Raw genomic sequence first — 72,089 nt, 5'->3', positions numbered from 1 at the left:
TTGTACTGTCAAATTAGGTAGAAATAATTTACCTAATTTCTGTTTGATTTTAGGGATTTTTTGGGAAGAACCCTAACATGTAATTGGGTATAAAAAGGGGACTGTGGGTGTGATGTAAAGGCTTATGCCTGGATTAGCCAGTGTGTCACCCAAGAGCACTGGAATAGCCAGTGTCTCAAGGGTTAGTGTTTAATTTGCAACTATATTTATGTTTATTCCATTACTCTTATTTAGTTTCAATTCAGTTCATGTTTTTGTTTTATGTCTTCTGTGTTTGTTTATGATCAGTTCAATGCTCTGTTTAGTAATTGTTTTGTTTTTGTTGCTGTTATGTGAGCTCACATGTGTATGTGTATAGCTAGGCTGAGATGATGCCTTAAGTCACTGTTAGTGGTGGAATGCTAGGTTATAATTCATGTAAATTGAGTTGATTGAGTAATGGAGGAATTTAGTGCTCAACTGTGCTTGTGATTGATTGTGCTGTCAAAAGACAGTCAATGCTAGGAGTAAACAGTTGAGCAAGCTTCTTCTCCTTCCATTCCATTTATGTATACCCTGGAACATAGGCAGGCTTGAGCCTTCACCTAGCTCCATTAGGGACAGGGATTTAACATAGAATTACACTATCTGGCTAGGTCACAAGGTGGATTCATAACCTAGTTGTGTTGTTTCTCTGTTTTGTATCTGTAGTTTTGCTCCCCTGCCATTGCCCTTGGCTTAGGCCTTGGTTCTTTCTCTTTGCTTCATTTCCATTGCCATCTTCACTGCCATTTTCACCATTTCCTTTGCTTTTCTTCACTATCACTCTCCACTGTCACTGTCACCTGTTTTGTGTTTTGTATTTGTATCTGTTTTCTTGAGTTTATTGTTTTATCATCCATTGTCTCATTATTTCACTACCATCTTCATTGCTTTGTAAATATCACAGCTTCACTGCCACTATTTGCTCTTTCTTCTCATTTGTTTCTCCTGTTCTTGTTACTGCATTCATTACCTTGTTTTACAAAAGCCTAGTGTAATCTAGTTCATAGCTCAGAAGCCTAGCTAATCTAAAGGCCCAGCCAACTGAGCCCAAGGCTCAGTTCATTCCAAAAATCAAAGGTCCAGTCCACTGTGGACTTAATCAAAGCCCAAGGCCCAGTGCAATTCAAAAGACCAAAAGCCCATAAGTTCAAAATCATTCAAAGGCCCAAGGCCTAAAGCACTTCATCATTACAAAAACCCACTAAGCCCAAAGCACAATTAGAAGCCCAATAGCAATTTAGAGCCCAAATAGCTAGAAACTCCAAACACCCCCAGTCTCTGTGGATCGACCCGTACTTGCACGAGCTACAACTGACGACCGTGCACTTGCGGTATTACTGTAGGCCCCCGTTTTTATTGCGCTTAATTTTCACACACCTCCGGGCCCACCAAGGTATTAGATCCACCACCCAAAGGGAGTGACCATTTAATGCGAGCATACGGCGAAATAGAAAGCGGAGGGAAGGGCTCACCTCCATGGTGCCAGAGGTGGGGAGGTGGATCACAATTTTATCAGTTGACTTCACAAGGGTGATCGCATGGAAATCATTTAGAAACCCATCATGTGATAAACGAGTAAGCCCGTACTTTACTGTCTGATGGGAAGTTCATAAAACTCTTAGAAGAGAAGTATGGGTTGGAAGCACATGATAGCGCCTATACTATAACGTAGCGGTTTCCATATAAGTCATGACCCGCGCGCGCCAGATGCTAGAAGAGTATAAATTACCTAAATTTAAATTATTCGAAGGAAGTAGTAGTGCAGCAAAACATATGTATCGGTTTGTTATGTCGCAAAATAACCCCAGCAAATGACAAACGAGCAATCCCGTACCGCACTGTCTGATGGGAAGTTCACAAAACTCTTGGAAGAGTAGTATGGGTTGGAAGAACAGGATAGCGCCTATATTAAAACGTCGCGGTTTCCATCTAAGTCATAACCCGATGTAAGCAGAGTGTACAAAACACCAAAATTTATATTATTTGAAGGAAGCAATAGTGCAAAAAAACATATGTATCGTTTTGTTATGTCGCAAAACGTATACGTGGAAAATAAGATGTTTGTCTTTGAGAATTTAGGAAGCCCCTAACATGGGACGCATTTACGTGGTACATTTGTCTAAAGGCGAACAACATATGCTCGTGTAAGACATGCGTCAAGCGCTCATGCAAAAGTTCTACTCCAAACCCGTAAGAAGCTATATCTCATATTTGGGTAATGTTAGGTATCACAAGGGTGGAAAACTTATGCTACTAGGAAGGTGTTTCCGTGGTGAATACTTCAGATGCCGCACCGATATCTCTGGAGAGTATTTGGTGGTAATGTACATAGAAAAATGGAACCTGACCTAAAATTGTTTGACGATGTTGGAATTGACAATTTTTCCGACTTACAAGAAGCGTGCTCTCATAAAGATGTTGCTAACAAATAAATAGAATTAGCACCCAAAACTTGGTCTTGTTAGGTTGTTTATGCTAGATAAAAAAACCCGAGAAATCAAAAGAAACGAGCATTTAAGGAAAACTATGACAAGCATGGCACATATTTTGCATGATCCTATGAACAAGTAGGATTTATTAAAAGAAAGGGTAAAGAATTATGATATCACATGATAACTCCAGCAAAAGAGCCGACCAAATCAGACAAGCGTCATGTCAGATATTGTCACTTCCATCAAAAATATGATCACCCAAAGAGAATGTAGGACTCTTAAGTAGGCGATATATAATAAGCAATGAAGTAGGGAAATCGATGTTGGTAGCGTTAACAATATTCAAAAAACACCGCTGCTGAACCATCAGATGGTGACGTTTACACATGAACCAATTGAGGAACTATATGATATCTCAACGAAGGAAAACACATAACATATCGTTGAAGTGGTAGCACAGAAACCATTGTTCGTCGACTTCTTCAACTCGCTAGGGTTCGATGATGTACAACGGATATAAGCGTCAATGTTCTTAACAAAAATTGCGGCTATCGAAGAGATCAATGAGTATTTGTACAAGAAGTATCCACTACCCGCGAATGTGGTCACTTTTATCGAAGAAGACCATCGTATATATTGTGACCATACAAGTTATTTATACCTTACCATGTCAGCAATAAAGAACTCATTTAAGAGACCCTTCATTGACACAAGGAAGTTTCTCAACTTGATACCTATGCACATCGTAATGAGTATTGGAAGAGTAAATAAAGAAATTTCAAACACGAATCAAAGGATTTGATCGATTAAGCCAATACACAATAAAAATGATCAATATAGAAGTCAATTTAGGTTAGGTACGCGCAGTAGAACCTTTTTGTTGGGACACCCGTGTTTGCATAAACATGGGATTGTGTTCTCTACCTACCATCAGTGCGTAAAATTTTATCCCTAACGACATGTTTGATTCAAGGAATAGAACTCTTGGTAATCCAATTAGGTGGGGGTGGTGGTGGTGGTGGTGGTGTGTGTGTGTATGTGGGTGATGTGATAAGCATGTATATGCTACATTTTATACCCATATTTATATTAGCTATGATACAATATTTTAGTTATTAATACTATTTTAGTGCTTTTGTAGAAAGTACAAGTGAATTCGATCATCCAGCGAATAAACAGCAAAATGTGAGACTTAATGGTGTTTGCGACGAAAATTGCAAAATGTGGTTGGCCTGGTATTTCCATATATCAGCAACCACCATGATGAAATGTGGTTGGCCTGGTATTTCCATATATCAGCAATCACAATGATGAAACGTGGTTGTCCTGGTATTTCCATGTATCAGCAATCACAATGATGAAACGTGGTTGGCCTGATATTTCCATGTATCAGCAACCAAAATGATGAAATGGGGTTGGCCTGGTATTTCCATGTATCAGCAACCACAATGATCAAATATGTTGGCCTGGTATTTCTATATATCAGCAATACTTATTATGCTGGCCTGGTATTTCTATATATCAACAACACTTATTATGCTGACCTGGTATTTCTATATATCAACAACACTTATTGTGTTGGCCTGGTATCTCCATATATATCAACAACATTGAATTATTTCACAGCCTAGGTCACAATGGGCAGACAAGTTTTAATTTGCTCTTCAATTAATGCATGGTGAAGCGAGTCGACGTCAGCACACTAATGCTACCTAAGATTGGTCAAAAATGACTTTGTTATTGTTAGCATAAGAATGTAAGAATATTACCTCCATGACCACGTGCAAATGATGTGCAAATGAAGAAAAAGGAAAGATTAACATATCTTGTCCTTACATAAGTTCTCTTGCTATATATATATAAAGAATCTGAAGGAATGTTTGAGACCAAATGACGTCATTTGTGCAAATACAGTTAAGGTGGGCTCAACACATGCAAGAAAATATCATGCTTTTTAAATGAAATTAATTCATTTCCTTGGTGGTTTCATATACTATAGAAAGTGGAGATTCCCTGATACTTTACAATATTTCGTTATATTATGACACGCGGCACAATATTATTGGGAGGATTGTATTTCATGACATGTGGCAGACTTCTATTGGGAGGTGATGTGGCGACGACGTGAATTCATCTGTGGGCTATATTTATGTGTTGTTTCAAAATGAAAATGTGTGTGTGTGTGTGGGGGGGGGGGGGGGGGTCGGCCATTGTGCGGCAACTAGAGAGGGTTTTGAAGTTTTATTTTCTATTCTTCGTTTTTATTAGCTATAGTTTGATTTATTTATATTGATTTATGGTTTTTTGAGAAAACCATGTCTAGCTAATCCATGTTAGGGTGAACGGATGAAGTTGTAGGTGATTTATTTTATGTTCTTGAATAAAGTTTCTACCAATTGAATTTAATGATAATGTTTGTGATTCTCTTTCAATGTTTCACCTTCTAGCTATATTTTTCATTTTCTATGCCATGTATAGTCCATAGTTATATTAGTAGAAGAACTCATTGAACCTTTGGAATAATTGAATTATGAATTTCATTTGACTATTTATGCCATGTATATCTAGTGTTTAAGAATTCTACATTAAGGTGACAACAAACTACCATTTTGAAAATGATAATTCTTGTCAACGATTCTTAATGAAATATCTTCTCTGTACTAGTAACGAGGTTTGCTATTTTACATGAGTAAATTAGAGATTTTTGTGATTGAATACAAATAACTTTCCTACAACGGATTCCCGAAACCTTAACACTTTCACATCTTTGGTTGCATTTTTATTATTTAGATATCATTTTGCCCGAATTTCTGAAAACTCTCAAAAGCATTATATTTGATTACTTAGTTTTTTTGGTATTAGTTGGTAGAGTATTTCACACTCCTCGTGAGAACGACCTGTGCTTGCCATTGTCTACTAGTTAGACGATGTGCACTTGCAGTATATTATTGTAGGTTTCAGAGCCTACCATGATGCGTGTCGTAACCACAACAAATTAGTGAATATTTGTCCACCTAATTAACAAGTAATATAGTGGTAGTTAAGTTAGTTCCCACGAGGAGCAAGAGGTTTTAGTTGTCTTATAATGTCACAAAAGAGGGGTTTTGGATTTTAAAAGCAAAAGAAAGTAAATGAAGCAATTAAAAGTATAAGTTGAAATCAATAAGAGAGATTAGATCAAGGAATCATTATTCGTTGCAAAACAATGATTCAAGTTATGTTCTTTTCCACTTTTTATTAGTCACATATTATCAACAACCGTATGATAGCAGGTTCGCTTAGCTAAGCTCAAAATTCCTTGTTACATTAAGTAAGAGGTTCGCTTAGTTATTAGATTCTATTCAAAAGAACCACCTTGAGGTTCGCTTACAAGATGTAATTCCCCGAACGCATTAAGATTTATGAATTTATGTTTAGTACTAGTATTTAAACTCGGTTCGTTCGGTCCACTTTCTAGTGTTGTTTTCACACACAATTGCTCCACAGAATCCCTCTGCAAGGTCTCGTGTTTTCTACTTGTGTAAAGTGTCGAGAACGATTATGAATTCCCTAACTTCTACTAGATTTAGATTGAATAATAAATCAATTCAGTTGGCCACCTAAACGATCTATCATGCAAGCATAAACATTCTTATTAGTAAAAACAAACGATAATCATGTGAAAAATGTCAAGATAGAATTGAAACAAAAACTCAAATCATATCTTAAGAACTAGGAATTAATCCTCAATCCGTAAAAAAAAATTAGCTACTCATGCTAAGGAGTTCACACAAAGAATAAAGAAAATAGAAGTGTTGTGTTTGTAGAAGTGTAAAAAGTGTGTAGAGAACTTCTCTATTTATAAGCTTCAATTTCCTAGCAATCCTCTTAGGAATAGAATCCTTTTCATTTTGTAAATCTTCTTTCCAAGTCCTTGTCTTTCTCAAATCTTCCATCTTCACTTTCGAAATTCAAGTCCAATTCCTCAAACCCATGAGTCTAGAGCATTCTTCACAAATTTCTGTATTTTTGGTCGCCTGAAAAGTTCTCGGTATCACCGGATTTCCTCCTGAAATATCTTTGTCGTCCACCTGAGTTCTGTTTCTCAGTCGATGGAATATTCCGGCAGATTCCGTTATACTTAACTATCAAACTACCTGTCTTCTGTTAGTCAACGGACAATGAGGAAGAGAGTCGGCTGGTCTTATTCAAGTCTGAGTCGTCTGAGGAGGTCTTAGTCACTGAGTTGGATCGGTCATCAGACTCATCTGGAACGATCATGCCGGCACCGATTCGACTCGCCAGAGCAGAAAATTTGACAGAGATTCCTTCGGTTTCTGGGAATTTCTCAGGCCAATTTCAGGCCGATATCTTCATTCCTACAGTACTTGTATCCTAAACATACATCTAATTCTCAAGCATCAGTCCATCATTCCGTGTATTTCAAGTAGCAGCAGCTCAAACTCATCTTCTCTGTGTATTTAATTCAACCGCAACTAACTCCGTTAGAACCCATTGATCTTATGACTCGGTCACAACATCAACATATGTTTCATCAACACATCACACCACTAATCCCTTCAATTCTCTGTCTCAAACCCTCAAATATGAATTCACATCCCTCTCTTATTCTAACAGCGACCTTCCTCACCAAAATCATCCACCAAAACTCATTAATTCAAACTCACCAGATCCCGTTTTTCTCATATCTGTGAAACATCTTCAATTTCTTCTCAAAGTTCTCAGCAACCCTTACCTCGACCATCTACAACAAACCCATATCAGTTCTTGTCTTCTCGAACAAGTGTAGCAACAGATTCCACCATTTTCAGAACCCTAATTTCACTTTCAGTTCTTCAATTTCACCCCCATCATTACATAGCAGCATCACAATCATCTTCTGCAATTTGAGCACATAATTGCTGATTTAAATCCATGGCAGCAACATCTATTTCTTCTCTGTATCTTCCCTAAACTCGATTAACGTTCAGATCCCCTTTGTTTCTTTTCAATCCTTTAAACACAACACAGGCTATCTCTTAACCATGAGCCGACTGTCTTTAATACTTCTCCGAAATAGAGTATCCCCTTATCCTTGGCTAGGCTCCCAATACTACTCGTATGTGAAATAACCTTTTCGCCCTTTTTAACTCGATTTGGATAGTTTCTTCTTCTTTTCTTCCACATGACTCCAAAGTAGCTATAAAACTTAAAACACGCGTAACATACATAATTTACAAGAAAAATAGCAAAGAAAGCATAACCAATAGATAATAAAGAGGGTGTATTCTACACCTATCAAATTCCCCCACACTTAGACTTTGCTAGTCCTCGATAAAATCAAACTAAAACTTACAACTTCAAATTTTTCCAGTGTCGCAAGCATCCAAAGAGTTATGAGGACATAGAGTTTCTGCGTGCTAGTAATAAGAAGTTAGAAATACTAAAGAACATATTCTCGTTCTTAAATGTTAAGTGAGAAATAACCACACCATAATGAGAGAACGCGTGTTTGAGAGCAATCAATAAGCATTTCGCCTCGACTTCTTCCTCACCAAAAAGGGTTTTATGAAATTGCACTGAAAAGACGTACTTTTATGGTTCCCACATGTGTGCAGGTAGGAATGAAGAGAGAAATCCTGCAACATGTTGAATGGTGGGAAGGAAAACTTCCGACATATTTTAAAAACCCACATCTTTTAACATTTTGAAAAACCATTTTTCTGACGATCTCTAAGAAAGGAAATCAACCACTATTATCGAGGATGAAATTACTTACTCACCTTCAAATCCGATTGCAATGATGATAACATCAGTCTCACAAAATCCAATAGAAACGTCTTCGCTCCTCGTCTTTATCTTCTTGGTCTTCGTCTTCGGATTCAACTATTGATGATAAACTCTCGAACTTCGTAATTTCTTGACAATTTGTAACCTTTTCCTTAAATCCTTGTCGCTTGAAACTTCTTTATAAATTTTCCTTCCCCATAGCTTATAAATAAGAACCAAAAATTTCTCTTGTCATCATTTTTTTTTCTTTTTTTCTTTTTTTCATTTTTTTTTTATTTTTTTTTTGTTAAGAGAAATAAAATAGAAAACAAAGTGAAAATAAAACAAACCGTGTTCGTGGGTACTTTACCGCTTGATTCTTCACAACTTGTATTGTCTCGAAATCATAAACTTCAATAATTCTCACCTTTTGGTTTTCTTTGCTCTTGTAAATAAGTCTTCTACTTGGATATAAAATTTGCTCTTTTCTTGTTCCGTTGCTTGTTAACCTTAAACGTTTTCAACTTTCCTAGTAGATTTTGATGTCGCTCCCTTGTTGATGATGATGGTGTTTCTATGGACCCGTTGTTGTCGAGATAATGGTGCTAACTGCAAATCGAACTACAAGAAGGAGGCTTTCATTTATAGACGTCACCCTCATGATTAACAAAATTAGCACTCAAGATATCAAAGAGTAGTGATTCTATTGGTGGGAGGTTGGGTAGCTCACCATTCTATCCGGATTTAACGTACGGTGACACACACTCAAAAGAAAGCTTTTTTAGTCAGCTACAAAGAACTTTTGGTCGGTGCCTCACATGATATAAATACGGGTAGTCTCCACTAATAATTGATCAACAACTCTAATAATGCATTTCCCTCTGCACCTCATTTTCCACCGGTATGATTAAATCCATTTTTTAACACTCTAACAGGTAAGAAATCCGAACGTAGTTCCCTAACACTTCCAAGTTCAGTTATGTCGGTCATAATTCTCTATGTAAACATACATAGAAGTATGCTAGTGACTCTAAAATCTCTACAAGTTGGAGGTTTTATGCAATTTTTTTTTTAAATATGCTTAACCACTCCCCCACACTTAAACCTTACATTGTCCTCAATGTAATTTAATCCTCCTAGTAAAGTCAAGGTGGGAAATCCTACCATGATATGGAACAAGAAAAATAAATAAACAAAACACAAAACAAAAGGATAAGAAATACAAAACCTATGGTTGCCTCCCATTTAGCGCTTGTTTTAAAGTCGACGGCCCGACTTAGCTCTTGCTTCGGTTCATTCCCCATATACTACTAACAATCTGAAAATTTGGGGATCTATCCATGGTACCTGTTTTGCAAATAATAGCTCCATACAAATGCTAGCACAAGAAAATAATAATAATTTTATCGGTCGATAGAAATTTCCCCTACACTTATTCTTGTCTACACTCGGAAGTGTATAAAGAACATAGAATTTTGGAACTTCCATGTATTCCTCTTGGAAAACCTGCATATTGTTAGAATCAAGTGTTTCCAATGGTGGATATCGAGAAACAAAATCATTCAAAAATACTTTCGAAGCACATACATTCAAACCAATAAGAGGTAAAGGAGAAGAATCAATATGCAAAGGGTTAGACAAACCTTGCACAATCTCTTGTATCATGAAATCCTATTCATCCTTAAAAAATTCAACTGATTTACTTACCTCTTGTATATCATGGTCCTCTATCAAACATTTCAACCATTCTTCGTTGTTTTCTACCTTAACCAAGGTCTTGGCATCATTAATATCATCGGCAAGTTCAATTGGATCTTCCACGAAATCAATCAATTTGGTTTCATTCTCAAGCATCACCTCTTCAACATCCTCGTCATCGGAATGGGGTCATTCTTATCTCATAAAATCTTCTTTGGTATAAAGATCTTCTTGTGAGGGTGTTACACCGTTTATAACAATAGGTAAGTCACACCCAATCTCCTCATTTTGAATAGGTGAAGGATCGTTATTATGATCCGGAGTTGGAATAACTTTATCCTTGTTACAAGGATTTTCAAAGGTTCAAAATCATCATCGTAACCCATATAATAACGTTTTTCATGCTCCATTCTTAAATCTCTTTTAGCTTCAAGAATTTCTTCATCTGATGCTAGACCTTCATCGATCAATTGATAGAACCTTCTCTCAAGTTCTCTCAAACTAGGTTGCCTTACACCAAGGAGATCACGCATAGGTTTAGAAGCATAACTATCCTTCCCTCCTAGTGATTGTTCACTTACATACCCGTCATAAGGTTGTTGATATGTATGAGAATATCTGTAAAGTCTGTATCCTAAGGATGGTTGGAAGTTGCCATAATGTTGAGGTTGAAAACCGTATTGATTGTTGTAATATGCTTGCTCTTGTCCACCATACATGGAAAACTGGTACTTGAAATAAAAATTATAGAAAACAAAGTTAGAAACAAAAATAAAATCTAAAAACAAAAATTAAACGAAAACAAAAACAACTAAAACTGCTCCCCGGCAGCGGCGCCAAAATTTGATGCATGTCGTAACCACAACAAATTAGTGAATATTTTTCCACCTAAGTAAAAAGTAATATAGTGGTAGTTAAGTTCGTTCCCACGAGGAGCAAGAGGTTTTAGTTGTCTTATAATGTCACAAAAGGGGGGTTTTGGATTTTAAAAGCAAAAGAAAGTAAATAAAGCAATTAGAAGTATAAGTTGAAATCAATAAGACAGATTAGATCAAGGAATCGTTCTTCGTTGCAAAACAATGATTCAAGTTATATTCTTTTCCACTTTTTATTAGTCACAGATTATCACCAACCGTATGATAGAAGGTTCGCTTAGCTAACCCCAAAATTCCTTGTTTCACTAAGTAACAGGTCCGCTTAGTTATCAGATTCTATTCAAAAGAACCACCTTGAGGTTCGCTTACAAGATGTAATTCCCCGAACGCATTAAGATTTATGAATTTAGGTTTAGTACTAGTTGTTAAACTCGGTTCGCTCGCTCCACTTTCTAGCATTGTTTTCACACACAGTTGCTCCACAGAATCTCTCTACAAGGTCTCGTGTTTTCTACTTGTGTAAAGTGTCGAGAACGATTACGTATTCCCTAACTTCTACTAGCATTAGATTGAATAACAAATCAATTCATTTGGCCACCTAAACGATCTATCATGCAAGCATAAACATTCTTATTAGTAAAAACAAACGATAATCATGTGAAAAACGTCAAGATCGAATTGAAACAAAAACTCAAATCATATGTTAAGAACTAGGAATTCATCCTCAATCCATAATAAAATTAGCTACTTATGATAAGGAGTTCATACAAAGAATAAAGAAAAGAGAAGTGTTGTGTGTGTAGAAGTGTAAACAATGTGTAGAGAACTTCTCTTAAGAATAAAATCCTTTTCCTTTTGTAAGTCTTCTTTCCAAGTCCTTGGCTTTCTCAAATCTTCCATCTCCACTTTCCAAATTCAAGTCCAAGTCCTCAAACCCATGAGTCTAGAGAATTCTTCACAAATTTATGTATTTTTGGTCGCCTGAAAAGTTCTCGGTATCACCGGAATTCCGCCTGAAATGTCGTCGTCGGACACCTGAGTTCTGTTTCTCTGTTGATGGAATATTCCGGCAGATTCCGTTATACTTAACTGTCAAGCTACCAGTCTTTTGTTAGTCAACTGTCAATGAGGAAAAGAGTCAGCCGGCCTTATTAAGGCCTGAGTCGTCTGAGTAGGTCTTAGTCACTGAGCTGGATCGGTCATCAGACTCGTCTGGAACGATCATCGCCGGCACCGATTCGACTCGCCGGAGCAGAAAATTTGATAGAGTTTCCTTCGTTTTCTGAGCATTTCTCAGGCCAATTTCAGGCCGATATCTTCATTCTTGCAGTACTTGTATCCTAAAGATAATCTAATTCTCAAGCATCAGTCCATCATTCCCTGTAATTCAAGTAGCAGCAGATCAAACTCATATTCTCTGTGTATTTAATTCAACCACAACCAACTCCATTAGAACCCATTGATCTTCTGACTCAGTCACAACATCAACATTCGTTTCATCAACACCTCATACCACTAATCCCTTCAATTCTCTGTCTCAAATCCTCAAATATGAATTCACATCCCTCTCTTATTCTAGCAACGACCTTCCTCACCAAAATCATCCACCAAAATCCATTAATTCAAACTCACCAGATCCCGTTTTTCTCATCTCTGTGAAACATCTTCAATTTCTTCTCAAAGTTCTCAGCAACCCTTACCTCGACCATCTCCAGCAAACCCATATCAATTCTTGTCTTCTCGAACAAGTGTAGCAACAAAATTCCACCATTTTCAGAACCCTAATTTCACTTTCAGTTCTTCAATTTCACCCTCCATCATTACAAAGCAGCATCACAATCACCTTCTGCAATTTGAACACATAACTGTTGATTCAAATCCATGGCAGCAACATCTATTTCTTCTCTGTATCTTCCCTGAACTCGATTAACAGTCAGATCCCCTTTGTTTCTTCTCAATCCTTTTAAACACAACACAGGCTATCCCTTAACCGTGAGCTGACTGTCTTTAATACTTCTCCGAAACAGAGTTGCCCCTTGTCCTTGGCTAGGCTCCCAATATCACTCGCATGTGAAATAACCTTTTCGCCCTTTTTAACTCGATTTGGATAGTTTCTTCTTATTTTCTTCCGCATGACTCCAAAGTAGCTATAAAATTCAAAACACGTGTAAAATACATAATTTACAAGAAAAATAACAAAGAAAGCATAACCAATAGATAATAAAGAGGGTGTATTCTAATGCTATGTAATTAAGAATTTTGATTCTTGAGGACCCAATTCATTTATGTTGCAACAAAGATTTAGAGGAGGATATTTATATGTCACAGTCTATTGGTTATAAATTTTCTGATGAGGAAGATTATGTATGTCAAATTCAGAAATCATTGTATGGTTTGAAGTAGGCCTGTCAATGGAAATCCGTTAACCGTTAGCCGAATCCGATTACCCGGTTGCCGTTACGTTTAGTTCCATTATATCCGTTATCCGTTATCCGTTACCGATAATGTAGCGGTTAATTTTATCCGACGGTAACGGCAACGAAAGAGCTATTTCCGTTAGCCTTAGTTCCGTTAACCGCTAACGTGTGCCTAGCACGTGTAAAATTCATCTATACCTAGGTTACTATACTCGAATCAACATCATTTTCATCTTCTTCTGTTCTTCAACTGAATCAACTCACAAACGAGAGAAGAAAATTGAAATTAGGGTTTTCAATTCGTGAAATTAATCATGACCCAAAGCGAAAGAGGAGCATCCAATTGCGTTGGTTCATCAAAAAGAAGTCATCCCTCTCAATCACTTTCAGTTGCATCTGAATTACCTTCTGCATCTCAAGTTCAACAATCAGGAATTCAATCAACACCTGCTGCTGTTGCAACAGAAGAAGCAGTAGAAGAAATAGAAGTAGATGAAGATCCAATTATAGCTGAAGCAAAGAAGAAACTGCGTGCAGTAAGGTCTGATGTTTGGGATGATTTTGAAAGGTTAACTGAAAAGAAGATGGTAAAAGGTAAGGAGATTGGGATACTTGTAGCTAAATGCAAACATTGTAATAAGAGAATGACTGCACCCAGTAGCCAAGGAACCAGCAAATTGCACTACCATGCCAAAACTTGCCAAAACAAGCCTGCAAACAAGAAAGGACAAACAAAGATTACTACAGTCAGAACAGGTAATGCACAAACTAAGCTTTCTAATTGGAAGTATGATGCTGATGCTACTAGGATACTAGTTGCCAAAATGATTGCTAAACATGGTTATCCAATCACTATAGTTGAGCATCCATATTTTGTTGAGTTTGTGAAGTCTTTAAATCCTGCTGCTAAACTTTACACTAGGAATACAGTTAGGGAAGATATCATGAAACTAAGAACTGAGTTCAAAAAAGAATTACAAGACCAATTTGAGACAATTACATCTAAGTGTAGTTTAACAACAGATATGTGGTCATGTAAGCATACAAAGGATGGTTATTGCTGTGTGACAATGCATTATATAGATGATGATTGGAAACTGATTAAGAAAACACTTGCATATACTTTAGTGCCATCACCACATTCTGGAGAAGTTCTAGCATCTGTAGTGAAATCAATATGTCTAGATTGGAACATAGATACTAAGCTTTTTGCTGTTGCTGCTGACAATGCTAGCTCCAACAATGTTATGATGGACCATCTGAAGAAATGGCTTGATAGCAAAGACTGTTTAGTTCTTAATGGGGATATGTTCCAAATGAGGTGTAGTAATCATGTATTACACTTGATTGTAGGGTGTGGAATGAGAGTGGCTGCTCCATTTATAGATGCAGTTAGAGAGTGTGTAAAATATGTCAAAGCAAGTCAGGCTAGAAAAGAGAGATTTGAATTTTCTATTGCTCAAGTTAAGCTTCCTTCTTCAAGGTCTGTGGGTTTAGATGTGGATACCAGGTGGAACTCCACCTATAAGATGTTAAAGGATGCAATCTTTCTGAGACAAGCTTTTGTTAGGCTAGCTGATTTAGATAATGACTTCAAGATACTACCAACCTCTAAGGAGTGGGAACAAGGAGTACACATATGTGAATGTTTGGAATTGTTTGATGTCATTTCAACCAAATTTGCTGGGATTAAGTATCCCACAACAAATTTATATTATAATGGGGTGCAAGAAGTTAATAGATGCATTAAGATATGGGAATCAAGTCAGCATGAGTACATAAGAGACATGGCCAATAATATGAGGATGAAATTTGATAGCTACTGGAAAGAAAGTAACACTTTGATGGGCATTGGGGTTGTTTTAGATCCTAGGTACAAAGCTAAATGGGTGGAGTTTGTTATGAAGAGAGTATATGGTGTGGATCACTATAAAAGTCACTATAACAAATTTGAGCTTGCACTCAATGCTCTTTTCTGTGCTTATGAAACAAACACTACAGCTCCAGATTATTTTGATACTGCAATGCATTCAACTGCATTTGAGAGCTGTGCAGGTACAAGTACAACAACATCATATGGATTTGGTTATGATGATTTCATTATGGAAAACAATATGTTTGAGGTTGAGAAGTCAGAATTGGAGACATACTTAGCAGAACCAGTTCTTCCTAAAGGCACAGATGCTGAAGAAATGAGGTTTGATATCTTAAGTTGGTGGAAGAATCATTCTGCTAAGTACCCAATTCTCTCAAGGATTGCAAGAGATGTATTGGCTGTTCCAGTGACAAGTGTAGCATCAGAATCCATGTTTAGTATTGGTGGCAGAGTTCTCACATCTCACAGGAGTTCATTAGCTCCAGATCTTGTTGAAGCTTTGCTTTGTTTGGGTGATTGGCTGCCAGATCTCACTCTCAGTGAGAGCAATAGTTGTGTTACTGGTAAGTTTCCTTATATCTTAATATTTTACTAGATTTTACTGATAGTTGTGACTGCACTGACATTGCCACTTTTATTGGCTTATTGCACTGACATTGCCACTTTTATTGGCTTATTGCACTGACATTGCCACTTTGCCAACTTAAGTTGCTTCACTGACATCACTGTCTAACACTTTTCATTTTCCTTTCAAAATGCAGAAGTTGAGGACTAAGGAGGAATGCAGTTGGCATTGGCAGTGGAGAATTTGGAGATGGAGGAATGCATTTGCAGTTGCAGATGCAGTTGGCATCCCTTTGTCTTTTCTTTTGCAAAAACTTGGTTTTTTTCTTTTGATAGAACATGTGATGATCTGAACATGTAATTTGGTTTAGAACATGAACATCTGTATGTTTTTTTTTCTGTGTGTCATGGATTTAGAACTTGTTTGCTTGGATTTAGAACTATTCTATGTAATTGGTTTGTGTTTTAAACCTGCTTTTGTGTTGTCCTGTGACATACCGGTTAATACCGGAAAATTAACCGTTAGCCGGTAAGTCCGACGTAACGGCAATGGTTTTGGATTTTACAATTCCGTCGGCATTTAACGGATAACGGTTAACCGCTAATTTAAACGGCAACGGTAGCGGCAGAGCCATTATTTGTTACGTTAAGTGCCGTTGACAGGTCTAGTTTGAAGCAATCACAAGGGAAATGGCATCAGAAGTTGCATACATTTATTTTCCAGAAGATTATGTATGTCAAATTTTCTGCATACATTTCCAAAATAATAAATTTACATTGCATTGGTCCAATAGTGCAATGAAATTGGATTCCAGGGTAAATATTAAAGTAATTGAATTACCTCAACCAAACGCTATATTTTGGATTTGAATTTAGTTCTTTGGAATTTAATTCCAAAAATTGGATTGCCCCATAATTGAATTTCTAAGATTCCAATTCTTCCAACCAAACAAGGTGTAAGGATAAACAAAATAGATCTCTACTACTGTAAACTATCTATCTGCTTATGAGGCATGTTATACAAGAGCTGCACTCTACGATGTGCAGAGTGAGCCTATCGAGGTGGTTGCGCGCATCCTTGTCACACCAATTCCTATACCAAACAGGCCACTCGAATCAAAGTTGAAAGAAATATTATATGGAATACAACCGGCGCTTTAGGAAGGTTGGTTACCCGACCTGATGAACTCCATGTCTACTAGTTATATCAATTAGATGGTGCGGCAACGTCGATAGATGAGTTAAGAGTTGCAGAAGTGTTAGAAACATGGCGAATTGATGATGCCCCCATTTTTGGTGAATAATTTCTCAAGATTCTTCCAAGAAACATGTAGAAATGACCAAAAGGATCAACCTAGGGTCAGGTGAGTCTCCTCGATGGATCAAAATATGAGAAAAATTATATGAGAAGAAAAGCGTAGATCTATAAAAATTGCTCTGTGAATTCCAAGACGTGTTCGCCTGGACGTATAAAGACATGCCCTTGTTAAATCCGGTACTTGTATGTCATGAACTTAAAGTGATCCCAAAGATCAGACCGGTGAAGCAAGCCTACCGACCGTTTCATCATGATGTTAAAGGAAATATTAGAGAAGAAATACAAAAATTACTAGACAATGTGATGATGAGAGATTTATGAAAATTAAATCTATTATACTATCTTTGATAATTTTACTAAAATATAATGAATTTTTCAATATTAGAGGGTAAATTTTTGATAGTTTAGAAGTTTATTTTAAGAGTCTTAATAAGTTAGAAAAAAATCCTAAAGGTAGTAGATACCTTGAAAAATAAGTTTTTAATATTCTTGTTAAGTTTAGATTTGTTTAAGGGAGTTATCTATATAAGCATCTCCAAAAACAAAGTCTTTTGATTAGTGAAATTATTTTCTTATTGTATATAAACTTTGTTTTGATTTTTATTCATAACTGGGTTTATCCTGAGGTCTAAATAATTATCTTGTCTAAAGTTTTGTTACTTCGAAATTGCGAGGTATGGATCATTGGTTCATAGCATTGTTCTTCGAAACTATTCGAGGTTTGAACAAACTATCTTTTTTCTTCAATTTTTATTCGGCTAAAAAATAATTATCAATTTAAATTCTTTTGATCCGCATCAGTTTGGTTGCCAGAGGAAGATTGATTTTAGGTTGCTTAGATGCTTTTAATACGGATTGTCAAGGTTAATAAGCCTCGTTTAATTGGGGGCCCCTAAAAACAATTAGGGGTCCTTACCAATTTATATCCACCCCAAAAATCATGGGGGGATTCCAAAAATAGATGAGAGTACTATTTTACCCTTTACCTAATAATAAAAACTTAAAACATAATAACCCTACATCTAAAAGGCTAACGACTCAGAAAAACCAAAACCCTCCCTTCCCTTCCCTTCCCTCACCCGACTCCCATCTATCTGTCTCTCGCCATTAACGACACCTGAAGAAAAATAATTTCTTCAATCGATTTCATCGTTGTAATCGTCGATTCGAAATTAAAAACCCCAAATTTAATTCATGTTTGCGTTTAATTTGGTGGGTTACTTCCGAAATTAGGTTTTCCAACCGAAAAATTGCAGTTACAGTTCTAGGGTCGTCATATCGATAGGTGATGAGTGCCAAATATTGTATATATCTATCCCTTTTTGTTGGCATTTAACTCATCTTTTATGCATTAATTCTACATTTTATCCCATATTCTGTATTTTCATTGTTTTCAAGAATAAATATTTTTATTAATTAATTTTGCATTTTTAGGTAATAAATAAAGTTTGGATGAATCGCGGAGCGAAAAGAGCAGAAAAGTAGTGAAAAGCCGGGAGAAATCACGCAAGGAAGCCGCGAAGAATGGTGCGCACAACCTCATTTTCTATAACCAAAACCGCCTCCATCTTCAGCCGTCAGATTGGATCCATCTCATCATCCGATGGTCGCTCCTTCATCGCGCATCAAAATCTGAAGCTCCTGCAAAACACCATAGTGCCTAAATTCCAAGCCTTCAGATTAGATCATATTTAGATCCTACGGTCGCTTCTCTGCCTGTTCATCAAATATCGATACTTCCGGTTAACACTACAACACCTAACCTCGATCTTCACCGTTGATTTTGTTGTATCAAAGCATCCGACGGTCGCTACCAGACTCTTCAGGGATCACCGTCCGATTCACCTACCAGCTTCGCATCCAGTGACTCAGATTCGCCAACATCGAAATTTGATATCCCGCCTCACACACTAGCAACCTATACCTATACCCTAAACTCGACCCATTCTTCTCCTCTTTCTTTCTTCTTCTTCCCCACTCCTCTGCAGAAACCACCGTACACCACCACCTTCTCCACCTCTGTCACCACCTGCTCCGCCACCAACTCTCTGTCACCACGTCCATCAAAGTAACCAATACCATCAGTTTCCCTTCTCCTTAGCCACCTATTTTCTCAATTTCTGCACGTTCTCTATCAGAAACCCTAGCGTGCAAAATTGGTAAATTAGGTCGAAAGTGAGGAGCAATTGAAGACATGGAGAGGTAGAGGAGGACAGATAGAAGGATGGGTCGACGTGATGGAGCTGTTATTTCAAGGAATTAGGTGAGTTTCACCAAACCCTAGTTCTACTGTTTTGGGGGGAAATTGGGGGAAAACCCTAAATGTGTCTGTGGGTATAAATAGAGAATGGGTGTGGTGTAGAAAGGTATGCTTGGAATAGCCAGCATCCAGGACTTTCATGTCCTGTTAATGTTTTTTTTCTCTTTTCAATTTTGTGCTGTTTCATGCACTGTTCATGTTCTGTTAAGGTTTAATTTCAGTTGTTTTACTCTTAATATCCTGTTTTGTTCCTTGTGATGTTTGTTCCTTCATTTCAGTTGTGATGTTTGTTTCTTGTGATGTCTGTTAAGGTTAATTTCAGTTGTTTCATGTTCTGTTGATGTTTGTGTAATGTTAATGTTTAGTTCACTGCTGTTAGTTTAATGGAATGCTAGGTTAGAAACCTTTGAAGCATTGAACTGATTGAGTAATGGAAGAAATCAGTGCTCATAGCAAGCTGATTATCTTGCCATTCCATTTTTGTTTGCCTGTATTCTTGCCTTAGCTTTGCTCTGTTAGCTTCTCCACATCCCTGCCCTTGGCCTTAGGCCTTGGTTTGTTTTGTTATCTTTCTTTGCTGTCTAGTATTTGCTTTGTTTAGTTCTTGCATTGTTCTCTGCTTGTTTTCTTTATTGTCTTCACTGTTTTGTTCACTGCCATCTTTTCTTTCTCACTTGCCTTGCACTGCTGCATTGTTTTTCTTCATTTGTTTTTGCTTCACTGCCAGCTCTGCTTTCTTTTTTTGGCCTTGCAGCTGTCTGCTACACTGCTGTTGCAGCTGCTGTCTCTCTTGCATTTGCCCTGCAGCTGTCTCTCTTGCATTTGCCCTGCTGCATTGCACTGCTGCATTGCATTGTTTTCTTCCTCTTGCCTTGTTTTGCCCTGCTGTTACTGCATTCATTGCTTATGCTGCTGCTGCTACTTGCACTGCTTGTGCAGCTGCTGTGCAGTCTTGCTACTGCTGCTGCCTTACAGAGCCCAAAGCTCACTTCAACACTGAGCCCAAGTTCAATTCAGTGAAGCCCAAAGGCCTAGCTAAACCAAGCCCAGTTCATTAAGGCTCCAAGCCCAAGTTCATTATTAAGGCCCAGTTCAATTCATTTTAAAGCCAACTGAGCCCAAAGCTCACTTCAAAAGCTGAGCCCAATTCAGTTCATTAAAACCAAAGGTTTAAAGCCCAAGACCCAGTGCAATTCCAAAGGTACAAAGCCCAAGGTTTAGTTCATTAAGGCCCAGAAATAGGTTCAGAACAAAAAAAAGGCCCAGTTCAGCCCAAGCCTAAGTTTAAGGCCAAAGTGTACTGATAGGCTAAAGCCAAAGCCAACTTCAATCAAAGCCCATTTACACTTCAAAGACCAACTGAGCCCAAGCTCAGTTCATTTTATTATTATCAAACCCATTAGTACTCAAAGCCCAATTTAAGCCAAAAGGCTTCATAGCCCAATAGCAATTTAGGAACCCAATTAGCTAGAAAACTCCAAAACACACCCGATCTCTGTGGATCGACCCGTACTTGCACGAGCTACAACTGACGACCGTGCACTTGCGGTATTACTGTAGGCCCCCGTTTTTTTTGCGCATAATTTTATACATATCTCCGGGCCCACCAAGTTTTTGGCCGGGGATAATTTCTAACACCCTTTTCAAGGCCTGCCAAGTTTTTGGCCGGGCTTCATTTTTATACACCTCTTTGAGGCCTACCAAGTTTTTGGCGCCGCTGCCGGGGATTGTTGCTGTGTTTTTCTTGTTGTTTTATTAGCTATTTTTGCATTTCACTGCATAGCATTTGCATCTGCATCTGCTTCACTTCATTTGCTGTTGAACCTGCTGTTCTAAACCTGTTTTCCTCTGCTGGGACGCCACCAAGGAAAAGAACCAAAACCCAACTGGGTTTTTGCAATAATATCAGAGCAGCTGGGCTGTGCTAAAAAGGTAAGCCTAAACCCATTCCATTGAGAGAACCCAACCTGTGGGCTTCCAAATTTCTTTAATTGTGGGCTTGTAATAATTAACCCAATTTTTTGGGCTTTTTATCTTTTTATTTTGGGTTTGTAATAATTTATTTGTGGGCTTGTTGTTTAATTTGTGGGCTTGTATTTATTTTGTGTGGGCTTGTTTAAATTCTTCCATTGGACTTGTATTTTGGACTCTGGGTTTAAACCCAGCTGAGCTTGTAACCGATTGTGGGCTTGTTTCCACTCAAGAGTGGACCTCGAAACCAAAGTTTTAAAACAAACGTCGGGCCTTAACCAACTGACCCAAATTAAACTTTCAAAATTAAAACTTAGTGTTTCGTGGGCTGCAGCCTTCCTTCCATTCCATTAGAGGACAAACAGTGGGCTTGCTCCCATACAAAAACCAAATTTTATTTTCTTTTTAAAAAAAAAAAAAAAAAAAAAAAAAAAAAATTCTCCCCAAAAAAATCAAAATGCTCCCAATTTCAAAAAAAAAAAACCAAAAATTTCTCCCATAAAAACCAAAATTTTTCCAAAAAGTTTTCATTCCCGACAAAACCAAATTTTTCTTCCCAAAAAGTCCAATCCATTAAAAACCAAATTTCTTGTAGATAATGTGTTAGTTAAAATTCCTTTTTGTAATATTTCTGCTCATCCAATATGATCTCGGCTGAAATATGTTGGATTTTTGCCTTGAATAACGGAGTTTTAATTCTGCTTTCGCCGAAATCGGGTATTCTCTCTCCTTTTACTCTACTCAGCATGTCCCTTTCATATGTTGCATTTTATTCTTTCCATATCTTGAAACATTGAGGACAATGTTTAGTTTAGGTTTGGGGGTATAGAGTAGATACCATGATAATTGCTATAATTGAAAACGAACTCCTTCTTCTTTTTGAAAAAAATTGAAAAATTCCAAAAAAATTAAAAAATCAAAATTAAAAAAAAAAAAAATTAAAAAATGAAAAATCATAAAAAATGGAGCTCATTTACCTTGAAATGTTGACTCTTGTGCAAATGTATTTTTTATTAGGAGTCTTAGTCTAGTATTTAGGCACCCTGATTCTAGCACAATTCACATAGTGAAGAAATTGCACGCGCACGATCTACCAATACATGTATGGCCTCGATCTTCAAGGTGTTTGATAGGAAGTTACGATTGCCAATCACTTTAGAATACTGAACGAAACTTGACTAGGTTGTTCTTTGGTTGGTTGGGATAGAAGGTGGAGGTTACATTAAGAAAGACAACCATCGAATTTAACTGGGTGCATCAAAAAGGGCTACCTCTTGCAAAGTGTCATGTAATCTTTTGTTTCCTTTTGTATATGTATCAAAAGTGTTTCCTTGTAAAAAAAAAAAAAAAAAAAAAAAAAAAAAAAAAAAAAAAACGATGTATATATTCAAAAAAAAAAAAAAAAAAGAGAAAAAAATATCAGAAAAAAAAACAAAAAAAAATCAAGTATTTATCAATTCCATCATCTCTGTTCCAAAAATAAAAAGAGAATAGTCAATGTAATAAGAGTCATGTAAATAGTCATTTTGTTGGTTTTATTGTAATAAGCAAGGAGGGTGTATGCCATTGATGTACAACGCGAGTAATTGTGAAATACCTCCAACTCATTCACAATTCTCGTAAAGTCCGGACAGCTAGCTAGATTTCGACCTCAGTTCTTAGCCTGAGAAACTATCTCTTGGTGATTAGTAGTCATGACTTCAGATCTTTCTTTACACATGTGTAGATACACTTTACACTCTTATCACATGTCCTTTTTTTGTTATCAGTGCTAGGATTGTGCCTTCGATAGCTAGATTGACATCTCCATTTTGCTGTGAGCTTAACTGTTTTGCACATGTCACATTTGATGGAATCTGAGCTTATATTTTGACCTAGAACTTTGTAGGTACGTTCTAAGCAAACCTTCACGAGACTTCAACTCGTCCACTAGGGACACTTAGTGGTTTAAAAGGCTTAGTGCATACGCTAAATGCATTCGAGAGACCAGCGACAGTGGTATAGTTAGGATTTCCTTAGTTCTGTTTTACTTGAGGACAAGTAAAATTCAGGTTTGGGGGTATTTGATGAGTGCCAAATATTGTATATATCTATCCCTTTTTGTTGGCATTTAACTCATCTTTTATGCATTAATTCTACATTTTATCCCATATTCTGTATTTTCATTGTTTTCGAGAATAAATATTTTTATTAATTAATTTTGCATTTTTAGGTAATAAATAAAGTCTGGATGACTTGCGGAGCAAAAAGAGCAGAAAAGTAGTGAAAATCCGGGAGAAATCACGCAAGGAAGCTGCGAAGAATGGTGCGCACAACCTCATTTTCTACACACAAAAACGCCTCCGTTCTCAGCCATCAGATCAGTTCTCAGAAGCATCCGATGGTCGCTCCTTCATAGAGCATCAAAATCTGAAGTCTCTGCCAAGCACCACAGCGCTGAAATTCCAAGCCTTCAGATTAGATGGTAGTTGAATCCAACGGTTGCTCCCTTGCTGTTCATCGAAGTTTGATATCTCCGCCTTACACTACAGTACCTAACTCCATCAAGTACCGTTCGTTTCGTTGTATCCCTTCATCCGACGGTCGCTCCTCGCTTGCCTCCGCATCACCGTCCGATCTACCTACCAGCTCCACATCCCACGGCTCATCCTCGCTGTTCATCCAATTTGATGAAGCCGCCTAACACCCTAGCAACCGAACCTTACCACCTAACCAAACACCCCCCTTCTTCCCAAAACAGTCGAGCCCCTCTCCTCCATCACCTCCCTGTTTGCAGAGCCTTCCCCTTCCACCGTACACCACCACCTTCTCCACCTCTGTCACCACCTGCTCCGCCACCAACTCTCTGTCACCACGTCCATCAAAGTAACCAATACCATCAGTTTCCCTTCTCCTTAGCCACCTATTTTCTCAATTTCTGCACGTTCTCTATCAGAAACCCTAGCGTGCAAAATTGGTAAATTAGGTCGAAAGTGAGGAGTAATTGAAGACATGGAGAGGTAGAGGAGGATAAATAGAAGGATGGGTCGACGTGATGGAGCTGTTATTTCAAGGAATTAGGTGAGTTTCACCAAACCCTAGTTCTACTGTTTTGGGGGAAAATTGGGGGAAAACCCTAAATGTGTCTGTGGGTATAAATAGAGAATGGGTGTGGTGTAGAAAGGTATGCTTGGAATAGCCAGCATCCAGGACTTTCATGTCCTGTTAATGTTTTTAATTTCAGTTCAATTTCATTTATGTTCATGATTGTTATGTTCCTGTTGATATGCATACTTTTAATTTCCTGTTATGTTCCTGTTAATGTTAATCCTGTTAAGTGTTTACTCTGTTTAATGTGCCTTTGTTAGTTTAAATGCTCACTGTGTTTCAATTCATTATCATGAAGTGATGGTATGCTAGGCTAGTTACCTTTGAAGCATTGAACTGATTGAGTAATGGAAGAAATCAGTGCTCATAGCAAGCTGATTATCTTGCCATTCCTTTTGTATGCTTAGGATGCAATGTGCTGATTGTGCAATGGAAGAAATCAGTGCTCATAGCAAGCTGATTATCTTGCCATTCCATTTTTGTTTGCCTGTATTCTTGCCTTAGCTTTGCTCTGTTAGCTTCTCCACATCCCTGCCCTTGGCCTTAGGCCTTGGTTTGTTTTGTTATCTTTCTTTGCTGTCTAGTATTTGCTTTGTTTAGTTCTTGCATTGTTCTCTGCTTGTTTTCTTTATTGTCTTCACTGTTTTGTTCACTGCCATCTTTTCTTTCTCACTTGCCTTGCACTGCTGCATTGTTTTTCTTCATTTGTTTTTGCTTCACTGCCAGCTCTGCTTTCTTTTTTTGGCCTTGCAGCTGTCTGCTACACTGCTGCTGCAGCTGCTGTCTCTCTTGCATTTGCCCTGCAGCTGTCTCTCTTGCATTTGCCCTGCTGCATTGCACTGCTGCATTGCATTGTTTTCTTCCTCTTGCCTTGTTTTGCCCTGCTGTTACTGCATTCATTGCTTATGCTGCTGCTGCTACTTGCACTGCTTGTGCAGCTGCTGTGCAGTCTTGCTACTGCTGCTGCCTTACAGAGCCCAAAGCTCACTTCAACACTGAGCCCAAGTTCAATTCAGTGAAGCCCAAAGGCCTAGCTAAACCAAGCCCAGTTCATTAAGGCTCCAAGCCCAAGTTCATTATTAAGGCCCAGTTCAATTCATTTTAAAGCCAACTGAGCCCAAAGCTCACTTCAAAAGCTGAGCCCAATTCAGTTCATTAAAACCAAAGGTTTAAAGCCCAAGACCCAGTGCAATTCCAAAGGTACAAAGCCCAAGGTTTAGTTCATTAAGGCCCAGAAATAGGTTCAGAACAAAAAAAAGGCCCAGTTCAGCCCAAGCCTAAGTTTAAGGCCAAAGCCTAGTGTACTGATAGGCTAAAGCCAAAGCCAACTTCAATCAAAGCCCATTTACACTTCAAAGACCAACTGAGCCCAAGCTCAGTTCATTTTATTATTATCAAACCCATTAGTACTCAAAGCCCAATTTAAGCCAAAAGGCTTCATAGCCCAATAGCAATTTAGGAACCCAATTAGCTAGAAAACTCCAAAACACACCCGATCTCTGTGGATCGACCCGTACTTGCACGAGCTACAACTGACGACCGTGCACTTGCGGTATTACTGTAGGCCCCCGTTTTTTTTGCGCATAATTTTATACATATCTCCGGGCCCACCAAGTTTTTGGCCGGGGATAATTTCTAACACCCTTTTCAAGGCCTGCCAAGTTTTTGGCCGGGCTTCATTTTTATACACCTCTTTGAGGCCTACCAATAGGTTTATACCCTAACGACTTTTTCATTTTTTTTTTAATGAAAAATCGTCATCGTGTAAGATGTAGGAGATAACGACCCTAATTATGGGTTTTAAGATTTAATGGCCTAGGTTAGAGTCGTTTGGGTTTATACATAACCAAATGACGACTCTAAAGGGTATATTTATACAGAGTCTTTGGGTTGTAGAGTCGTCTATGTATATAGACAACCCTATAACGACTCTTCCTTAGGGTCATTATGCTATAAAATAAACATTGACGACTTTTCATAACCTGGAAAAGTTGCAGGTTTGAGTCGTCAATGCTAAGGCCAATATAATAACGACTTTTAAGAGTCGTTTGGGTTTAGACCCCCGATATTGACAACCCTTTCACTGGGTAGTTACCAGGTAGCTGTGATTCGACCACTTTGAGCAACATATAGACCATTAGAAGAGTATATGAAGTTTACCTGGTTATTTTGAGCTTCGGGTTGTTCATTTCCCCCACTTGAATCACTCATTTCTACAAACCCTAGTTTTCCCTCTAAAACCTACTCTTCTTCTTCTCAACTTACAAAAACCCATTTTTTTTTCAATTCTAACTCTAAAACCTGGTTTTAATCTAATCTAATTAATTAATCTAATCAAATTAACTATTAACATTAATCATTCAGGGGTGTTTTAGCCATTTAAAAAAGATTTGCTTAAGTGATGCCTTTGAGTTAAGTTTTGGTAACCTTTTTTGTCTTCTAGTGCAGGGCCCCTAATTGTTTCTTGGGGCCTCCAATTAAACGTTTTTAATAAGTTGTTGCCAATATTAACAAGCAAGAAGAATCGTGAAGCTGAGTTAGATGATTTTATAAGACGTGAAGATTTTATTCCATTCATGAATGGGATTAGGGAACACATTCTTGAAAATTTTCAACAATTCTATTCGAAAAAGTCACCTCAGCTTCTTGACAATTGATGCTCACTTAGAGAAGAAAATAGTAGCGAAAAAAGACGATGTTGAAGATTCGATTTGCTTTCATGAGAATGAACAAAAAAAAGATGTTGTTCTTTGGAATACAACCCCAATCCTAGATGAATATCCTGATGATGAGGAGAGTATGAAATCTACTTCTCAAGAAGGCGAATAACATCCTTTGGATAAAGAACAACAGTCCACGCAAGATTTTTATGGTGAGACATCAAATCTTAATAAACTTAATGATTTGGTAATTCATGATAGTGTTTTATTTTCTTTGCCTACATTTTAGAATAATTTTGTTGATCAATGCGTTACACGAATGGTCTTCCATGTACACCCCAACATGGGAGAATTCATTAAATCAACTTATGAAGATTTGTTTTGGGTTTCCATCATACCTTATGCTTTTAAACGACGCCTAGATTATTTTTTTACATCATCATTTCATGTGTATGAAATATTTTCATCAACGAGTTACACATACAAAATATGGCACCAGAAAGATTAGAGGATGAATCTTCGCCAACAATGGAAGAATAATGAAGAGACATATATAAAAATTAAATTATTTTATATTATTATTTGTATTTTAATAATATAATAATCAAAAAATTACATAAGAATGGGTGGGAGCCGAGCAACAAGTTGTGCTCAAACACCTTTTTGAATCACAATACCTAGTCTATGAAAAAGAGAACCCCCTTTTTTATGATTGTCATCATAACAAATAAGGCAGTTCCTCAATCTATTAAGAAAGAAATTGTATCATCACCTAAAGTAGAAAAGGCCAACACCCCCAAACCATAACCATGTGTGACACACTTGTCGAGGTATTTGTTGCATTTGCGAGTAATTGCCATAGAAATTGCATGCCTTAGAGTAAAGTTACGTGTTCTAGTAGCGGTAAAAGGTGAAACACCTGTAACATCAAAATATACGCCTTTCCCATCTTCCCAATTGTAAACAAGAATATCTATTACTGATATCACCAATTGTAAAGGTATTTATATTTTATTACTGATATTTTTATTAAAAAAATAATGAACTTTTGGATTTAATATTTAGGGTAATCATACGATAGTTTGGAAGTTTATCAAAGAGTTTTAATAAGTTAGGAAAGTTGCCTAAAGCTAGTGGATACCTTGGGAGATAAGTTTTTTATATTTTTGTTAAGTTTATGATTTGTTTAGGGGGAGTTATCTGTATAAAGAGCTCCAAAAACGAAAATTAGTAGAGGCTTTTGATTAATTAAAATTATTTTATTTTCATTAAAACTGTTGAGTTTATTGATTTTTATTCATAGTTGGGTTCACCCGGGGTCTGAATAATAATTCATATTCATAGTCGTTATTCATTGGTGAATTAACGAGGTCTAGATAATCTCTATTTATAGTCATTATTCGTAGTGAATTAATGAGGTCGAGATAAATCTGTAGATTTTAGGATATCTTTTTTGAGGATATACTAATTTCTATCAAATTTTACCCATTTATCAGTTGCTATCAATTTTTATTCCACTGCGACAATTATTATCTTATAACACTTCTGTTCTGAATCACAATGGGTACATCAAACCAATATATCACGCCACTTTGTTTGCTATCATTATACCGGTTGAAAAGAAACATGGCAAGATAAGTTGTTGTTCTGAAGGATGATTTTACGTTCCCAAATATTGACTTGCTGGTTGACACTGCTTTAAGAGAGAAAGAAATGAATGATAAATGAATTCTCGATCTGGTTGTGGGTTAACATATGAGGAACATATGATGTCATCGTGGGCTTGGTGGACATTGAGAAAACTTAACCTAGTTTCGGAAGTTGGAGAAGAAGAAAGCGCTATAAAAGGAAACACTTATTTACATAAAGGGGTCAATTCTATTATCTCCACTACTTTGTTTTTCTAGGATTTTATATGATAATTTTCTTAGTTTCTTTTTGCTATGATTTCCTAAAACACAAGTATCTAGATTTTTATTATCGGTTAAAAATGTAGTCGGACTTTGCAAACAAGTTATTTGATTGATGAATTAGTTTTCTCTCATTATTGTCGTTCACTTTGTACAGTTTACAACAATTGCATGATTGAGTATTTTAATATGATTGAATGTTTGTTTAGTCAAGTATAGAATTGATTGAACTTACATCCATATTTGTAGCTAGTTTAGGGTATTTCATACATAAAAGTGATAATCCTTGAATACAGGTAGCATGATATGATTATGGATTGTAGTGATACTTTCTTGTAATCATATCTAGAATTTGATCTTTGTTGAATTGAATTAGTGCATTTTCCATGTTCGATTGCGTATTAGCCTAATTTCGTAAATCTTAATGCTCCATGGGAATTGAACTTTATTAACACAATACGTTGGGTTATTATCTAAGTATTTGTGTTGTCTTACATGTAAGTGTCATGACTTACGAAATTTGCGGAGTATTCTTGTATTCAAGGTATTTTATGGCTTTTGACAATTAAAGATTAAATTTGAATTTTAATCATTCATTCATCAAATACATGTTTAAAATTGAATATGAAACTTTTATCTTAAATTCTCATGTCATTGATTTGCTTGTTTACTTTTCATTGTTTGCGATTTAGTTTAGCTTAGTTTATAAAATTCAGAAAACCCCCCATATTTTATATAAGAGATTGAAACAAATAACACCCTAGACTTGAAAAAGTTGGGGTCTAACAACCTCACCCAATATTTGGTTTAGGCATTCTGTATGGACAAACTCCAATGTAATTCCAAGAGAATCAGCTAGACAGTCAGACTCAATCAAAGGAAATATATCCAAGAGTTGTATCTCGATCTGTTTCACAATGTAATCAGCAAATCAAACAGATAGAAATCACTGAGCCTGATTATTATGTGAAACAACTTGAACGGTACCAAAGACCAATGTTAAGGTGTCAATCAATTTACATCAACAACCAAAGGTTGGATTATCTAATTGATTGAACTATGCACAACCTGTGATATTTGTTAGAGCATTTCCCGGTCGAACTCGCATGCGTTGCCATCTCAAGCATGTTTGTCAATGTTAGTGATCAAAACCATAAGTCTTGATTTCTAGTCTATTATAGCTAAGTCTCGGACTAGGATAGAAAGTGTAGTTGAGCTCAATGACTTCATGGAGATTCATCATACAAGTACAAGAACTACTCAAGGAACCGGTTGAACTTCTCGAAAAAAAGGTATGTGAAGACTTGAACTTATCTATCACTCAAAAGTCTATCTACTCTATCTCCTACTCTTTGAGACAAGAAGTCGTATGCTATATATATAGACTTTGATTGTACACATTTGGTATTTCGAGCCGAGTATACCTCGCCTATCTATATCTCGAAATATGAGTTGGTAAGATTTTCGCTTTAACCAAGTTTATCTTTACCATGTGACGAAAATCATGATATGTTTCAATCATCTTGAAAATTGCTTTGACGAGAAATGGTGTAACAACTGTATAACGTTCTCTAAGAATGTTTCAATGATTGAAATGAGAGTTTAGATTACATAACCAATGGTGGACATAAGCATTGTTGTAGAAACACATTTATGTATAAGTCATATTCCTTGAACCAAAGTTTGCGAACTTTGTTGATCAAGAGAACCGGAAGAATGGCGTGAGCCAAGTCCGCGAACTCATTCCACGAACTGCCGAAGTTCTTAAACCCGAGAATTTCTGCTGGAGTTGACAAACTATTTGCGTGAAACTAAGTCCGCGAACCCAGCCCGCGAACTGGCGAAGTTCTCATACCCGAGAATTTCTGTTGGAGTTTGTAAACTCTGCCCGATAACTTAAGTCCGCGAACCTAGTCTGCGAACTTGAGAAGGTTATATATTTGAAGATGATTTCTGAACTTAAACTTAAAAAGGCTAAGGAATGCAGTTTGCAAACCGTGGCTATAAAAGTTCATGAACCGATTCAAGTGAATCAAATCATCTTTGCTTCAATTGTGTCTTGTGTAGTACATGAGATTTCCTTGCAATTGAACAACTCTCTAACTAGTTCATCTTGAAGTGATTTGAACTAGTTATGGTGAAGAAGAACATGGTTGATATGAAATGCTCATATGGATAACCTTTTGGTTAACTATTGTTGAACCAACAAGTGCATACGTTTGGGTACGGTTAACAAACCTAGAAGCGTGTATTGTCCAGTGTTTGTAACAAGCTAAGTTTTCGATCTAACGGTTGAGAAATATTAGCTTTAATCTGAATCATGTTTTCATCTAATGGTCGATATTGATTGCTTTGTTACCAAGGTAACTTAATTGCAAACCCTGATTTGAAAGACTATATAAGGGGGACATCTAGTATTGTGCAAAACTAATCCCCACACCTCACGTGTGATACTAGTTTGCATACTAGAGTCGGTTCTCCTTTAACCTTTGGTTTTCTTCTTCTAAAACCAGGTTAACGACTTAAAGACTTCATTGAGATTGTGAATCCACACCGATACTACTTTTATCGTGGTTGTGTGATATGATCTTGTATCTTCTATCGTACGAGTACAATCAGATTGATTGGCTTGAGATTGATATCTCCGATAGGCAAGATATAAAAAGTAATCACAAACATCTTCGTCTCATTGTTTGTGATTCGGTAACATCTTGTTTCGCTACCATACGATTAAGATTGTTGTGAGGTGATTGATAACTCTAGGCTGTTCTTCGGGAATATAAGACCGGATTATCAATTGGTTCCTGTTCACCTTGATTATTATCAAAAGACGGAACAAAACCTTTAGGGTTTATCTGTGGGAGACAAATTGATCCTTTGATCGACTTGTCTTTGTGAGACAGATTTTTTTATTGTCAAAGCCTGCGATTTTGGGTCGTAGCAACTCTTAGTTGTGGGTGAGATCATCTAAGGGAATCAAGTGCGCAGTATCCTGCTGGGATCAGAGGTTAGGGAGTACAACTATACCTTGGATCAGTGGGATACTGATTGGGGTTCAACTACAGTCCAGTCCGAAGTTAGATTGGAGTACGATAGTGTCTGTAGCGGCTTAATACAGTATGTGTTCAATCTGGACTAGGTCCCGCGGTTTTTATGCATTTGCGGTTTCCTCGTTAACAAAATTTCTGGTGTTTGCGTTATTTCTATTTCCGCATTATATTGGTTTATCTTTATAATTGAAATAATACAGGTTGTGTGTTACATCATCAATTAGAGTAATCCAACCTTTGGTTGTTGATTGTCATTGATTGATCCTTGGATATTGGTCTTTGGTACCATCCAAGTTATTCCTTGTATTTGATTAGAACTCGCAGTTCTTGCTTGAGTAAATCAAATCAAGAAGAGATATTTAAACTCGTTGATATACTTTTAATTGATTGAGTCTTGTTGATTCTCTTAAAAGTATATTCGAGTTTGTCCATACAGATTGCTAAGCGAAATATTGGGTGGTGTTGTTAGACCCCCGCCTTTTGAATTGGTATCAGAGAAGGAAAACACCTAAAACCTTATAAGTTTGTGTTTGTTCGATCCTCAAAAGTCTATTCCTATGGGAAATATTTTTGGGAGGCTTGCTCGTAGCATCTGTAACACACACCAGAGTTCCTTAAAGGTTGTTCATAGATTATCACACTTCATTCCTATGGAAGCACGTGATAATCCTATACCATCTAGCATGTCAGAAAATCTAGATGTGAAGAAACGATCTAAGGAAAAGAATAAAAAGAATTGTCGAAGAAAACATGGTCAACGCTCAAGGGTATGGACACTCACAAGAACTTACTCTTAATCTCTTTGAGGAATACTACCATAAAAGTTCCATTGACAAGGAGCTGTTTAGAGCGTTTGAAAGTGTTGTGCAATTCTTAGAAAAGCTTAATTCCATAGAGAATTTGAATTGTTCTGACAAGAGTTTTGTGCCTGTCAAATCATTTTCTAGTGATGCAAAAAATGTTCTCAATACCGATTCATGTGAAGCCGATAAAAATGATTCGTATGAATTAGGCAGAGGAACCATTTGTCTGAAAAGGTCATCTCTTTGTCATAATAAAAAGAACCCACACGACTCTAAGTATTATCATTACGATTATACTCCTAACTCTCGGTATAAATATCAACCAAAAAAATTGCATGGGAAATTTTATGCAGTTTCCAACACATCATTTCCGGATTGGCTCTACCCCATTTGTATATAACTTGAAATGGGGCAAGTAACAAGTTGATTTTTGTTTTAATCTCTCTTTTCTTATGTTTTTATGATAAGAGATTTTCAGTAGGTACTTTTTCTTTTGTTGTCTGTACCTTTAAAAAATCCTACTCCTCAAATTAGGGCTGTCAATGGGTACCCATTACCCGGAACCGGACCCGATATACTTGGGTCCGGTTCCGGGTCCTAAAGTTGGACCCATTAACAACTTAGGACCCGGCAGGTAATTACCCGATTGGACCCGAATCTAAACGGGTCCAAACGGGTAATACCCGTTGGGTACCCGGTTATTCATTATTTTATTCATGTTTTTAGAAAAATTACAAGTATTTTGCTAGTTTTGGCTTTGATTTTTTGCTCATTTTTAATTTTTCTCTTACATTTAATCTTTATTTAGTACATTAATGAGAAATAATAATAATTTTTTTATAAAAAATATTTAAGTTCAAGGCAAAAAAGAGAAATATATTAAGTTTTTGAGGTTTTTTTTATAGTTTTCTTAATACCCAATGGGTACCTGAAACCGACGGGCACCCGAGTATTTAACCGAGCCCGGTTCTGAGTCCACAAATTTAGGAACCGGACCCGACCTTTATAAATAGGGTCCGGGTCTAGTGATACCTGGGAGGACCCGGACCCATTGACACCCCTACCTCAAATGGGTCACGGTTCTTTCACGGGTCAAATCCCATGTAGGGTATATAAAAGAAGTTCGCGGACGTCTTCATCTTCTCAAACAGTCCGCGTACGTGAACCTCTAGGTTTTTATTATTTTCCTCCATTAAAGCTTCTTTGGAGAAATCAAAAGGAAGGGTTTTCAAGGCTCACTTCAAGTAAGTATTTTCCTCTTGATCCTTGCTTATTTCTAGATCTATGATGAATTCTAGAAGCTCAAAAAGGTGTTCAAAAAGCTCAAATTTCCCTAGCTTGAATTCTCCTAGAATTAGATTTGTGAATGAGTCTTGTGATCGGTTTTTTAATAAGATTGCCTCAAAAGGGTTCATTCTAGAAAAGAGATTGGATTTCTCTAGTGGGCATGAAGAGGATTTGGCTTGCTTTAAAAAATTCAAGCTTGGAAATATTTTTGATGGTCTTGGTGAAGGATTTGATTCTCTCACAAAGATTTTCTATGCCAACATTCATGCTGTTGATTACAACAAGATGGAATTCAAATCCATGATTGGTAGAGAAAGGTTTCTTGTTGATAGAGAATTAATTTCAAGGGTTACCAAAATACCGTTGGGGAACGTACGGCTTCCTAGACCAAGTCATGAACGTCCATCGTGTGATGATTTCTCAATTGGACTTTGTGGCAAGAATGTCGTTTGGAGTCAAGGAAAGTTCCCTACTAATGATCTTAGTATTGCTTTATTGGCTTTTGGAAAACTGGGTATCCCCAATTTTTGTCCCTCCACAATTGAAAATTCTTGGTGGAGTCATTAGTTTGCGGAATTGGTCTATTTCCTTGAATCGGGTATTCCAAGTCTCGATATTTGTGGTTTTATTATCTTTCAAATGATTTCGATGACTTCACCTGTCAAGACGTTAGGTTACCCTTGCTTGATTAGTCAAATCTGTCGTGGCCGTGGGTTTGATTCAATTGGCAACTCTCTTGAGGTTCCCAAACCAGTTCGTCCGTGTACCTTCAGGCGCATAATGGAAAATGCTTGCAAGCAACAAAGAATCGCTTCTCTTGATTTCAGTGACCCCACCACCGTGAGCCTTCTTCAAAAATTTCATAAAGGTGTGTGTAAGGTTGATTCAAGGGTGAATTGTGTCCAAAAACAATTGTCTTTGGTTGCAAAAAAGTTTCCAGAGCTCAAGGAAGATTTGAACGCAATTCAAGCATCTTGGAGTATCTCCGATGAGGAATAACATGAGTAATTCATGTTCATATTATTTCCTAGTATGTCTTCTTTTTGGCATAGTTGGAAGAATCACTAGTGCTTGGAATAACAATGATTGTGACTACATATATCTATTATTTTTCATCTTCTTGTTCTTTTTTAGGTTTATGGGTTTAAATTCTAAAACTATTTCGAGGATGATGTTTTTGCAGTATTAATCTTTATGATTTTTTATATTGCAATGTGTTATGGGATATTGGTGTTTACGTCCGTGAACTATGTTTGTCCCATACTTTGTCAAAAGTAAAGTCGTTCGTGATTGGTATTCACGTACTGGTAAAAGAATGAATGTACTTTTGACAAATACAAGTTAATCCTCTATAGTCAAATAGTTGATGGAAGATAGGTTAAAATCTTTTGTTTTCAAGGATTATGTCTATTAAATATCGTTATGCAAATAGTGGTGGAAAATATAATGAATCCTTGTATATTCCGCAGTATTGATTATCCCTGATCCATATTTTATGTATTAATGTGAGGCTCCGTAATGTATCTTATGTTGAGCACTATACAACCAAGTTGATTTTTCAGCTTAGTTGGTGTTCCGTGAGATATGTTATGTCGAGCATATAGAACTAAATTAAATCATGTTGTTTGGTGATTTAGTTATTGCTCCATAAGTTTTCTTATGTCGAGCAAAACAAATGACAAAAATTGATTAGTTTGGTTGTGCATTCCAATTAGATTAATTATGGGTTCTCTTGTAATTAGTCTAGTTGAGTATTTTCATGTCTCCATAAGTTCTCTTATGTTGAGCATAATCAATTGAATTGATCACTTTTTGTGTTTAATTTGATTGTGTATTCCGATTAAATTAATCATGGATTTACTTGTGATTAATTTGATTGATTTTTTGGATATAAAAAATCATTCCTATGGTTTTGGTGTCCAATTAAAATCCTTCTTTTCTTTTGAAATTAAGGTCGCTCTTGTTGTTCCTTCGGGAATGACATCAAATGAGGGAGAGTTCTTTTGAACGTGTGCTTAAGGGTCATATCTTGAGGGGTATGCGGATGTGGAATTTTAGAGGGGTTATCTTGTATCTTTAAACTCCTTGATGAATGCGTTTAGCTTCGGCTTTATGATTACATATAAATTAGTTGGTATGTATTTTTTTATTTTTTTCATGAAATGTCTCTCTCGGAAATTTCATTATGATCCCGTTCTTGTACCTTTGCCAATTTTATTGACAAAAGGGGGGAGAATTAATATGTAGTTCACACTACAAATACATATGGTTTTCAGATCATTGTGTAAGGGGGAGTGGTTTCCATGTGAGATAGAGTATTGACTAAGGGGGAGTGATACATATTCCATAGTATTATTGTTGAAGTTATGATACAATTGGACTTTGACACTGGGTAATAATACTATGACACTGTATAACAATGATCGAGACCGATTTTTTCTCATTGTTATAGCTACGGATCTTCAACAACGATGATGCTAAACTTACAACCTTTGGGATTATTGGAGTACTTGGAAGTGATGAAGATTTCGAGGAATGTTGAAGATTAGACATGTGGAATATGAGCTACTAAAGTTTCTTTATCTTTTTTGTATTCCATATGTATTGATAGTTATGTCACTAAAATTGACAAAGGGGGAGATTGTTATAGCATTGCTCGGTCGAACTCGCATGCATTTCTATCTCAAGCATGTTTGTCAATGTTAGTGATCAAAACTATAAGTCTTGATTTCTAGTCTATTATAGCTAAGTCTCGGACTAGGATAGAAAGTGTAGTTGAGCTCAAGGACTTTATGGCGATTCATCATACAAGTAGAAGAACTACTCAAGGAACCGGTGTAACTTCTCGACAAAAAGGTATGTGAAGAATTGAACTTATCTATCACTCAAAAGTCTATCTACTCTATATCCTACTCTTTGAGACAAGAAGTCGTATGCTATATATATAGACTTTTATTATACACATTTGGTATTTCGAGCCGAGTATACCTCGCTTATCTATATCTCGAAATATGAGTTGGTAAGCTTTTCGCTTTAACCAAGTTTATCTTTACCATGTGACGAAAGTCATGATATATTTCAATCATCTTGAAAATTGCTTTTACGAGAAATGGTTTAACAACTATATAACGTCCTCTAAGAGTGTTTCAATGATTGAAATGAGAGTTTAGATTACATAACCAATGGTGGACATAAGCATTGTTGTGGAAACACATTTATGTATAAGTCCTATTCCTTGAACCAAAGTTTGCGAACTTTGTTGATCAAGAGAACCGGAAGAATGGCGTGAGCCAAGTCCGTGAACTGCCGAAGTTATCAAACTCGAGAATTTATGCTGGAGTTGACAAAATATTTGCGTGAAACGAAGTCCGCGAACCGGTGAAGTTCTCATACCCGAGAATTTCTGCTGGAGTTTGTAAACTCTGCCCGGTAACTTAAGTCCGCGAACCTAGTCTGCGAACTTGAGAAGGTTATATATCTGAAGATGATTTCTGAACTTAAACTTAAAAAGACTAAGGAATGCAGTTTGCAAACCGTGGCTGTAAAGTTCATGAAACGATTCAACTGAATCAAATCATCCTTTCTTCAATTGTGTCTTGTGTAGCACATGAGATTTCCTTGCAATTGAACAACTCTCTAACTAGTTCATCTTGAGTCATTTGAACTAGTTATGGTGAAGAAGAACATGGTTGATATGAAATGCTCATATGGATAACCTTTTGGTTAACTATTGTTGAGCCAACAAGTGCATATGTTTTGGTAGTGTTAACAAACCTAGAAGCGTGCATTGTCAAGTGTGTGTAACAAGCTAAGTTTTCGATCTAACGGTTGAAAAATATTAACTTGAATCTAAATCAGGTTTTCATCTAACGGTGGATATTGATTGCTTTTTTTACCAAGGTAACATAATTGCAACCCCTGATTTGAAAAACTATATAAGGGGGACATCTAGTATTGTGCAAAACTAATCCCCACACCTCACGTGTGATACTAGTTTGCATAGTAGAGTCGATTCTCCTTTAACCTTTGGTTTTCTTCTTCTAAAAACAGGTTAACGACTTAAAGACCTCATTGGGATTGTGAATCCAGACCGATACTACTTTTATCGTAGTTGTGTGATCCGATCTTGCATCTTCTATCGTATGAGTACAATCAGATTGATTGGATTGAGATTGATATCTCCGATAGGCAAGATATAAAAAGTAGTCACAAACATCTTCGTCTCATTGTTTGTGATTCTGCAACATCTTGTTTCGCTACCATACAATTAAGATTGTTGTGAGGTGATTGATAACTCTAGGCTGTTCTTCGGGAATATAAGACCGGATTATCAATTGGTTCCTGTTCACCTTGATTATTATCAAAAGACGGAAGAAAACCTTTAGGGTTTATCTGTGGGAGACAGATTGATCCTTTGATAGACTTGTGTGTGTGAGATTGATTTGTTTATTGTCAAAGCCTGCGATTTTGGGTCGTAAGAACTCTTAGTTGTGGGTGAGATCAGCTAAGGGAATCAAGTGCATAGTATCCTGCTGGGATCAGAGGCGTAGGGAGTACAACTGTACCTTGGATCAGTGGGAGACTGATTGGGGTTCAACTATAGTCCAGTCCGAAGTTAACTTGGAGTAGGCTAGTGTCTGTAGCGGCTTAATACAGTGTGTGTTCAATCTGGACTAGGTCCCGGGGTTTTTCTGCATTTGCGGTTTCCTCGTTAACGAAATTTATGGTGTCTGTGTTATTTCTATTTCCGCATTATATTGGTTTATCTTTATAATTGAAATAATACAGGTTGTGTGTTACATCATCAATTAGAGTAATCCAACCTTTGGTTGTTGATTGTCATTGATTGATCCTTGGATATTGGTCTTTGGTACCATCCAAGTTATTCCTTGTATTTGATTAGAACTCGCAGTTCTTGCTTGAGTAAATCAAATCAAGAAGAGATATTTAAACTCGTTGATATACTTTTAATTGATTGAGTCTTGTTGATTCTCTTAAAAGTATATTTGAGTTTGTCCATACAAATTGCTAAACGAAATATTGGGTGGCGTTGTTAGACCCCTGCTTTTTCAATTTTTCAATTATATAAACAAATATAATGCGAAAAAGAAATAAAACAAACACCGGAAAAAATTTTAACGAGGAAACCGCAAATGCAGAAAAACCCCGGGACCTAGTCCGGATTTGAATGCCACACTGTATTAAGCCGCTACAGAAACTAGCCCAATCCAAGTTAACTTCGGACTGGAATGTAGTTGAGCCTTAACCAATCTCACACTGATCAAGGTACAGTCACATTCCTTACACCTCTGAATCCCAACAGGACTCTGCGCACTTGATTCCCTTAGCTGATCTCACCCGCAACTAAGAGTTGCTACGACCTAAAGTCGAAGACTTGATAAACCAATATGTCTCACTCAGAAAAGTTTATTGAAGATAAATTTGTCTCCCACAGAAAACCTAAGATTTTGTTCCTTCTTTTGATAAATCAAGGTGAATAGGAACCAATTGATACACCGGTATTATATTCCCTAAGAACAGCCTAGTAATATCAATCACCTCACAATAATCTTAATCATATGGTACCAAAACAGGATATTGTGGAATCACAAACGACGGGACGAATATGTTTGTGACTACTTTTTATCTTGCCTATCGGATATTAAATCTCGAGAAAATCTTAGAGAAGATATTACTCAATACGATAGAAAACAGCAAGATCATAACACGCCACTACAGAGAAAATAGTTGGGTCTGGCTTCAAGATCCCAATGAAGTCTTCGAGTCGTTAACCTACAGGGTTTTGGAAAAAATCTAAGGCTAAAGGAAAATCGACTCTAGTCGCAACTAGCATCACACAGGATGTGTGGGATTAGGTTTCCCAATTGCTAGAGTTCTCCCTTATATAGTCTTCAAATCAGGGTTTGCAATCAATGCTACCCAGGTAACAAAGAATTCAATATTCAATGTTAGATGAAAACCTGATTAGACTCAGGCTAATATCTTTCAACCATTAGATCGAACTTAGCTTGTTACACACAAATGAAAAGTGACTTCATTTAGATATAAGTAACCGTACCTAAACATGTGCATTTTGTTGGCTCAACAATAGTTAACCGAAGTTAGCGATACAAACAATTCATATCAACATTATTCATCTTAACCATAACTAGTTCAAATGACTCAAATGAAACTAGTTCTAGAGTTGTTCAATTGTTTATATTCTCATTGAAGTATACAAGACACAATTGAATAAAAATCGATTTTGATTCACTTGAATCAATTCATGAACATTATAGCCATGATTTGCAAAAGATTGCATTCCTTAATATATAAATATATTAGTTCATGAACAAACCGATTTTAGAACATAACCTACTCAAGTATGCAAATAGGTACGCATAACCTAAGTGGGCGGACTAAGTTTGTATGCGAACGGGTATGCATACCTCCAAACTCAGTTGAATTTCCCGGAACTGAACTTACGCCAGTACGCATACGAGTATGCATACTAAGTTCCCGGACTTTCATTAACCAACCAATACGCATACGGGTATGCATATTATGGTTCCCGGACTTGGAATATCATGCAACAGTTTAGCATACAAGTATGCATACTGTGTTATATCCAATCATGGTTAATTGTTCTAAACTCCCATTTCAATCATTGAAACATTCTTAGAAGACGACAATAGCTGTCTCACACAAACTATTAGCTTCAAAGCAATTTTCAAGTGATCGAATGATCAATACGAAAAATTCTGAGTCTACATCAAATGATTGTCTCACACAAATCATGTAGGATGTTACCAGGTGATTTTCACATGATCATCTTTTGACTTTCTTCAAGAATATAAGATGAACTTGGTTAAAGCAAAAGCTTACAGACACATATTTCGAGAAATATGTAAGCGAGTTAAACTAAGATCGAAATATCAAATGTGTATAATCGAAGTCTATATAGATATACGACTTTTGTCTCAAATAGGACATATAGTAGATAGAATTTTGAGTGATAGATGAGTTCAAGTCCTCACATACATTTTGTTGATGAAGTTCCACAATCTCTCCTTAGTAGTTCTTCGTCTTCAATCGATGAACGACGTGAAGTTTAATGCTCAACTACACTTACTATCCTAATCCAAGACTTAGCTATAAGTAGACCAGAAATAAAGACTTATATTTTTGGCAACTAAACTTGACAAACAACTTTGAGATATATACGCTTGCGAGTTCGACCGAGAAGTGATCTAACAATCTCCCCCTTTGACAATTTTAGTGACAAAACTATCAATACATATGGATTACAAAGTAAATAAACTTTGTAGATTCTCATCCAAATGATTGATTTCCTTGGTTCTTCAACATTACTCGAAATATTCGTCAATTCCAAGTACTTCAGTGATTCTAAAAGTGTTCAACTCAGCATCATAGTTGTTGAAGATTCGTAGCTATAACAATATATAAAAATAAGATGTTTTCGTATTGTTATACAGTGTCATAGTATTATTTCACAACATCAAAGTCCAATTGTATCACAACTTTGACAACAATACTATGGTGATATGTATCGCTTCCCCTTAGTCATTACTTAATCTCATATGAAAACCACTCCCCCTTGCATAATGATGTGTAAACCATATGTATTTGTAGTATCAACTATACATTAATTCTCCCCCTTTTTGTCAATATAAATTGGCAAAGGTACGAAAAACTAGTGGGATCATAATGAAATTCTCATAGAGATTCTTCTTCATGACTAAAAGAAAACATATCAACTTTGTTTAGATGCAATCATATAGTCGAAACTAGATGCATTCATCAAGGAGTTCATAAAGATACAAGAAAACTCCTACAATATTCCACAACCGCATTCCCCACAAAGATTCCCCCCCCCCCCCCCCCCCCCCCCATAAAATGTCATTCCCGAAAGAACAACAAGAGCGACCTTACTTTTGCAAGAAAAGAAGGATTTCTTTAGACATTAAAAAATTACATGGAATATGATTTTTTATCCAGAAAACTCAATTAAATTAACCACAAGAGAACCCATGATAAATTTAATCGGAAATGCTCAACATAAGAGAACTTACGAAGCCGCACAGTACTTTCACATAGAAGTGGATCAGGGAAAGATCAATACTGAGGAATATTCAAAGATTCATTCTATTTTTAATCAATATTTTCATAATGATATCATAGATTTAATCTTTGTAATCAAAAGTTCATCCTATCCTCCATCAATATTTGCATAATGACACAATATGCTTAACTTTTGACAAATATGGGACAATCATAGTTCACGGATGCAAACACATATATCCCATAATAATTTTTGCAATATATAAAACCAATAAAGTTTAATACTGCAAAATCATCTTCCAAATAAACTTTAGAATTTAAATAAATAAATCTAAAAACATTGCAAGATGAAAATCGGTGGCAATAGCTATGTGTACTCACAATAATTGCTATTCCAAACCATAGTTATCCTTCTTAAAACACAAGAAATATAACTCCTAGGAAGAACACAATCGAAAGTCATCAGACATGACAGCAACCAGAGATCTAACACAAACAAGTTCATCAGTTCTTTTTTCATAAATTCAAGATTCTTTGTTGCAATTTCAAGTTGTTCATGTACGACTTCAAAATCTCGAAGAAGATTTTCTACCAATTGAGATGACATATGAACTGGAAGTTTGTTTTCATGATCAACAGCATGATAACAAGTTATGAAAACAGGGTTCTCGTGAAACTCAATAACATTGTCCTTGTCAACTTTGTCTTCCTTTTTGCGTCCACCCATTGTGCACGCCACAAAGATTAAAGAGGGATTTTGACGTTACGAAACGTGTATGTATCAGGATAATAGGAAAACCATGATACATATATATGAGTGCTTCATAGGTAAATCCTAGGGTTACTTGTTTCGTTCGGTAAGGGTCGAGTGCACAAATGCATGTGATTATGAGCCATGCTTAGAACCAAGAACCCGATGGAGTTTATTTAAAAATATGCTTTGAAGGAAAGATATTCTATTGACAGAACAACTTAACTCATAAGTGAGCATAAAGTAGTTGTTCAAATCAACAGGTTGACTATCATTAAGAAGATAAAACAAGAGTTTTCAAAGTAAGCAACAAAGAGTCTATTCTTCAAGAGCTATTGATCAAATATATTACAATGTGTAATAATAAACCGGAGCAGGGCTCAACAGTAAGAAAATCATTTATTAAAAATAATACAACAGAGACCACTTTCTCAAGACAAAAGAACTTCTTGAGAATTATGAGCATCCTCACACTGTTTCAAAGAGGATGCTCACTTGAGCAGTCAAGTTGTAATTTGATGAGAATATTTCTCATCAAGAGTGGCATTTTCCCTTTTACTTTCTTGAAGATATTCAGAAAAGTCAATAGGATTAGTCACAAGAGAATTCACAAGAGGAGGGAAAGAGATACCTGAAGCTGTCGCCTTCTTAGTACGGCGCTTGAGTCTATTTATACTGGTCTTTAGTTCCGAAACACGGTTATTGATATGAACATACTCAGAAAAGATTGGCGCTTTTGATCCAGCACTTACTTCGGTCATGGAAGAAAAGTTTGAATAAGTTTTCTTGCTCATTGGATCAGCAGGCAGTCATTTGTCTTCTTTACAGGCAAGACTTGGCTCATCACAACACTTTTCTTGTCTGAGAGTTGGACAGTTAAGACCATTAATATGAGAAACCGTTTTGATTACTTCCTTAGACATCCATATAAGAATGTTACGGAGTTTTTCATTCCGTAAGCGAAAACGACATCTCCTGTCAAGATGACCTTTGTTGCTCCAATAATAACATATGTATAGAGAGTTATTAGCTTTTCTCATAAGACTAGTTTTAGGAGGGAGATAACCTTTGGTTGTTGAAAACTTATACTGCCAAAGGTAAAGTTTCACTTTTGCCATCAGTGGAACTCTTTTGCTGGAGGTTCTTATTAGCGCAGACAAAATTGACCATACCACAGCTTGGAGCATCTATTCCTTTATAGCCCAGACCACATGTATCACAATGTTCTTTACATGCTCCCAGCATAATGGATAATTTTGTAGAGCTAGCATTGAATCTTTTCAAATTCTCTTCCAGTGATCTGACCTTATCAAGAGCAGCAGCAAGCTTATCCTCCAACTGTTTTTCTCTGAAGAGAAGACCAATCTCTCTGTCATTAAAACAGTTTTGAGAGTCATATCTTGCTTCAGTTTTTACAAGTCTTTCTTTCAACATAAATAGATTTCGGCGAAGATTCTCACATTCAGAATTTTTTGAACGCACATCTTCTTCACGATCTTTAAGAAGAGATTGTAAGATTTTATAACCACAATCATATCTCTTAAAGAGTTTTCTCAATTTCCTGTTTTCTTGACAGAGAGGACTTAGAAATTCAGCCAAGCAAGTTGTTGACTTCTTTTTCTTTATGACATGGTCGAAAAGCTTGATATATTGCGATACTTCCTCATCAACATTTTTTCCCTCGCCTGAATCACTTTCATCTGAAAGATCATCCAACTGTTCATCTAGAAGTTTTTCCCAATTTGACCCAGTTTCAGACAATGGAGAAGACGTGAGAGATTTCTCAGAAGACTCAAGGCTTTGAACCAAGACAGAATGTTTTTGAACTGGTGTTGTGTTGTCAGAGATAAGACTACTATCTATGGAGTCAGATCGCTACAAACACAGACTTATAAGGTCTTAAACGTGCTTGCTTGCTCTGATACCAATTGAAAAAGTTGGGGTCTAACAACCTCACCCAATATTTCGTTTAGGCAATCTGTATGGATTAACTCCAATAATTCCAAGAGAATCAACTAGACAGTCAGACTTAACCAATGGAAATATATCCAAGAGTTGTATCTCTGTTTCACAACGTAATCAACAAATCAAACAGATAGAAATTCGCGAGCCTGATTATTATGTGAAACAACTTGAACGGTATAAAGACCAATGTTCAAGCGTCAATCAATTTATATCAACAACCAAAGGTTGAATTATCTAATTGATTGAACTACGCAAAACCTGTGCTATTTCAATTATATAAACAAATATAATGCGGAAAAGAAATAACACAGACACCAGAAATTTTGTTAACGAGGATACCGCAAATGCAGAAAATCCCCGACACCTAGTCCAGATTTGAACACCACTCTGTATTAAGCCGCTACAGACACTAGCCTACTCCAAGTTAACTTCGGACTGGAATGTAGTTGAGTCCTAACCAATCTCACACTGATCAAGGTACAGTCGCATTCCTTACACCTATGAATCCAAACAGGACTCTGTGCTCTTGATTCCCTTAGTTAATCTCACCCACAACTAAGAGTTTCTATGACCCAAAGTCGAAGACTTGATAAACCAATTTGTCTCACATAGAGCAATCTATTGAATAGATATATCTGTCTCCACAGAAATACCTAAGAGTTTTTTTCTGTCTTTTGATAAATCAAGGTGAACATGAACCAATTGATAGACCGGTCTTATATTCCCGAAGAACATCCTAGTAATATCAATCACCTCACAATAGTCTTAATTGTATGGTAGTGAAACAAGATATTGTGGAATTACAAACGATGAGACGAATATGTTTGTGACTACTTTTTATCTTGCCTATCGGAGATTAAATCTCGAGTAAATCTTAGAGAAGATAGTACTCAATACGATAGAAAATAGCAAGATCTGAACAAGCAACTACAGAGAAAATAATTGGGTCTGGATTCACAATCCAAATGAAGTCTTCAAGTTGTTAACCTACAGGGTTTTGGAAAAAACGTAAGGTTAAAGGAGAATCGACTCTAGTCGCAAATAGTATCACACATGAGATGTGGGGATTACGTTTCCCAGTTTCTAGAGTTCTACCTTATATAGTCTTCAAATCAGGGTTTGCAATCAATGCTACCTTGGTAACAAAGCATTCAATATTCACCGTTAGATGAAAACCTGATTAGACTCAATCTAATATATTTCAATTGTTAGATCGAACTTAGATTGTTACACACAAATGAAAAGTGACTTCATTTAGATATGAGTAATCGTACCTAAACGTGTGCATTTTGTTGGCTTAAAAATAGTTAACCAAAGTTAGCCATATGTGAAAAAGCTGGGGTCTAACAATACCACCCAATATTTCGCTTAGCAATCTGTATGGACTAACTCCGAAATACTTTCTAGAGAATCAACTAGACAGTCAGACTCAATCTAGGTAAAAGTATCTCAAGGAGTTAATATCTCTCTCTTGTTTTGATTTACTCAAGCTAATAGAAATCAGCGAGTCTTTAATCAAACACAAGGAATAACTTGGATGGTACCAAAGACCAATATCCAAGGATCAATCAATAACAATCAACAACCAAAGGTCGGATTACTCTAATTGATAATCTAACGCACAACCTGTATTATTTCAATTATAAAGATAAACAATATAATGCGGAAATAGAAATAACACAGACACCAGAAATTTTGTTAACGAGGAAACTGCAAATGCAGAAAAACCCCGGGACCTAGTCCAGATATAACACACACTGTATTAAGCCGCTACAGACATTGGCCTACTCTAAGCTAACTTCGGACTGGACTTTAGTTGAACCCCAATCAGTCTCCCACCGATCCAAGGTACAGTTGTACTCCCCACGCATATGATCCCAGCAGGATACTGCGCACTTGATTCCCTTAGCTGATCTCACCCACAACTAAGAGTTGCTATGACCCAAAATCGCAGGCTTTGACAATAAACAAATCTGTCTCACACAGACAAGTCTATCAAAGGATCAATCTGTCTCCCACAGATAAACCTTATAGGTTTTTTTTCCGTCTTTTGATAATAATGAAGGTCAACAGGAACCAACTGATATTCCGGTCTTATATTCCCGAAGAACATCCTAGAGTTATCAATCACCTCAAACCAATCTTAATCCTATGGTAGCGAAATAAGATGTTGCGGAATCACAAACAACGAGACGAAGATGTTTGTGAATACTTTTTATATCTTGCCTATCGGAGATATCAATCTCAAGCAAATCAATCTGATTGGACTCGAAGGATAGAAGATGCAAGATCAGATCACACAACTACGATAAAAGTAGTATCGGTCTGGCTTCACAATCCCAATGAAGTCTTTAAGTCGTTAACCTGGTTTTAGAAGAATAAAACCAAAGGTTAAAGGATAAAAGACTCTAGCACGCAAACTAGTATCACACATAAGGTGTGGGGATTGTTTTTCACAATACTAGATGTCTCCTTTATATAGTCTTTCAAATCAGGGTTTGCAATTAAGTTACCTTGGTAACAAAGCAATCAATATCCACCGTTAGATGAAAAACTTATTTAGATTCAAGATAATATTTCTCAAACATTAGATCGAAAACTTGGCTTGTTACACACACTTGACAATGCACGTTTCTAGGTTTGTTAACCGTACCCAATAGTTAACCAAAAGGTTAGCCGTATGAGAATTTCATATCAACCATGTTCTTCTTCACCATAACTAGTGCAAATGACTTCAAGATGAACTAGTTAGAGAGTTGTTCAATTGCAAGGAAATCTCATGTACTATACAAGACACAATTGAAGCAAAGATGGTTTGGTTCACTTGAATCGGTTCATGGACTTTTATAGCCACGGTTTGCAAACTGCATTCCTTAGTATTTTTAAGTTTAAGCTCAGAAATCATCTTCAGATATATAACCTTCTCAAGTTCGCAGACTAGGTTCGCGGACTTAAGTCACCGGGCAGAGTTTACAAACTCCAGCAGGAATTCTTGGGAATGAGAACTTCGCTGGTTCGCGGACTGGGTTCGCGGACTGAGTTCGCGTACTTAGATTCACGCAAGTAGTTTGTCAACTCCAGCAGAAATTCTCGGGTTTGAGAACTTCGGCAGTTCTCGGACTTGGCTCACGCTATTTTCCCGGTTCTCTTTATCAACAAAGTTCGCAAACTTTGGTTCAAGGAGTATGACTTATACATAAATGTGTTTCCAAAACAATGCTTATGTCCACCATTGGTTATGTAATCTAAAATCTAATTTCAATCATTGAAACATTCTTAGAGGACGTTATAAAGTCATTACACCATTTCTCGTCAAAGCAATTTTCAAGATGATTGAAACATATCATGACTTTCGTCACTAGGTAAAGATAAAGTTGATCGAAGCGAAAATCTTACCGACACATATTTCAATATATAGATAGGCGAGGTATACTCGGCTCGAAATACCAAATGTGTATAATCAAAGTCTATATATATAGCATACGACTTCTAGTCTCAAAGTGTAGGAGATAGAGTAGATAGACTTTTGAGTGATAGATAAGTTCAAGTCTTCACATACCTTTTTTCCGAGAAGTTCCACCGGTTCCTTGAGTAGTTCTTCTACTTGTATGATGAATCGCCATGAAATCCTTGAGCTCAACTACACTTTCTATCCTAGTCCTAGATTTAGCTATAATAGATCAAAAATCAAGACTTATAGTTTTGATCACTAACATTGACAAACATGCTTGAGATAGCAACGCATGCGAGTTCGACCGAGCAATGCTTTAACAATCTCCACCTTTGTCAATTTTAGTGACAAAACTTTCAATACACCTGGAATACAAAAAAGATAAAGAAACTTTAGTAGCTCCTATTCCACATGTCTAATCTTCAACATTCCTCGAAATCTTCGTCACTTCCAAGTACTCCAATGATCCCAAAGGTTGTAAGTTTAGCATCACCGTTGTTGAAGATCCGTAGCTATAACAATGAGAAAACATAGTTCTCGATCATTGTTATACAGTGTCATAGTATTATTACACAGCGTCAAAGTTCAATTGTATCACAACTTCAACAATAATACTATTATGATATGTATCACTCCCCCTTAGTCAATACTCCATATCACATGGAAACCACTCCCCCTTATACAATGATCCGAAAACCATATGTATTTGTAGCATGAACTACATATTAATTCTCCCCATTTTTGTCAATAAAATTGGAAAAGGTACAAGAATGGGATCATAATGAAATTTCCGAAAGAGACATTTCATGACAAAAGGAAAAAAAAATACATGCCAACTAATTTAGATGCAATCATAAAGTCGAAGCTAAATGCATTCATCAAGGAGTTTAAATATACAAGATAACTCCTCTAAAATTCCACAGCCGCACACCCCTCAAGTTATGACCATTAAGCACAAGTTCAAAAGAACTCTCCCCCATTTGATATCATTCCCGAAAGAACAACAAGAGCGACCTTAATTTCGAAAGAAAAGAATGATTTTTATTGGACACCAAAAACCATAAGAATGATTTTCTATATCCAAAAACTCAATCAAATTAATCACAAGTAAACCCATGATTAATTTAATCGGAATACACGATCAAATTAAACACAAAAAGTGCTCAATTCAATTGATTGTGCTCAACATAAGAGAACTTATGGAGACACGAAAATACTCAACTAGATTAATTACAAGAGAACCATAATTAATCTAATTGGAATACACAACCAAACTAATTACAAAAGCAATTAATTTAATTGTCATTTTGCTCGGCATAAGAAAACTTACGGAGCAATAACTAAATAACCAAACAAGATGATTAATTTAGTTCAATATGCTCGACATGGTTTTTAAAATTGTGCGATTTGCGATTCAAATCGCACGATTCGCTCCAAATGTTTGGGTTTCGATTCAAATCGTTAGTCTAAATCGAATCTCCCAAGAATCATACTTTGACCATTTTAGATGCGATTCTTGACCAAGTCAAACAGACAAGTTCCATAGAAAACAGAAATGTAATGAAAAAAAATTGATGGGATTCGAACGTGAGATCCTTTGGGGTTATCAAGTGAACCCTCTACCACTGTACCAAGTTGATTGTTGATGGCAATAATCAATGTATTTAAAAATTATAATGTTATTAGATCAAAGTATAAGACATTTTTTATTCAGTGTAATGATGTTTTATTGGCGTAATCATATTTATAAGGATAAACGTAGCGATTTAGTAATCGACCATGAATCTTCGATTCACGATTTAAAATACGATTCGATTCTTAAAATTGAAAAACGATTCGCTCCACGATTAACGATTTCACAACCTTGATGCTCGACATAACATACCTCACGGAACACCAACTAATCTAAAAAAATAAACTTGGTTTTATAGTGCTCAACATAAGATACATTACGGAGCCTCACAGTAATACATAAAATCTGGATCAGGGATGATCAATATTGCGGAATACACAAGGATTCATTCTATTTTCCATAACTATTTGCATAACGATATTGATAGACATCATCCTTGAAAACAAAAAAAATTAACCTATCTTCCATCAAATATTTGACAATATAGGCTTAACTTTTGTATTTTTCAACAGTCCATTCATTCTTTTACCAGTACGTGAATACCGACCACGAACGACTTTACTTTTCACAAAGTATGGGACAAACATAGTTCACGGACGTAAACACCAATCCCATAACAAATTACAATATAACAAATCATAAAGATTAAATACTGCAAAACATCATCCTCCAAATTTTTTTAGATTTTTAAACCAATAAACCTAAAAAAGAATAAGAAGATGAACAATAATAGCTATGTGTAGTCACAATCATTGCTATTCAAAGCACTAGTTATTCTTCCAACTAAACCAAAAAGAAGACTTATTAGGCAACTAATAAAACTCAGTTTTCCTTGATGATTTCATACCTCTGTAATGGTCCATCGAAATAGGAGTCACTGATATCCTTGATTTTGTTGACCGTAGAGACACCATGTTCATGAGTCAGAACGTTAGTTTTTCGATCAACAATGCGAACAAAGTTTCGAGCCTTAGCGCAGTCAAGAATAACTTTCTTCTGATTCCTGATCAAGATGTTCTAAGTAACAAGGATTTTTGCATGTCCATCAATAAGATGGTTTATCTGCAGTTGAAGGTTAGCAAGTTCGTTCTTTACTTCATTCTGAACGAGAACTAAATCCTTCACAGATTCTCCAATCCAAGAGTTATACTCTTTCCTTTCAAGCATCTTCTTCAGAATAAACTCTTGAGCAGGATCACTTCCTTTGATATCATCCTCTACAGTAGGGTTAACTTCTTCCATGGGAACAGTTTCCATCGAGTTCCTTTCTGAAGATTAATGGACGCATATACGAGATACATATATGTTCAAGTGTACACACTAGATAGAAACCCTAGAGTTCCTTGAGGATATATGGACATTCGTGGACTAAGCCATACGCCAAAAACTGGACCCAACCAGGAAAACTGCATACTGTGTTGCTTTCAAAATTTCTCCAGCCCTAAAAAGAAAGGTCACGGTGATGAAAGAAAGAAATACTAAAAACTCACATCATAAGATATCAAACATACAAACTGATGAAACTCAACTAATCACTTGAGCATCTCTCAAACATCATCCTTGTATCTCTCAAGTTAGATACAAGAATGGAACTTGCTGCTACTAACTAGCAGAGGGAGACATAGTCTCACCATAGGTTTTGAGAGAGTAGTTGTGATTTCCACCAGGATATCTGACCTTAGTATTTCTTGTTTTTCCTTGGCAGTTTCCAAATATAGGAAAATTTCTCACAGCCCTTACCGAAGGTTCAACAAAAGAGGCTTTCTGATTACTGAGTCTAGGACCTCTAGAGACCGGTTCTAGAGGATTTTCCGAAATGGCTCTCCATACTCTAGACTTAGATTTACCAGAGTTGTTCTTATAAGCACAGAACATGCTTTCATTAGCAACACAAGAATTTATACCACTAGAATGCACCAAAGTCCTGTAATGATTTCTAGGAAAGAGATCATTTTTATAAGATGCCTGGTTTCTTGTGAGCATGAGGTTCACTGCAGTAGTCGACTGACTATTTACTCCATTGACAGTGGAAATAAGCAAATTACGAAGTTTAAAAATTTGTTTCTTCCAGGCAGAATAACGGATAGCATAGTGATTTCCTTTACCACGGAAAGTACAGGTTCATGGAGAAAACGCAATAGACGACATCTGTTTTAGCTTTACAGCCCTGTGAGAAGATTGTAAGTTATATAAACTTTTCTCGACACAATCTTCTTCTGGAGGATATTTCTTCATGTATTGTATGTCATGAGGAATAGTTGGGACAGAAGAATTTTTCCTTAAGACAGAGTTTTCCTTTTCCAAGGTCATACATTTTTCATGGGCTAGTAAAAGTGATGCTTCTAGATTTTCTTTTTCAACACGAAAACTTTCAATGTCAGATGAATGCGTCTTGATCAAACATTTTTCTCTAATTGAGCCTTCTTTGACAATCTCTTCAAGATCACAAATCTTTTCACGCTGTGGATTATTTTCTTGAAGAAGTTTCTCAATATGTTTAGAAAAGGACTCAATGATGTTATAACGTACACGTTCTCGATCAATAGACTTTCCAAATTCATCGATGAACTAATCATGATTATGAAGATCAACAAACTCAGTAGAATTTTTTGCGATTCTGATGAGCTCCATGTCAGCTTTTGCCATTGTGTCCAATGTCTCATTGGAGGAAGAGTGATCAACACAAGATGAGACAATCTTCCTACCTCGGGATTCGGAAGAATCAACTAAGGATCAATCCTTTGAGGTATTCCTGAGACAATTGAAATGGTTGAAAGCTTTAGGAGGCATCTTGGTATGCGTAAAAGATTCTGTCCTCAGACTCAGATTGCTACAAACACAGACTTGTAAGGTTTTGAGCGTATTTGCTTGCTCTGATATCAATTGAAAAAGCGGGGGTCTAGCAATACCGCCCAATATTTCGCTTAGCAATCTGTATGGACTAACTCCGAAATACTTTCTAGAGAATCAACTAGACAGTCAGACTCAATCTAGGTAAAAGTATCTCAAGGAGTTAATATCTCTCTCTTGTTTTGATTTACTCAAGCTAATAGAAATCAGCGAGTCTTTAATCAAACACAAGGAATAACTTGGATGGTACCAAAGACCAATATCCAAGGATCAATCAATAACAATCAACAACCAAAGGTCGGATTACTCTAATTGATAATCTAACGCACAACCTGTATTATTTCAATTATAAAGATAAACAATATAATGCGGAAATAGAAATAACACAGACACCAGAAATTTGTTAACGAGGAAACCGCAACTGCAGAAAAACCCCGAGACCTAGTCCAGATTGAACACACACTGTATTAAGCCGCTACAGACACTAGCATACTCCAATCTAACTTCGGAATGGACTGTAGTGGAATCCTAATCAGTCTCCCGCCGATCCAAGGTACAATTGTAGTCCCTACGCCTCTGATCCCAGTAGGATACTGCGCACTTGATTCCCTTAGATGATCTCACCCACAACTACGAGTTGGTACGACCAAAAATTGTAGGCTTTGAATATAAGCAAATCTGTCTCACACAGAAAAGTCTATCAAAGGATCAATCTGTCTTCCATAGATAAACCCTAAAGGTTTTGTTCCGTCTTTTGATAATAATCAAGGTGAACAAGAACCAATTGATAATCCGGTCCTATATTCCCGAAGAACAGCCGATAGTTATCAATCACCTCACAACAATCTTAATCGTATGGTAGCGAAACAAGATGTTGCGGAATCACAAACAATGAGACGAAGATGTTTGTGAGTACTTTTTATATCTTGCGTATCAGAGATATCAATCTTAATCCAATCAATCTGATTGTACTCGTACGATATAAGATGCAAGATCAAATCACACAACTACGATAAAAGTAGTATCAGTCAGGATTCACAATCCCAATGTATTTAAGTCGTTAACCTGGTTTTAGAAGAAGAAAACCAAAGGTTAAAGGAGAAACGACTCTAGCACGCAAACTAGTATCACACGTAAGGTGTATGGATTAGTTTTTCACTATACTAGATGTCTCCTTTATATAGTCTTTCAAATCAGGGTTTGCAATTAAGTTACCTTGGTAACAAAGCAATCAATATCCACCGTTAGATGAAAACCTGATTTAGATTCAAGCTAATATTTATCAACCGCTAGATTGAAAATTTAGCTTGTTACACACACTTGACAATGCACGTTTCTAGGTTTGTTAACCGTACCCAAACGTATGCACTTTGTTGGTTCGATAATTGTTAACCAAAAGGTTAGCCATATGATCATTTCATATCAACCCTGTTCTTCTTCACCATAACTAGTTCAAATGACTTCAAGATGAACTAGTTAGAGAGTTGTTCAATTGCAAGGAAATCTCATGTACTACACAAGACACAATTGAAGCAAATATAATTTGATTCACTTGAATCGGTTCATGAACTTTTATAGCCACGGTTTGCAAACTGCATTCCTTAGTCTTTTTAAGTTTAAGTTCAGAAATCATCTTCAGATATATAACCTTCTCAAGTTCGCAGACTTAAGTTACCGGGCAGAGTTTACAAACTCCAGCAGAAATTCTCGGGAATGAGAAATTCGCCGGTTCGCGGACTGAGTTCGCGGACTTAGCTTCACGCAAGTAGTTTATCAACTCCAGCAGAAATTCTCGGGTTTGAGAACTTCGGCAGTTCGCGGACTTGGCTCACGCCATTCTTCCGGTTCTCTTGATCAACAAAGTTCGCAAACTTTGGTTCAAGGGATAGGACTTATGTACACCATTGGTTATGTAATCTAAACTCTCATTTCAATCATTGAAACATTCTTAGAGGACGTTATACAGTTGTTACACCATTTCTCGTCAAAGCAATTTTCAAGATGATTGAAACATATCATGACTTTCATCACTAGGTAAAGATAAACTTGATCGAAGATAAAATCTTACCAACACATATTTTGAGATATAGATAGGCGAGGTATACTCGGCTCGAAATACCAAATGTGTATAATCAAAGTCTATATATATAATATAAGACTTCTTGTCTCAAAGAGTAGGAGGTAGGGTAGATAGACTTTTGAGTGATAGATAGGTTCAAGTATTCACATACCTTTTTGTCGAGAAGTTCCACCGGTTCCTTGAGTAGTTCTTCTACTTGTATGATGAATCTCCATGAAGTCCTTGAGCTCAACTACACTTTCTATCCTAGTCCGAGACTTAGCTATAATAGACTAGAAATCAAGACTTATAGTTTTGATCACTAACATTGACAAACATGCTTGAGATTGCAACACATGCGATTTAGACCGAGCAATGCTCTAACAATATGAACACTTTCATATCAACCTTATTCATCTTAACCACAACTAGTTCAAATGACTCAAATGAAACTAGTTCTGGAGTTGTTCGATTGTTTATATTCTCATAGAAGTATATAAGACACAATTGAAGCAAAATCGATTTTGATTCTCTTGAATCAATTCATGAACAATATAGCCACGGTTTGCAAAATATTGCATTCTTTAATATATAAATATATTAGTTCATGAACAAACCGATTTTAGAACATAACCTACTCAAGTATGCAAACGGGTACGCATACCTAAGTGGTCGGATTAAGTTTGGGTTTGCCAGTATGCGGACGGGTACGCATACCTCCAAAATCAGTTGAATTTCCCGGAACTGAACTTACGCCAGTATGAATACATGTATGCCTACTAATTTCTTGGACTTTCCTTAACCAACCAGTACGCATACGGGTATGCATACTATGGTTCCCTGACTTGGAATATCATGCAACGGTTTACCATACAAGTATGTATATTGTGTTATATCTAATCATGGTTAATTGTTTTAAACTCCAATTTCAATCATTGAAACATTCTTAGAAGACGACAATAGCTGTCTCACACAAACTATTAGCTTTACAACAATTTTCAAGTGATCGAATGATCAATACGAAACATTTTGAGTCTACTTCAAATGACTGTCTCACACAAATCATGTAAGATATTACTAGGCAATTTTCACATGATCATCTTTTGACTTTCATCAAGAATATAAGATGGACTTGGTTAAAGCGAAAGCTTACCAACACATATTTCGAGAAATATGTAAGTGAGTTAAACTCGGCTGGAAAAATCAAATGTGTATAATCGAAATCTATATAGCAAAACAACTTTTGTCTCAAATAAGAGATAAAGTAGATAGACTTTTGAGTGATAGATGAGTTCAAGTTTTCAAATACCTTTTGTTGATGAAATTCCATAAGCTCCCCTCAGTAGTTATTCGTCTTCAATTGATGAACGTCGTGAAGTCTAATCCGAGACTTAGCTATAAGTAGACTAGAAATCAAGGCTTATGGTTTTGGCAACTAAACTTGGCAAACAAGCTTGAGATAGTAACGCTTGCGAGTTCGTCCGAGCAATGTTCTAACATGACTTTTCTGTTGGAACGATCCTTTCTTACCCTTGCTTCATAATATATTTTGAGTAGTAAGAAAGTAATATTTATTTTGACGTGCTGCACAAGCGATCACCTATTCAGTCAGGAAGAATGGATGGTTGGTCAATGCAACTGTTAGAGTTTGATTTCATACCCTTGCGAACTTAAAGGGCGACGAGTTATCCATTACAGATCTCCTGACGGATTTTCTCGTGGCGAATAAACTCAAATATACATACAGACTTTCCAGAAGAATTAGCGGCAGTTAATCCATAATCATGGATATAGTCTGTGACCTCGATAAAATGGTGCAAAAATTTCTCTTTCCATTAGGAAGGTTTAAGGTGTTGGCTAGTTGTCATGAACCTACATGAGATATAGTCTGCGACCTCGATAAAATGGTGCAAAAATTTCGCTTTCCATTAGGATGGTTTAAAGTGTTGGTCAGTTTTCATGAACCTACATGAGGTAGATCATCTTGGTTATGGAAAGGCCTCTTTATCTAGTGAGGTTATCTAGCTTATGTGACGGGCATTGTTAGCAGTTTTAGTTAGTCCTATGAGTGGCTCGTGCTCGACATGGTGGTACTGTTAGTACTTGTCCATTCTTGGTATATATGGACTGGTTGCATGCCTAATGGAATTATCGGCTAATGAAATAAATTAAGCTTCTCCCCGGATTTTGTCTTCTCCTCTCTACATACATGTCTGATTCTTTTTCTAACCCTCGTAATTCTTCCTCTAATCCTCTAATTTCAACTTCAATCCTATCCTAATATATATCCTTAGAGATTTGAGATATTTATGAATATCAATTATAGCGTAGATCAATACATACCAAGATGCTACTGTCGCCATGAAGTTGCAAGTATCGCTGTTAGGTTCATACGCCCTTGAGTTTACAAATATTCGGGAGACAATGAATAAAATTTGTGAGCACATTCGTCACTCTCATGATCATCATAAGTCCAGAGTTTGAATATATATATATATATATATATATTTAATCCATCAAGGGAGCTAAATGAATGGAGCAATTGGCAGAAATATTGTCATATAGTTGTTGATGGGGGAAAACGGTTTGCTAGGTTTTCAGGGAATGAAGAGAAGACCGTGCGCATAGAGGCTCCTCAACCGAGCAAACTTCCTAACCTCAAACAAATTAATGCAGTGCACGAGAGTGCTTTGATTTCAAGAGATCAATTTGTAGGACTCCGGCCTAAACCAAGAAATGGTCGTTCCAGAGTCAATTCGGTTACAAAGAGGGAAGATGGTTGATCTGTAGGAGGCAAGCTAAGAAGTGTATGAGATCAATGGTGATCAAGGATTTTGAATGTTTTGTGGGTTTCTGTAAATGAAGAATAAGTTTGAATTTTACTCAATTGAGAAAGATTGTTGCTCACATGATGATTCTTGGTTAGACGATGTTGTTTATTCAACCACTCTTGTTCTCAATCGTGAATTCAAAAACTTATTTATATTGCAAGAATGTAGACACATTGAACCCCAGTAAGTGTGACGGTTGCTCGAGTGAAAGAGTGGGAATGTGGAAATCGCGGTTAAACAAGTTCCAGGTTGTGCGGAGACTTGGTTGATTGTCCACCCACTACTTTGTTAACTCCCTCAACTGCTTGCACGACTTACTCACATTTCTCATCGTGGATGAACACACGTGCCGTAGTCCGCCAGACCAAAACCCTAATTAATATCCCCCATGTGACGTGATTGATGCCTCACGAACGTGGAATCTGCAAGGCAGACATGTATTTGATTAGTCAATCGTTGACTTGATTAGATGATGAGTCTAAGTATGGTTCAATCGAGCATAATTTCCTGAATGCTATATGATTCATGGATCAATCATGTCTGCTGGAACGTATAATTCTCAAATGAATGATGTTGATAATTGAATCAACATAATGAATATTGATAGTCTGAGCAAATATTTCTCGTATGATGAATTGTCGAATATTGATAGTTGAATCAATATTCGAGCATCTGAGCAAGTATTACTCATTTGATGAATTACTGAATATTGATAGTTGAATCAATATTCGAGCATCTGAGAAAATATTGCTCATTCGATGAATTATTGAATATTGATAGTTTAATCAATATTCAAGTATCTGAGCAAATATTGCTCATTCAATGAATTACTAAATATTGATAGTTGAATCAATATTCGAGCATCTGAACAAATATTGCCCACTCGATGAATTACTGAATATTGATAGTTGAATCAATATTCGAGCATCTGAGCAAATATTGCCCACTCGATGAATTACTGAATATTGATAGTTGAATCAATATTCGAGCATCTGAGCAAATATTGCTCATTCGATGAATTATTGAATATTAATAGTTGAATCAATATTTGAGCATCTGAGCAAATATTGCTCATTCAATGAATTACTGAAAATTGATAGTTGAATCGATATTCGAGCATCTGAGCAAATATTGCTCATTTGATGAATTATTGGTAGCATGACCAAAAAAATATTAATTAAAATATTGGTAGCTGGGCCGAATATTATATAATTAATCCAAATGTTGATTGTTGGATCAACATAAAATTATTAGTGTTTGAACTTGCTCAGAATTACGATTTGCCGAGCATTCGTTCGAAACCCTAATTTTGATCAAATGTTGATCAATTGATGATTTACTGAAAATAAGTCACTGAGTGAAGGAGGGACCGGCTACATGGGATGATGACCAACTATGTAGCGCCTAGGTGCTCGACTGAGCATGCATCAAATTCCTTTGCTGACCAGTTGGTGAAAGGATGATCAAATGCTGATTTAATTATTTATTAAGAATAGTTCTCGTCTGAGCATTAAGTAATAAACCTAATTATGGAGATATGAGGACTGACCAAGGGGTCATGGGACTAGTCCTTGATGGTCGTGGGACCACTGGTGGCCGATTGAGCAAATCCCAAGTTGGTTGGAGAGAGTTTGGACCCAATATGAACTGTTGAGAGCTAATCAGGTCAAAATTATGAAAGAGTGTGGGGCCGGTTCCTTGCAAGCCTAAGGGCCGACCATGGAGGTCAAGGTGGAATGCCCGTGTCACCATACTGCCCATGTCTCAGTCCTGAGAGTTTTGGTATTTTCTGGTGCGCGTTTGAGCAATATTTTGGATTTTCAGAAGAGTTTGATCTTGACTGAAACTCTCAATTTTGCTCGAATGAGCAAGTAGAACTTTGCTCGTGCGATCGATATTAAAATAATAATATTTTATTTTTTGATATGAGAAGCCTAGTCGGTCATGTGACCATTTGAATTTTTAACTTTTTCATGGTTTCAGTAATACTTGAGAAAATATTGAAAAACTAGGGTTTTCGCTCAAACAATGGAGTTTCATGAGATGAAGGAAATAATAATATGAGAAAAGAAGGAATTATAAGGTGTGGGACTGGCCACGCCTAGGGCATGGCCGACCGGATAGGTGGCATGGTCCCGTGAAACCTTTCCCTATTCTTTACTATTTTTTCATCGTTTGAAGGAAAATATGGAGAAACTAAGAGTTTTGCTCAAACGAGGGAGTTTGTTCAAATGAAGAAGTCTTCATAAGATGAGGGAAAATAACAAAATAACACAAAATAATGGAAAGAGGTGCGGGACCGGCCATGGCGGCATGACTAGCCGGCCGGTGGGCCCGGTCCCCTTAGGCACCTCTTTATTATTTAATTGATATTATTTTCCTCCCTATTTTTCACAGGTTTCCTCTTTTTTCCATATTTTCGAATGCTCGATCGTGTGTTTGGGTGCTCATTTGTGCATTATTTGCTAAGTACACTCGCACCATTTTTTCGGGTCTTACTCGGTGGTGGCCCAGATGCCTGATCGGTGAATATTTATTACTAACTCATGAAATTCAGATGAGAATAATTCATGAAACGGAGTAATAAAAATTACTTGAGTATTCATTACTAATTCATGAAATTCAGATGAGAATGATTCATGAAACAAAGTTATAAAATGAGTTGAGTATCTATTACTAATCAATGAAATCCAGCTGAGGATCAGCCATGAAACGGAATAATGAGATATGATAGTTTATTTTCTAGGAATTCAGTTGATGAATGACACGCTAGAATTAACCTATTTGGAGAATCGAGATATGAGATAATTGAAGCATCATACTCGTTCTGAGGGGGGTGTATAGTCAGGGAACAACGAGTAGCGTGACGTCCTGAAGGCGTTAAGCTCTCTAACATGCAATATGTCTAGGAACCGCCCAATCATTAAGATATTCTCTACGCGGTCTCTCTACATAGTCATGGAACAACGAGCCGCTTGACGTCCTGAAGAAGTTAGGCTCGATACTAGCATGCAATATGTCTAGGAACCTCCCAATCATTTTGATTCTATGTAGAGGTGATGATGAAATGTGTGAAGCATCGAAAGCTCGGCTGAGAGGTCTTTCGAGAAACATATTCATCATAGATCTGAGAGGAATGCTCGCTCAGTCAGAGATCGTGAAATTGTTCACGGATCATAAAATATGAATTGTCACATACATTCCTGAAGCCGGGCCAGAAACATGCAATATCATGATTTTACGATTTTAGCCCTTGCCGAAAATCCACCATCAACAATAGTGTTGTCTGAGGATACGATAAGTGGATTCTAGCAACTTTCTCAAATCCATCAGCTTCAACAATAATCTTCTCTCCTTCAAGAGCGCTAGTTTCTTGGTTTTCGAGATATACTCTCTAAAAGAACCTAATTTTCATTGAGGTTCTTTATTTAGTTCGAAGCATGGAAATAATAAAACGTCGGTAATTACCATTAGTAAGTTACTTATAAATATTACTTCCAACTGGCATAATTATGTGCGTGCATATGAACTTGCAACTTCCTGAATTAGGATTCAAATTTGCATCTCAAATTTGACATATTCTTGGAAAGAACGAATAAATTTTTCCGCAAAAAATTACAAAAATAATGATAACTATAAAAGCGACATCATGAAAGCGCAAAAATACCAAAAATAAGAATTGGTCGATTTTCCCTTTAGGTTCGCGATCTCACAAGTTAGGTTCAGGAACTCAAGTGAGAAAACGACATCATAAAAAAAATCTGATGCTAATTTAGGTTCGCGGACTTAACATGTTAGGTTCACGAACTCGAGTTATAAAAAGTCATCAGAAATAATCTTGTTAACTTAATTTGAAAATTCAACATGTTAGGTTCGCTAACTCAAGTTACATAAAATATACAGTAGAAATTTTGCTAGCATAGGTTTGCGAACTCAACTTACAAAAAATCATTAGATTCAGTTCGTGAATCTAGTGAGCAAAAAAAAAAAGTACAAAATTACATCACTTAGGTTTGCAAACTCAAACTTTCATATCTCATTAGATTTTTCTCTCTTAATTCTTGAGTTCGAACCTAATCTAGCGTGACATTGGATTACGATATCTCACTAGACTCATCCTAATGTTAATCCATAAAAAGAACCTTCTTTGAATGTAATTTAGGTTCTACGATCGAAAGATAGAACGAAATATAAAAAAAGAGCTTAAAAGGAAAATCGGTTTTTGCTACTAAACTTTGACGAAGTTCTTCAAATGATGTCTTCGTGTAATCTTCAATATTAAGTATTATAGGATAACTTGAGTGAAACGCTAAAAATCTACTAGCTAATCTTTTCTGAAGCTGACTGTACTAGACTATTATTCGTGGGTAACAACGTTTTGATGATTTTTGAGTAAAAGTGGTGGAGTAAGCAAATTCTCGATGGAGCAAATCGTCTAAACCCTGAAACAAATATACAACACGAGAGTACTTTAAGCTAGAGAGACTAATCTGTAGGACTCTGGCCTAAACCAAGAAATGGTCGTTTTAGATTCAATTCGACCGCAAGGAAGGATATAATGGTCGTTCTGTAAGGACGGACGCTGAGAATGTGTAGAGATCAATAGAAATTGATTGATTGTAAGTGATGTGCTGAACTGCTTTGAAGATAATTTGTTTGTGTAAGACCGAGAGAAATATTATGTGTGTGGTTGATGATGACTGTCGTAGGTTTTGATTGATTGTAAGTGATGTGCTGAACTGCTTTGAAGATAATTTGTTTGTGTAAGACCGAGAGAAATATTATGTGTGTGATTGATGATGACTGTCGTAGGTTTGCTTATGTTAAGTCTTTTTTATCAAGTCATAGGTTGAGAAACCTATTTATTGCATAAGTAGTTAACACATTGATCCCATGTAAATGATGATCGTTGAAGAGGAGTGGAATAATCCTGAAGTGTAAAATCGTGTGTAAACCAGATGCACTTTGCGTGGAGACTTGGTTGATTGTCTATCTACTATTCCATTTACTCCTTCAACTGCCAACACGATTTACTCATATTTGTCATCGTGGATGTATTGCTACATCGTACATGCTGTAAGACACCAAACCAAAACCCGTGATACCCCCCCCCCCCCCCCCCCCCCCCCCCTCATGTGACACTATTGATGTCTCATGTGAAAGTCTGCTTTGCAGACGAATATTTATATGGTCAATCTTTGACCTAAATAGACTATGAGTCTTAACTGATGAAGTGAACATGGTTATGATGGATGAAGCATGAAATGTCTGTTGAGACATCAAAATTTCTTTGTAAACCCCATAGACATTGAGTCTAATGAGTCACTGATGATTGTGTCATATCATTGTGGCAACTGAGGCAGCAATGATAATCGAATAATTAGGATTAATGTGCATAGGTTTAATGAGATTGCTGGATCGATCATAAAAAAATATGTATTTTTGATTTGTCAAGCATTTGACAGGAAGTCATATGAAGATGAATATTGTTAAATGGTCATAGAAGGTTCATCCTCAATCCACATGTCATAAGTAATTCGAATAACGAAGCAAAAATATTATTATACTAAAATATTAGTTCACGGACAAATAAAATATTGACTGATGAACCAAGTAAATATTGGTTGATGAACCAATAATATTGATAGTGGGATCAATATGAAATATTTCTTCTCAGAGAAATCAAATATTAATAGTTGAATCAATATGTAAATATTGCTTCGCAGATGTTGATGGGTAAAAACAATTTACTGGTTAAAGTGAAAAGTGGTGGAGTGGACAAGTGCACGATCAAGCAAATTGTCTATAACCTTTAACATATGCAAGCATGGGAGTGCTTTGAGTTCGAGATATCAATCTGCAAGACTCTAGAATAAACCAAGAAATGGTCGTTCTAGATTCAATTCGGTCACAAAGGAAGGATATGGGTCAATCTGTAGGGAGGGATGCTGGTAATGTGTGAGATCAATGGTAATTGATTGATTGTGGATGTGTTGAACAACTTTGAAGATGATTTCTCTGTGTTACACCTAGAGAAAAAGCTTATATGTAATTGATATGGTTGTTGGATTACTGATGTCTGATAAGATGAATTTAGTTCTTGCATATCATAGGTTGGTGAACCTATTTATTGCATAAGTAGTTACACCATTTTTTATGGGTGAAAACTCTTTCTGCTAGTTTTGGTAAATTTGGGTGTGTGTGGATGAGAAACGAATTTAAACCCTAAACAAATGCACTGCACGGGAGTGATTTTGATTCGAGAGATCAAAAATTGATGTAATTTTGTAGTGGTAAGTAAAGTTCTTTCAACTCGGACTTGTGTAGGCTCGATTCTAGACTTAAATATTAACCCTAATAAATATATACAAAAAGATGATATCAATATCGGAGAAACTGGGACTTAGGATTCCACCAAACTCATAACATAAGGTTCAAATATTATTTCTTTTAACAATTATAGCTCAACAAAGGTATGGACTCTTATTTTTTCCAAAGTAGATTCCGAAAGTAATGACTGTAAATCTAAAGCATGGGATATCAAAACACTTAAGCTAAGCATGACCCATCAATTGAAATCACAACCATTCAAGAGAGATCATAAATCAATTCAATTTTAGTGCAAAGAGTCATATAAAAATTAAATATAGTTACCCACGTATGATATTAGGCTTCCTCCTTCATCCCAGTGTTGGGGTTTAGCTCATGATGTCGTACAAACTCTCAAAAGATAGAAACATGGCTCAAAGAGTGTTTAAAGATGGAAGTACAAGGAAAATCACCAAAACAGATCAATTGCAACGTTTATATGCGTAGCAGATCGACTGTTACTAACGATACAGAAGATGTAAGACTGCTGGGAACGATACTATGTGTGTCGTGGATAAACCACACTTTTCTGCGACTGACTTGGGTCGTCTAATGTTCTTCAGCTTCGTCTTCTTCCTCCTGCTGCTGCAACTTTCTCTGCAGCGTGATTTCTTCGTACCAGAGCTTCCCCTAAACTACTTAAAGGCCCCAAACTACTCGACTACCCTGTTATGACTCCTTCTCAACCTATATATAGGAAACAGGACCAAAAATACTCGATAAAATTTCCCCTGCCTTTCACCAAAAGTTACGAAGTTATCTTTATTTTATTTTCTGCCAAGTAACGATTATTTTTTCTCCCAATCCTGTTCACGCGTTTTTTGTAGAGTCCGAGATGGTCAAAACTCTTTCCAAAGATAGGATTATATCAATAGGTAATATATCTTTGCTCACTCCTCAGGTTACTGCCGAAAATAGATCGCCTCCTCTGTTGTACCAAATTCGGTTTTCTTCACTTACACGGCTGCTGAGTTGTCCAAAATCCTTCCAGATATGAAATAAAATCTAACATAGGAAATATCTCGCCTAAATCCTCATGGAACTTATAAATTTAACAACAAAAATCTCCGAGAACACTTCTCTGCCCTGTTTACCGAGTACACGATGAAATCTGCCTTTTTAAACGTAACCAACTTCCTTACCAACTCTGATTTGTTGTAACAGGATTATACGAATTCTAACCCATGATAATCTCCGAGAAATACTCGTGAAAATTAGTTGCAGAGAATTATGAACAGAACTCAACTTTCTTCCCGCCAAAAAATCAGTTTAAACGTGTGGAAGAAGCTATGCCCCCTATCCCAGCAGTGGGGTGCAGATAGCCATAAGGTGCCCCTTATCTAAACTCGAGGGTTCGTATAGCAGGTTCCTCCGGGTGCTTTTATCAACTTTTCGAGCCAAATTTCTCCGCACAAGTGTATTTCTCCAAAAACACCTACAAAGACATAAAATAACCAAATAAACACAAAATCGAGCACTAACAATATATACAATTGGGACCAAAATAGACACATAAATGCGTCTATCAATTACTGATGTCTGATAAGATGAATTTAGTTCTTGCATATTATAGGTTGGTGAACCTATTTATTGCATAAGTAGTTACACCATTGTTTATGGGTGAAAACTCTTTCTGCTAGTTTTGGTAAATTTGGGTGTGTGTGGATAAGAAACGAATCTAAACCCTAAAAATATGCACTGCATGGAAGTGCTTTTGATTCGAGAGATCAATCTATACAACTCTGGCCTAAACCAAGAAATGGTCGTTCTAGACTTGCTTCGGTTACAAAGTGAAGGAGATGGAGTTGATCTTAGGGAGGGAAGCGAAGAAGGTGTTGAGGTTATGAAGGTGTTGGTTTTTTATGGCTTGTATCAGAATGATGAACTGGCTTGCACAATGAAAGCTATCAGTTCTGGGTGTTTTCTGGATACTGATGAGAACACTTGGTTTGTTATGTGTCGTTTGGAAATATGTGAAAGACCTATTTATACAAGTCATTGAGCGCAAACCTCATCTCGTAAGAAGTGGAGGAAGTTGAGTGATGGAGTAGTGGGGTCGTATAGGTGATCGTCACACGATCACGCCTTTTCCCACTTCCCTCATCATCGTTAACCGTCCATGCCTCCTGACACGTTCTTGTGATAGGCGTGTTGCACGCCGCACGCTGTAAACCGCCGGACCAATACCCCAGTAAGTATCCCCCAGTTTGTGACATGTTTGATGCCTCGAGTGAGTGGGTCGAGTTGTGGGACCTGCCGCAGGGAATAGCATGTGGTGCTATTAGGTTAAATAAGGAAGTTATTTAATCCATGAAATATCGTGCTCGATGCATGTAATGCATCGAAAACAATCGATATGCATGTAATGCATCGAATACAGTCGATATGCATGAAGCATCGTTGTTTTAAGGCTTAACTGAATAAGTCGCATATTAAGCGTCTTAAAATGGCAGCATGTCCAACCATCTTCGAGTGATCGTTTGGAGGCCGCATGGGCAGGCCACCATCTGGTCGATCACTCACTGTGGTAGAGTGGCGGACGGTGATCACTGAGGCGCTTCATTGGTCGCCTAACTTTAAATCTAAGACGTCCATCCAAGCTGGCAAAGTTGGACGGATGAGATGATTTACGACGCATGTTTGCTGCCGTTGATGGATTTTAGGGTTTTAAAGAGGTGCGCAACATCCCCTCTTTGGCTTGATCGAATTCAAGCATAGGCGCTTGTTTTGGTGGGATCGACCGTTCATGCATGGAGACGGCCCATTCCTGTGCATGTGTGTACCTCTTTGTCCCATGAAGGTTCGATCTAGGCCACTCAATTTTGCCGGCAAAAATGAGTGGTCGTGATCGATTCGCGACAGAAATCCATTGCCGCAAAGGTTTAAAGGCCGCGCGACATGCCACCTTTGGGCGTGCATTTCGAGGCGCATATCCATAGTCTTCCTAGGCCGGACGACTACACGCACAGGTGGGCCCACGGTGATCACGTCGACATCCTTGGGACCTCTTGATTCTATATCTACACCCTCCGTTTAGGCTGGCGAAGATGGATGGACGCGATCAAATTACGACAGATGTGAACCCTAATTAGGGTTTTGAAATAGTCACGCACACGTGACTTTGGCCAAACGATTTAGCAAGCTGTGCTTCTCCTTTGGAGAGATCGATCGTGTGGGTCCCACGTTAGGCTGACGGTGAACATATGTGCACCTTTCCGATGGTCCTAGGTGCGATCTAAGCCATCCAAATATGCTGGCTAAGTTGGAGGGTTGTGATCGATTTAAGACACTAGAGGAATTTCCACGACCCTGAGAAGCATCACGCCTGCCATGTTTTGAGCAACGTTTCATTGCTCCATGGCTTGGTTGTGAGAAAACCGATCGAGTAGGGGAGAAGTGGGCCCGCCAATATATGTGTTAGCGCTTCCCTGATCATTCGCGGGATGATCTAATCCGTACAACCAGGCTGGCGAAGTTGGACGGTCGTGATGATTTTAAGACTGCCTTGAACAGTCTTGCTCATTCGAGCCTTTCCCAAAGCAACGCGGCCATCCTTTTTTGGGCTAGCGTTTGACGGGCGTTGGGAGTGTTCGTTTGATGTTCGACCGGCTAGGGAACAAGTGGTCCCGCCGGTGGTCATCATGTCAATCGCCAAATCTTGCCAAGGTTCGGCTAGGCTTGTTAAATTGCACGGCCAACTTGTGTCGCAGCGATCGTTTCTGAGACTGATATTGACAGTCCAGATTTTCCTTAAAGGAATTAAATACGTTCGATCGAGCTGAAAGCGTATCGATTCTAAATTCTCTTTGTCAGAGAGTGATGTAGCCTGTACGGGTATTTCATGCATGCCTCAAAATTGGCACTTGGAGATTCATGTTACTCTGCTGAGAGTGAACACTCAGTCGTCATGTCATGCTAATAATGAGAGTTCGGCGAGGAACAACACATGAAACATTAGGCAAAATCATGCATTAATTAATAATGCTAAAATTCACAGAATATTTGGGATTGTTGCTGCATGCACCATTCTGAGTGAATTTTGAGTATTTATTGAATTGCTTTGAATAAATAAAGTGAAGAGTTACTCATCACTTATCAAACGGCTTTACCCTTTGCAGGATGTCAGTGTATTAAATACTGGTTTTACACTTTTAGCCCTGAACTAAAATCCACCATCAACATTAAGTCCCCTGCCTAGCACGCAATGGTTGCACTATTGTGGGGTAGGAATTAGATGGTGACAAATAAAGATAAAACTTATGAGACAATGTTAGATTTTACCAGGAGAGATGGGTCGTCCTGTCCTTGGAACATGTCACGTTCAAGAGGGGTCCAGGTGAGCGTTCCTCTAGCATGATGTTGGTTGTCCCCAGGTAGATTAGGCATATGGTTGGTTGGATTCTCAAACTATTCATGACGTGTCGTGATCCCCAACTCTGATGAGGACGAGCCCTATCATGAGTAATATCCTTAAAACGCTGCTGAAGCAATTTCTGAAAAAGATGTTGAAGCATCTCCCAAAGAGAAGGGTGATGTAGCTTCCAGAAAGCGTGTTGAAGCGGCTTCTGAAGCGAACGTCGAGGCGGCTCCTGAAGAGAGCGTTGAAGCAGCTTCTGGAGCGAACGTCGACGCGGATCCGGGAAAGAGCGTTGAAGCAGCTTCTCGAGCGAACGTCGACGTGGATCCCGGAGAGAGTGTTGAAGCAGCTTATGGAGCGAACGTCGAAGCGGCTCCTGGAGAGAGCGTTGAAGCGGCTTCTTCTTCTTCAGGAGAGAGCGTTGAAGCGGATTCTTCTTCTGGAGAGAGAGTTGAAGCATCTTCTGAAGCGAACGTCGAAGCAGCTTCTGGAGAGAGTGTTGAATCAGCTTTTGGAGTGAACGTCGAAGCGGATCCTGGAGAGAGCGTTGAAGCGGCTTCTTCTTCTGGAGAGAGCGTTGAATCATCCTCTGAAGCGAACGTCGAAGCGGCTTCTGGAGAGAGTGTTGAAGCAGCTTCTGGAGCGAACGTCGAAGCGGCTTCTGGAGAGAGCGTTGAAGCAGCTTCTTCTTCAGTTTAATTTTCCCTTGCGAATTACATGCTCCTTGATTGACCATATCTCTTGTGTTGAAGAATTCCTTGACTGACGGCGAAGGAATTTCATGCTGAGCCTCAGTCCCCAAGCGTGATTTATATGGTTCTATCTTGTATGGTCGGTGAGTTTACCATAATAAAGATATCACCATCTATCCTCCGTGACTCTATTACTTCTCTGTGGGAAAATAAAATATGCAGAAGTTCGGATTACCTCTGTCCGTAGTGGTTGTTTCTATGGTGAAGCTCGGGCACTGGTATCAACAAACGAACAACGGTTCTTAGATGCATGTATGGTCAGAAGAGACTGGCAAGAAGAGGCGTGATAGCTACGGGCACGAAATGTCTTCATATAGTGGTAGAGCTTGTCTCGATGGATAAGCTAATGATGGAACCGATAGCTTCCTTGATGTTGCCTCATGGAATGAAAAAGAGGGAGACAGTCCCCTGCCCACGAGTATACACTGAGCCTTCGACTTGATGGACGTTGTCACGCTGGGTTCATGAGTACGTATTTACATCTGCGTTGCATTTCATAGACGTCCAGGAATATCACTGGTATTTGACAATACGTCTTCTCTATTGAGTATATCCTCGTCTTTGGACATCTTGGAATCATAATGATAGCGTGCTTGCATCTCTCTAAATTCACCATCTTTGAGATGGGCAGTGCTAAGCAGTCCCCAGTCACACTCCTCTGCCATAATCACCTTTGGATCGTGTCTTTCAGGAGTAGGGAAGTTCCTTCATGGGAATGACTTAACTAATAGGATCTGCAAATATGATGAATCTCTTTGCATGGAGAATTTGTATGTACCTCTTAAGTCCTAGGTGCAATCTCCTTTGATAGCGCAACTACTTATTCTATAGGAGACGAAATTCTGAAAGCGTCTCTCATTGATGTTGCAGACATCTCTATATTCCTGAGGCTGCTCCATTGAGGTGTCGGCTTCAGTAGATCTGAAGATGTTCCGCGCTCGCTCTCGTCCGGCATGACATAATAGGCGAACCCTTTATGATGATTTGGAGATGAAAATATTCGTTGAATCTTCCGAAACGCTACATGTTATAGTGCGGTCCAGACGAAACTTGCTCCTTTCTTCAGCAAGTGGGTGAATGAAGCAACAAGCTGGGATAGACCAGGTATAAAACGTCGAATGTAGTTCACCTTGCCCATGAATCTTTGGAGCTCCTTCACAGTTCGCGGTGGCGGCATCGTGAGGATATCTTGAGTCTTGGATGGGTCCACTTTGATTCCCTCAGCAATCACCTAAAATCCCAGAAATTTGCCTGAAGAAACGCCGAAAAACGCATTTCAATGGATTCATCTTTAACTTGTATTCACGACACTCGATAACTTGTCGTAATACTCCTGTGTGGGCCGCCCGAGCTTTTGATTTGACTACCATATCATCCACGTAGTCTTCAACTTGATTATGCATCATGTCGTGGAAGATTTCCGTTATAGCGCGTTGATACGTTGCACCGGCGTTCTTTAAACCAAATGGCATTACAGTACATTAAAAATTTCTGAGAGGAGTTCGAAAAGCTGTCTTACTTGTGTCATGATCATACATCCTTATCTGGTTGTAGCCGTTATATCTATCCATGAAGGAGAACATGTCGTGCCCGCTGGTAGCATCTACCAGCATGTCGATGTTAGGTAGAGGAAAATCGTCTTTGGGGCAGCATCTGTTCAAGTCTCTGAAATCCACGCAACACCTGATCTATCCGTTTTTCTTTACTGGAACCACATTATCCAACCAGGTCGGATGATGAATTGGTTTAATGAAGACAACAACTAGTAACTTCTGAATCTAGGTCTTGATTTGCTCTTCTACCTCGTGCATGAATTTCCTCGGATATTGTTTGACCGACTTGGATCAAGGTATGACATGTAGATGATGGGTAACCAATTTTTCATATAAACCGGTCATTTCTTCATACTTACAAGCGAATATGTCCTGGTATTCTTTGAGATGTTCCACGAGCTTCGTGCGTTCATCCGTACACAAGGTTGAGCTGATGGAGATAGGCCTAGAAGATTACTCATTTCCGATGTTAACGATTTCGAGATCATCAGTTGTGGAGTTGGTGCCATCTTGCAGCTATTGTGGAACATCTAGCACTTCTTCTTGTGGTCCATCATTGTTGTAGCATTTCGTTGGGAGGAGAGGCTGGGTAACAGTCTCCTCTGCTAATTGCTAATAGCGGCGTCGGTACACGGTTTTCCCTTTCTGGTCACGGCTTGCCACAAAAGTTCGTTCCCTCTTAGTGTGAGCGTGGGTCGCGGCTTCACATGATGAAGAATAATTGGGATGCCTTGTCAGCAAAGATTCATCATGGGGCTTAGCCTTCAATGATGCAAGTCGGTCCTCCTCCTGGATTGACGCCCACGTGGGGAGTGGGATGCAATGAACTTTGTATGATTTTTCGCGCGGAGCTTCTCTTGGTTCAAACAATTCCACTCCACATATTGGTGCGTAAGGAGACAATGATGCAGGAATACGAACGACTTCTTTATTCAGCATATTCTTTAGGCGCTGGTGATACGTCGAGGGGACGATCCTATTGTCAGGAAGCTATGGTATCCCCAGTATCATATGGCAGTCCAGCTCCTTTTCTATGACTTCTAATTTCACCTTTGATTGAATGGGCCCTACAGATAAATTCAGATTGACATACCCGTACGTCTTGGTTTGGTTTCCTTCAAAGTATGTCATCGTGGCAGGCTGTTGCACGATCTTGCTTGGGCGAACCTTGGCCGTCCTGAGTGTCTTGAGAGTAATCATATTCGAAGACGCTCCCGTGTCGATGAGGTCCCTCTTGAACTCTGAATCCTTGATGCGTGCAGTAATGTGTAGGGCCCGGTTTTGACCTTCTTCCGCCATCATGTATTCTTCTGTAAATGTAACATTATTCACAGACATCTCTGGTGTTTTTGAGGCTTCTGGGCGTAAAGGAGTTAAATGCACGTCCACAGCTATCTGGTTGATTGCAACAAACATCTCCGCCCGTTGATTCTTCAAGAGGTGTAACAGTTCCTAT

Source organism: Papaver somniferum, chromosome 6, assembly GCF_003573695.1.
Source record: "Papaver somniferum cultivar HN1 chromosome 6, ASM357369v1, whole genome shotgun sequence".
NCBI lineage: Eukaryota > Viridiplantae > Streptophyta > Magnoliopsida > Ranunculales > Papaveraceae > Papaver > Papaver somniferum.
Note: the sequence above shows the minus strand (reverse complement) of the source record.